Raw genomic sequence first — 60,948 nt, 5'->3', positions numbered from 1 at the left:
ATATTTTCTAAAAAAACAACATGCCAATGCAGCACCATTTTCTCAAAAACTACCTCTTAGGAAAAGACATTGGTTCCAAACACCGCTTAGAGATGAGAAAAGATGGATATAGAAATAAAAAAAAAGGTACAAAACTATTAATGGATGAAGGAGACCTTGACAAAACTTCAAATGATAACATCAACTCAAAACAACCAACCAACACTGAAGACTGTGATAAAAAAGGTAGGACCAAATTTTTCCTATGGCTCCTCAAATCCAACATCCTTCAACCTAAACTAAATGTAATCGAAGAAAATTGTACTAGAGGAAAAACAAACTATCACACCCATGTAAAGGGATGTCGAGTCTCTAAGCTTATGTAAGTCTCATCATAGAATTTCTTAAACATGGCAAAGCATGAAAGGGATCTTAATCCTTTGAACTTATTTAAGATCTGTTGAAGAATAAGAATGAGATATGGAAGTTAGTAAGATTTGGAATCGTTCATAAGAATGGCATTATGTTAGATGGTAGAGGAATTAGATATTAGTGAATTTGATCCTGAATTCAATGATAATTGAAGTAACAATAATGAAATGGAGGAGGAAAAGAACGGTTTGTAGCCTTATGTAAAAGTTCTTTACGTGTCAATTATTAGTGCTCGATTTTTGCTCGATCATTCTTTAACCTACCTCCTACATTCTGGATGTCTGATCAGACCATACCAATCTCTTTAAAGCGTGCCAAAACCTTAGGAAACCAAATTTCGGCCCAAATACTCTCAAATCCACTGTTAAATCTACATGATTCCCTTTTGATGATCATGATTATGACTCATCACCATACTTGATCCTTTATCATATTTCATCACATGAAACAAAATCTATAAACAACCAATTTTACCAAATTTCAACTCCAAATTCATTGGTTTAACCATTTATCTATCAGAGATTCCATTTTGATGTGTCTAATACTACAAAACTTCTCAAGCCTAAAACCTGCGATCCATATATTCCTGACACAATTAAACCCTCCCAACAGCCTCATAATCCCAATCCATGCCATTGTACCAAATTTCAACTCAAAAACCCTTCATTTGATCCATCATCAAGCTATGGTTCCGTTTTAACAAATATAGTTTATCAGGAGCTTACCTTCCATGAATCTCCTCCATTCAAGAGTTATTTGGCTATCAAACCCCACCATCCTGTTTAGAGACCCAAAAAACCCCAACATGTTAAATTGCATGACTTAATTCACTTGTTTGACTGTAAAACTAGGAAAATGTCATTTCAATGCAATAGATTGAATTACCACATTAATTGTTCCAACCTAGGACTGGACGACGATGGGACTGATGTCAGCTCCCTACCTAACCCATTAGAACACTTGGACCAATGGATTTGAGACTAATAGGCTTAAAAAGCTAAAAATACCAAAGAAACCCCACTTAAAACTAAGAAAAGACAAAACCACATTTGTACATGAATCAAATTTTTGCTTTTCTTGCCACTATTAGGCCCAAATATGGGATTGCAATGTCTAGCATGCCCCTAAGCTCTAAGTGGATGCACGAAGTTTATACTCATTGGACACACAAAGTTCATAGAAAACTACCTAAACTCGAGGAAAATTGTTGTACAAAGAATGAGAGGTCAACCAAAGGCTCTTTGCTCTCAAAAACTTTGTCTATTTTGGTGAAAGAACTCTGTTGAATCCCATGCACTGTAGTTGGACAAATTTCATACAATTTCCTTCCCTTTTCCTCTATAAATAAAGGTCTATTTCGAACTAGAGGAGGAGAAAAAACATTTCCCCCAGCTTCTGTAATGCTTCAAATTGACTTGAAATTTCAAAGTGTTTAAAGCTCAAGCCTCAAATCCACCTCCGCTGCTTTCAAATTGAAAATTTATGACCAGAAGCACTCTCCCCAATTTAATCGCTCATCCAAACTACATCTGAACTTTTTCCAGCTGCCAGAAAGCTTCCCGCAAGGTCATATATGAGAACTAAACCTCTCATTCTATTATTTGAACTAGAAGTTGCGATCTCTGTTTTTTATCTAGCTTTGAGTTGCTTTAAGTATTTAAATCATGGGAAACTTTCATTCCTAGTTTCCTCCAGATTTGGAAAAAGAGGTATAGAGGCAAGGGTCTTAGGGAAATGAGTACCTAAGACCTGATAACATCACCTTAAATCAATTATGGGTAGTGTTTTCAACCCGCCGTAGATTTGGTTGGTTGAACCATCACCCGACAAGATTTTGGGTCCGGCTCAGTTAGGACCCATCAGACGGTCAAGAACCATTCGACCTGGCCAGTTCAACCGTTGACCCGTTTGCCCCAGTCACCGAGTCATGGGTTGCACACTCAATGTATGCAAACTTTCGAAGGCCATAACTTTGTACTCTGATGTTTGATTGAGTTTTTTTTGGGTAACTTTTCAAGATTTATGCATCCCAAGGTGTCGTCAGTGCCTTGCCCCACTATTTTTGCAAAAAAAAAACTTTTTTTAGCCTCAAATTGCAATTTTTAATATTTTTTATAAATAAAAAAATTAAAAACTGAGTTAAAAAATATAAAAATACATATTACATATCTAAAACATATTTGTACATTATTTATTGATAAAATATATATTTATAACACACACACACACATATATCTATATATATATATATATATATATATATATATATGATGTGGAATTGTCTGAACTGTTTGACCCGACTAGTCGAATCGGTAACTCGTGACTTGGAGGCAAAAACGGTTTAGCCTTTGGGTTGGTTTTTAAAACATTGATTTTGGGTGAAGTTGGGAGTGTTTTGTCCATACTTCAGGAGTTTTGAGCAATCCTTTTCATTTGTGTTCTATTGGAATTTAAGCCTGAACTGTTCCCGTATGGGGCTACTATAGCAGCTTAGAGAGAGGGTTGCCTAACACCTTCCCTCTCCCAGCCTTTGGGATCCAAAATCTTTCATTTTAGTGCCTTCCTTGGTGGAGGAAGGGGCCATCAAAGCAATAAAGTCAAATTTCATATACTGAAAATGAGGACCCATTTCCTTTGAAAAATGAGTGATGATTCCATTTCTTTGAGCCAACCATGAGCTTTATGGAGCTCACACCAATCCTTTCTCCTTATATGAAAATCTAGACTAGGAATCACAATGGAGCGGGTTTGGGGGGAATTACATTCCTTGTCTCTAACCCCGATTTTGAAATAAATCCCCGTCCTTGACCTCGGTCCTCGATGAAGATGGGTTCCCCATGGGGACCTAAATCCCTACAATTTTTTAATTAACAATGTTTTTTGAAAAAAAAAATAAGTTTACTTAAAATAAAAGAAAATTTTAAAATATAAATAATATTTTAAATATATTTTGATATATATAATATAAATAATATATAATAATAATAATAATAGTTATAGTAATATATATTTAATATATATAATCGGAGTAAAGGCGAGGTGGGGACTTCACTTCCCATCCCCATCGCCACCCCGCCAAGGCAATCTCCATCTTGACCCCATCGGGTTAGCTCTGAAGGTTGAAGTTCAATTGAGTTGGAGCTCAGGGTGGAACTAAGTATTGCCCAAGGTACATCTTCATCAATAGGTCAAAGTGTTGGGGATGGTAGGGGTCGTGTCATCAACCAAACACGACCTATAGTCCAAGGGACCTTAAATGCAACAAAGTGCAATCAAGGGCAGCCCACTATTAGATGTTTCAGGTGTGTGGAGTTCAGACATCGTTCCAACAAATTTCCTAAGAGAAGGATTGAAGGGCAAACGCATTTGGCTGATGAAGTCATTGATGAACAAAGTTAGAAGATTTAGTGATGTGGGAAAATAAGAGGGTTTTGTCGAGAATGCTTGGTGTGTTACTGTTCACACCAAGAAACTTTTCATTTTACCTTTTGAGCAAAATTACAAAATGGCCATTGAATAGGCACCCAAATACAAGCATACATAAAAGGACATAAATGCCCTTACACTCTCAACACTCCCCCTCAAGCTGAGCATAGATATTTGTCATGCCCAACTTGTTCAAATTATTGTCGAGCTTTGATTTGGGGACACCTTTAGTAAGATAATTAGCCAACTGATCTTTAGACCTCACAAAAGGTAAACAAATCTCTCCACTGGCAACCCTTTCTCTAATCAAATGTCAATCAACCTCTATATGCTTTGTACGATCATGTTGAACAGGATTGTGGGCTATGTTTTTGGCAGCTTGATTGCCACAATATAACATCATTAGAGTATCAATTTGCATTTCCATTTCTATCAACAAGTTCTTCAACCACAACAATTTTGAGACTCCATGAGTCATAGCTTTGTACTTTGCCTCTGCACTAGATCGAGCCACAACCGATTATTTCTTACTTCTTCAAGATATAACATTACCACCCACCAAGGTACAATAGCCAGAAGTAGATTGCCTATCACCAATAACCAAACTAGGGTTGCCGGTTTTTGGAAATTGGTAATTGAAACTGAATTGAAGCCGATCAGTTAACTGGTTGATCGGTTTGGTTAACCATTGGTTCGGTTCGTCGGTTTGTCAGTTTTTTATTATTTATAATATTAATTATAAAAAATATATAAATATATAATAAAGCACTAGAAATATATATGAAATATTATACTTTAAATAATAAATAATATATTATATATTATAAATATATATTTATATATAATACATATTTATTAATTTATAATATATAGAAAATATAAAATATATATAAATATATGTATACCGATCGGTTCTGTTAAATGCCAATTTTCTATTTTTGGTTAACCAGAACGGAAACAAAAAAAAAAAAATTGGTTAACTGAACTAATCGATTTAGTTTCATTGGTTTATGGGTTGATTCGATTTTTCATCTTTTCTTGCTCACTCCTAAGTTGGGGAGGGGGATGGGTACCTCGCGGGAATGGGGAAATTTGGCATCTCTAATCTAAACACTATTTGGAGGTTTTATGTTCTACCATTCGTGTGTTCCAAATTAGTGCACAACCGTTAGATGAGAATTTAGACACTGATTGTACGTTTAAACAGTGTACTTGTGTGCATGAAAAATAGAATTAGGAAAAAAAACTTAAGTTAGATATGAAATATGATTTTTGTAAAACCGTTCAATAAGTGCCTAATCAGCATCTAATGGTAATTTTAAGTGGTGTTAGGGATCATTGTCGTTTTTTTGAGAAAATGGTACCACATCAGGTTTTGAAAAAATGATAAAAAAGAAATTGGCATATGCTATTTGGTCAACCATTTTCTCAAAAAAACAGTAAAAATCGTTTTGCCATTTTCTAAAAAACTGTTCATTTTTTAAAACACCGTTTTTGGTGTTTTTTCTTTCCAAGATGTTTTGTGGTATGATGGCTGATGTGGGTCTTATGTGGCGCCATTTTCTTATAAAATACAATGAAACCAAACACCCCCTTAGTAGAAACGGTCATAAAATGTTTGGCTGCTGCATGTTTGTTTATTCATGAAATGGAACCGGTGAAAGGGAAACGATGCCAAACAGAACTCTCACCAACAGCCTCACATGGATTGTCCATTCCCTAGCAAAGCAACGGCCACGTGTATGGACAGCTCTAAAACTCCAATAGAATTGATTAGATCAAGACTGACACGTGTCAGACAGCAATACCTTGGTTGGAGAGGAGAAGAAAACCAGCCCACGTGTTCTCCCAACCATTGCTTCTCTTGTGCGTGTGTGCGTGTGAGACCTGTTTGCTCACTTTTACGGTTTTACCCCACTTACGAGTTACGACTTACGACTCAAAAACCCTTCTCTTTCCATCCCATTTTATTATCACTACCGTTCTATGATCGGATCTTCTCAAATCTCAACTTGTTTTATTTCGTTCTTAAGCTTTAATTAACCCTTTTCACTTTCTCTCCCTAATACTCTCTCTCTCTCTCCTCTCATCATTTATAAATAGGCCTAGATCATATCCTTCAAAGAATTCTCTTCCCCTCTTCGGGTTTTCTTTTGACGAGAGAAGAGAGAAGCCGCACTCCTTTCAATCGCGTATGATTTCCGAACAAAACCCATTTGAGGTCTGAAGAGAAAAAAAGAAAAAACAATATATATAGAGAGAGAGGCAAGAACCAAACACAGAGAGAGAGAGAGAGAGAGGCACCCCACGACAGGGAGATTGAGAAATAAGAACAGCTCTTGAAATCGGTTTTGATTTTTGAGATCTTGTCCTCCTACAATGTCTTCTTTGTAGCGGACAAGGTAAATAAACGTAAAAATTAATAAAGTTTTTATCATCATAAGTCTTCTCTCTTCCCTTTCCCCTCCTTGCAAATCTCTAATTATTGTGATATTAACGCTCTCAATCGAGCTTCTGCAACTCGTCTTCTGTTTCGATGGAAGCTGAGAAGGAAGGGGAGAGAGAATAACAGTTTGTTTGTTGTATTTATTTTTTTTGTGGGTTTGACATAGTTGTTTTTTAATACTTTTTTGAAGAATTTAAGATTAGGGTTTTTCTTACTTGGGGTGCGATTGGCGTGTTTCTGCTGGTGGATTTTTCTGTGGTCGGATCGTCAGTCGGGACGGCTCTAATTTTGTGGGGTTCGACTGTTAGGGTTACGATCAGAATACAGGTGGGGGGAATAAGGAGGGGAGTATTGGATTATTGAGGTGGTGTCGTTCAGTGTTAAGTCAAGATCGAGAAGCGTTATATTATGGGTGCAAGTTTGGATTTTGTTACGAGTTGGCTTTGTGGAGTCAGCTCTTCTGGTTTTGTGTTTAACGACGTTTTTGAACGGTGAATCTGCAGTAGGCGATGGTGGAAGATTGTTTTTTTGGACATGGAAGAAGATTGCATTTTAGAATTTGTAAAGATGGTGATGCAGAATTGAATATTTCATTGATTGAAAGGTTTGGGTGCTTGTATCTTGTGTTCTCCGAGTAGTTGATCTTCTGCGCTGGGAGATGCCCTTGACATTGGTTTTCTCTGATAAAGTACAGGTGGTGGTTTTTTATTGTCCCATAAGGGGAAGCATAGGATCGGATTGCAGTGGATCTTATTCGTTCTTCAAGAAGCCGTTCGGATTGACTTAGCTTGATGTATTCTCTAGCTTAGATGCTATCTTATTATCCAGTTGTTTTTTCTCTGTCTGGCATGAGATAAGCTAGTTCACTGTCTGGATACAGTAGATTTGTTTTTTTTTTCCTGGTATTTTCCTTATTGGGCACCAGTCAAGCTAGTTCACTGATTCCTTGCAGTAGATGATCGGTTGAATTCATTTAGTTTTGCTTTGCGTGGAATTTAGACTTATCTTCTCCATCCCCGGTTCCATTTCTGGCAAGAGAAGAATTTGGGAAATTTTGGGGCTGAGTATCATGGGGCGTTATTGAACCTGGAAATGAGTGCGGGGACATGGTGCATGGACAGGAGCGCTGCTGCTGGTCCGTTCCCTTCTTGGAACAACAGTACTGGAAACTAAGTCGCGCTTTTTTGTTGGTAGAAGGAGCCCAAGTTGCTAATTCTGGGATTCCGTGCAATGTCTCGCTGCTTTCCATTTCCACCACCAGGATATGAAAAGAAGGCTAGGACTGATGATGCCGACGTACTGACAAAGGTTCATCTCTTATTTATTTTCTCAATTCTCTTGATTGAACATATTTGCTGGCTTCAGTTACAGTTATTTTGCATTGAATTGTTTATTGTAGCTTCCTATTTTCTTGTTTTACAATGATATTTATCAATGGGTTGGTGACATAAGATATCTCGTGAAGCTTTGGTATGACATTCTGTCTGGGTTAAACCATTGAATTTGTTATGTAACATATGTTGTATATGCTGATGGTTTCTATGTGTTGAATTGGCTACTTTCTCAAGAGTCTCTGAAACAGTTAGGTTATCAAGCAAAGTATTTTAATTCATGGGTTCATATTTTCTTCCCCATGTTCTCAGGGTCTTATTGCAGATAACACTTTTTGCATGTTCAATCCATTCCTGCAGGTGTTTTATGAATTGGACCATATGGTGTTTATCATCTATTCATAGATGAATAAAACCATTGAGAAAGGCTAGAAACAAAAAAGGACAACAAAAAATAAATGCAAGTTTTTATTTTCATATCCTCACATTTATTCTTTGCAATTCAATTCTGACACCTTAAAGTGCAGTTGAAAATAAAGGCAATCAGGTCGAGTTCACATTTGTGCTCCACATGCACATCTCAGCCTGCATTGGGAACATCTCCTGTACTTGTCAATGGTATCTTCTACTCATAGATGTTTTATGAGTAGAAGATCCCAATACATGGTTCGGATGTGCTGTGGGGCGCAAATGTGAACACGATCAGGTCATGGTATCTTCTTTCATATGCCTGGAGATATTGTATTTACAATTGATTTTTGGGTACTCAATAAATCTTTTTCAATCTAGTGCAGACAGTTGTCCTGCATTAATATGATTAATTGCCAATATCTGAATATCAGACTATTTGCATGTAATTGTGGTAGCAATGGGGAAGTTTTAGTTATAAAAGCAGCCCAATAAACAAGCTAGGTAATGCCATTTAATAGGTCTGTCCCATGTGCCCATAGAGAAAGCTAAATTGACTTTAATTATCCTTTATACATAATTAGTGCCACTTGAGCTATCTATGTTTTTTATATCAAGACCTTATGAGGGGCTTAGTTGTGCATATTTTTCAGAACTACCCTATCCCAGAGTTTCTGGTTCAGATGAATGAATTCACCACTTATGATGTTCAAGATGGTGCTTAGATGTGTAGATGACATTCACCATGAATGAAAGTTACCATTTCTTATTTTAATTTAATTAGTGAAAGTTACATTTTCCTATAAAAAAAGTTCACCATGAATGAGTAATGGCATCTTGCCTTCCAGGAAGTATTTGAGCATCAAAATTGGTACCACAGCAATTGAGGATGAACATTGTATCCATGTTGGCATGCTTACGGAATCTACAAATATTGGACCTGATTTTTTTCTGTCTTGGAGGGGAATATCATGCCACAGGCTTTATGCTTAGGGACTTGAGACTATTCTTGAGCACATAGGCTTCTTGAAGAACATATTACAATTTTTTTTGGATAGTAAATTGAAGAAATATTCCATTAAAAATAAAGAGGAGTATGGTGCCAAGGTGATGAGCTAGCACTTTATCTAAAAAAGAAATACATAAAACAGAAAACAGTTCTCTCCTTGCAATCCCCCAAATGGAGGAAGAGCCTGTGTCAGACATGCATTGGACTCCGACACTCCATGGATTCTTGAGGGACACTTCTACATGACATTTTTCTTCCTCTCCTTGTTTATTTAACATAAATGAACAATTAATGTACATATCAAATGCCGTTTTTCCTACAAAATGTTATCAAGGTATAAGGTAATCTTTTAAAAATCTATTTTATAGTTTACAAAATTGTGATTGATCAGTCACATTCGTAAAGTCAAATGTTATGGACACTCGTGCAAATGGAGTCTCTGTGGAGAAGGTTCCTGAAGATAGAAGCCAAGAGATTGCTGTTTGAGGAGATAAGAATCAAAGTTAAAATTTCCCTTAAGATTAGGGAGAAGGAAAAGGCGACGGTGTTGTTAGTAGGAGTTGAAGTAGTTCAAGGGTTGCAGAGTTTCGTTCTTATTTCCTTATTCTCAGGCCCAGTGGGAGTTGGAGATTCAACAAGAGCTGAATTACTAGCAGCTCTACAAGGTTTACAGGTTGCAAGCCAACTTGGAGTGGAAAATCTGGTAGTTGAAGGAGAATCTAAGGTCATAGTTGGTTGCAGAATCCAGACACTGTCACTTGGGGCTACAGAGATCTTCTGAGGAAAGTAAAATGGATTACAAGAAGCATGACTGTCAATTTCCAATTGGTCAGTGGATCAGCTAATGCTTTGTCAGACTCTTTGGCTAAGTAAGGGGTTTCTTGGGTATCTTTGTATTGGGCTCATTTAATTTCACAGTTTTTGGGTCTGCACTCATACCTATGGGGATGTAGCATCTTGTGCCTCCTCCAAGGCTGTTTGTACTTCCCTTTTTTCTCTCTTTAATAAAATTGCTTAATCATTCATTAAAAAAGGGTTGCATATGTTAGTTTATGAGGCTTTGATTTTAAGAAATGAAAGGGAATGGAAAAGTTCGGAGTGCGAAAGTCACAGAGAGTATCGGGCAGAGTGAAGGATTAACAAGAAAGGAAGATTTACTGCATTGTTTGAGGTGTTTGGGGGAGGAAAGAAGCAGTTAGTGTGTTTTCCTGAATCCTGAAAGAAGAAAAGTACAAGAGTGGAAGAAGGTGCCTACTATGCTTAAGGAATTTCTGGCTTGGAGATCTGAAGGGGATGATAAGGGCTCGGTTCAGGTTAAAAATGATATGATGGATGGCTCTGATGTTTACAAGTTGAAGGAACTGAGGAGGGAAGAGGACCTGGTTATAGGGAAAGGGTTTTGGATTGGAAATCTGTATGCATCGGGTGACAAGGAGTGGATGAAGAAAATTTTGGTTGAAACTCATTATCAACCAAAAGATTGGAAAAAGGTTGCAAAAGGTATTTTAGGGGGTTTGAGGGTGAAAGGAGTGATAGTCATTTCTCCTGTTGCTAATTGCAAGGCTTTGGTAGAAATGGTGGAAGACAAAGTCGGAATTGCAACAAATTTATCAAAAAAAAAGTTGAAATTGCAACAATTAACATTCAGGTGGAGGGTGGTCTAATCACAGTCATGAATTGGTGTCCAAATAAAAACTTAAAAGAGATTGGGATGGAGGATGAAGTATTTGTTAGAATACTTGGATTACCGTTTCATCTTTGGAAGGAAGATTTCTTTAAGTCTCTTGCTTGCATCTGCAATGCTTGGCTTGATAGGGTGTTTGCAATTGATCTCCAGTCAGCAGCGGTTATGCTTGAAAGAGTGAAACTAGGGGATATTCCTAGAAGGATTGAAGTGTTTGCAGATGGTAGATCCTACCCTGTTTGGATTGCTACCTCAATGGAAGCTTCTCTGTGGAGAGAAACTTGTAGGGATGAAGATGAAGGGATAGAGAAAGCTTGCTTACGTGGGGTTGTAGAAGATGGTGGGTTGAGAGGTAGTGTGACTTTTTTTGGAGATGGCAAGGTAGGGGTAGTAGGCTAGAAGTAGGGTGATGCAGATGGAACGTTTTCTCCACATGGGAAACAGTAAAGGGCATTGCTTGAGAAGGCCCTCTGTTTATGCGTTGACAAATGGTATTAATGATTCTGAGCATACACAATAAATGTCGAAGGAGAATTTTAAGAGTGGAGGAGTTGGAGATGGGTTGGGTCACTCGCTCTAGTCAAGCAGCTGAATTGGTTCATGCCAGTTCACGTGGTGGTTTTAATGCTCATGTTGGAGATTGCTCAATTGAGGTGGTTGAACCCAATGTGAGGAAGCTCCAAGATGTTGGGCCAGGTAAGGACCAAGGATTAATTATTAATAGCCCTTTGATTAGAAAGGAGGCTCATGTGATCAGTGATTTAAAAGGTGTGCCTCAAGCGCGCCTAGGCGCACAGACGAGGTGCATTTTAGGGTAGGCGCCTTACCCAGGTCCTAGGCGTAGCCCATTCAAAGGCGTGTGCCTGGTGCGCCTTGCACCTTTTGAAAACTTGCCGCTTTTTCCTTTATTTTTGAGTCTGGTCACTGGGCCGGGGGCCTCGAGGCCAGCCCAAACATGTCCATTTTAGGGTCGTAAATTCTTAGTTTTCACACAAAAAATAATAATTTTATAGTTTTAATCAGAGCTTCGAGAATCCCCTATTTGGTAATGTTGTCCATTTATTCATCCTAATAAAATATCTTCTTAAAAGCAATTAAAACTATAAAATTATTATTTTTTTGTGTGAAAACTAAGAATTTAAGACCCTAATATGGACTTGTTTGGGCTTGCCTCGAGGGGCGTGGCACAAAGGCGGCTCGTAGAATTAGGAATATAATATATCACATTAGCTACTTGATGCAATTGAGAAAAAAAAGAGATTGTGATTTTATATGCTTGAAAATGTTTTATATGTTTGATTTCATTTTTAAATTCTCATTTGAATATGCTTTACATATTATATTTATGTATTTTAGTTTTAGATAATAGGTTTTTTAAAACATTTATTTTAAAACTTAAGTTTATATTTTTATTAATATTATGTTTTATAATTTTTTTTTTATTTTTTTGCATTTTTTTTGAAAATTTAGCTTTTTTTTTTTAAATTGTGCGGCTTGCCTCAAAAAGGCGTGCACCTCGCCTTGCGCCTTGCACTTTTAAAACACTGCATGTGATCTTAAGTGATCACATGAGGGACATAGGCAAGGCGGTGATACTGGACACTTATTCTGGTCTATCATCATCCTCTTCTATTAGAGTTCGGCAAGATGAATTGGGAATTGTTGCTGATGGGCTTGAACATGGTGGTCTTCAAGAAGTTGAGGTAGAAAGGGTAGTGGGGCTACTTATGGAGGAGGTGAACAAGGAGTGGGCTTCTCTTGCAAGCAGCGAATTGCACCAGTTGGTGAAGAAAATGGAAAAAGGCTTGGTTTAATTGCCGCTGGCAGAAGGGTAGAAGTTTTGGAGAGCAAAAGGAAAGGAAAAGGGAAGTGTAAGCGATGTTGATGAGGATAGATGGAGAGAGAAGCTGGAAAAGGATGGATCTAGTGAAGGAGATGATAGAGGGGGGAAGCAGAAGTGAGTGGGGTTGAAGGATCAAAGGTCTATCAAAGAAAAAGGTCTATAGAATGAAACCTCTCAATGAAGACTTGGATGACAAAGATGAAGAGGAAGATGTGGTTATAACGAATGAAAAACATGAAGTCGAGGGGAAAGCAGAACAGGAAATGGTTATTAACAAAGAGGTGGAGGTCAGTAAAAGACTGGGTTTATTTTTCCTGGGTGGAGAGGAAATTTCTAGAAAAGCTTTTAAGGAAGTGAAAGAAATGGTCGTGGGATTATTGGAAGATAAGGCAAAAGTTCCAAATCCTGATGTTGGGTCATCAGTCAAAGAGCTTGAGAAGGGCATGACTTTCACAACGGAGCAACTATTTGAGAATAATGCAGTCGAAGGGCTAGAAAGGATTAATGATATTATGGGGAGAGGAAAAGGATTAAGGCCAATCCTTCTATAGATGAAAGATTCATACACGAGAATACCTGCATAGTTGTGATAATTTGGGAGGTTTTTGATAGATTCAGGGTAGGTCTATTTGGGGTCGGAATTAAGAAAAGGGTAGGTTGGGGAAGGTCTGAAATGAATGAGTTCTAGTCTTTGAAGGTTCAATACAGCATTTAGCAATGCTTCCATTGATTAAACTCTAATAAATAAGAAAATAATAAAAAGAAATTAGTATATAAACACTAAATGATTATTTTAGTTTAATAATGTCTATTTTATAATTATAATCTCAAAAAAGAATGAATAAAAAAGTATTTTATAGTAGGAAGTAGAAAACTGCTTGACGATTAGGCAAGGCGAGCCTCAAAGGGCGCCTTGTCGCCTAGGCATCGCCTTGACAACTATGCTAGCAGGCATGTGGTATATATGGATTAGTAATGATGAAGTACCATTACAAGTCTATCCCTACTTATGTTATAAAATAGGGAAAACAAGAGTGTCTTTTTTAAACAAGAGAAAAACGTGTATAAACTCGAACACTCAACTTTCAAAAACTCTTAACACTATTCCTCAAGCTTTTTTATTTTTACACTATTCCTCAAGCTGGAGCATATACATCATACAACTCTAGCTTATTACAAATATAACCCATTCTACTACTCAAACATGTAGTTGACAAATTAATAAGTTGGTCTTCAGACTTCATACATGGTGTAGAAATCTCTATATTAAGAACATTTTCATGCATTAAGTGGCAATCTAAATCAATATGTTTGCTTTTTTCATGTAACTCTAGGTTGGATGCAATCTATACAACTGCTTGATTGTTGCAGAGTAACTCTTTAGGCTTTTTGACAGATATCCCAATTTCACTAAGTGCGTTCTTCAGCCACATTAACTCAAATGTGGTATGAGTCATAGCTCTATATTCTGTTTTGGCACTGCTCTTGGCTATTACACTCTATAACGACTTAACCTTCCAAGTTACCAAGTTACCTCCTAAGTATGTATAATCACCTATTGTAGATCTTTTGTTGATGAAGTTCCATGCCGATCTGCATCTATTGGAGCATTCTTCAAATACTGCAACACCCATATGTAGACCAAGTTCATGCCTCTCCAGCTGAATCTGTCTCAAGTGTCTATCCCAAACTGCCATCCACAATAGGAAGGAGACCTTTGAGGGGATAGGTGGATTCTATATCATTTTGGCTGAGAGAGACTCACTTCCAGAGTTACATAGTCATCTTGCCAAGGATCTCAGCAAAAATGCACCTGAAGGGTCCTGAAGTCAAATCCAACTGTCTTGGTTTCCCACCCTGGGTCTGTAATTGAGGATAGTTCCAAATAACTCTGCCATCTCCTCAACTTCCCAGTCATTAGATTTTAATGGAAGTTTGGACACCAAACAACCTGGTCTCCCCTGAACTCATAACAGTCCACCACTTTTGCCTCTTTGTTTAGGGCATGGGAGAAGACATTGGGGAATAGATGGCTGAGGCACTGACTGGTGCACCACCTGTCCATCCAGAAGCATGTTCACCTCCAATCATGAACAATATTCCCTTATCAACCAAAACCATCACTTCTCAATGCCTCCTATAAACCACACAGCTGTAGGTTAGCTGGCTAGTTCTAGGGAACCAACAATCCTCTTCCACCCCATGCAATAGGCCATTAATATTATTTTGTATGTGCGCAGGCTGTGGAGAATGTACCTTAATGCGACTAATTTAATAGAGGTTTAGTTTTTTGTTGATAAAGGCTGAAGACCTGTAGTGATTATGGTGCAAAATTGGATGCAAACCTATTTTGGTTTTGGCAGTGTTTACACCATGTCCAGGTAAATAGTTGCAAAACTGGTTGGACATTTGCACTCCAAAATGATTTGTTTTGGTACTTGGAGTTGATATCCACTTGGTTAGGATCTTTAGGTGGAGTATCCACATTGGGTACTAGTCAAGTTCCAAGACCATTGGATTCTGGTGCTACATTTTAAATGCTCAATATTTTCTTTTTAGTTGTCCTCCTATGCCACGAATTCTCAGTTCTAGTTCACTATTCACTAGAAGAACTCAACAGGGATTTGGCTCAGACATGTCTCACACCGATACATGTCTTTTAATCTTAAATCCTGAAACATGAGGTTAGGAAGAAAGTGGCAAAGGTGGATATGTACATGTTTATCTTCTCCACCTAGTTGTTTTCCCAAACCATAAGGTAGAGTGCCAGGAAGGTTCAGAGCCATCTTATTTGTAATTCTGGCTCACTTTTGTTAACTGCCAAATTTCAAGGCCTTTTAAGCGAAGGAAGGGGGACCCTTTTTTGTTTGATTTCCTAATTGCAAAATATGATAAGGCATAGAATGAATCATAAGACTTTTTTTTGTGCAGTTCTCAGTTGTTTTGTTTAACTTAGTTGTACTGGATTTTGGAAAAAGGTATCAACTTCTCATTTATGGCCTTTTAAGTACTGAATTTGTCATCTGGATTGCCAAAATTTTCTTACTGTGATTTTATGGATCCAAAAATTGCACATCAGACTTTTTTTTTTTTTTTTTTCCCGGAACCAGGGTCCGAAAAAATTGCACATCTGGATTGCCATAACAAACTATCTTGCCAATAGTTTGTTATTTGAATTGGAATATCTTTCCCAGTGCTCACCCAAGATGCCTGGTTGATTTATTGTTATGGCTTTAAATAGAATGGATTGGAGAAACAGGATTAATGTAGCCAACCCCATATACTTGGGATAAGGCATGGGCGATGATGATGATGGTAATAGCTTGAGGATATGAAGTTGTGCTGCATACAGACTAGCAAGATTCAAAATTTTGACATGCACAATACCAAAAATTGTGTATTTTGCATATTAGTTGGTTGATTCTCTCTTTTTTTTTTTCAGTTATTTAAAACGGGCTTATTAGGATGGATATTAATGGTTGAAACTGTTAATATCCCCTAACTCAATATTTTGGCTTTCAGTGACCTTCAATACCAATATGATATGCATGATACAATACAATATGTATTGATACTTTAAACCTTGCAGGCCAGCAGTTGCTTTATAACATGAGCTGCAATACTTACCTATGAAGAAATAATAAAAAATTCTGCAGTCCTATTTCCTGAAATAAAATAATTGATTGCGTTTGGGGTTAGGGAGAGTTACGAAAACCCACAAGGAAACAGATTGCAATTCCAAAGGGCATCTCTTTCTTTGGTGTTTTTATGGCATTAATATAGATATGGTATCAATCAGAGGGTTACAATTTGTTTGTAGTTCCCAAGAAATTATTTAATATTTACTTGTTTTTTATGACACTTGATAGAGTGAAAAGACAGAACAGGATTTTTGTAGTTGGCACATATATTTTCAAGGCTTTGTTAAGTTGCCTGTCCTTGCATGTACTAGTGGTGAGCAAATGGGTAGATTCTACCTGGAACTGAATGGAACCAACCTCGAACCGGCTTTGAACCAACCTTATCCAATCTGTTACAGAGCAGGGTGGAACCTACCCTAACCAGCCTTGGTTGGCCTTGGTGGAACGAACTTACCTTGAAATAAACTTCATAATACTTTGGAGATGTCAATGTTTGAATCCAAGCACTCATGATTGCAAAGGCCATGGTCTCACTTGACCATTGAGTTACTTAAGTGATTTGATCATTTGTTTTCATTTTAATATTTGGATGTGTACAATAAGTAATGTAAAAGGTAATATTTACAAAATTTAAATTTAAATTAAAAGTTTTGAATAATGATAATCTACATATTAAGTTACTCAATTTAATCAATAAAGATAATATACGTTAAGTGTTATTGATAAAAAAAAAGATAATATAAGTTTTAAACTATATATTATATTTGTTGAAAATCATGTTTTTGAAAAACATGCTTCTTTTTTTTTTTATGGGAGAGAGTAAATTAAAAACAGGTTCCATGGGTGGACCCCGGAACCGACCCTGGAACCACCAAGGCCAGAACCAACCCCTACAGGGTAGGTTCCAGGTTCTGCAATGGAACCAAACTGGACTGACCCATGCTCACCCCTAGCATGTATTATGAAATGCATTTTTAGAGATTGTTTGATAACTGCTGAAATAGCTGAACTGAATGATTTATTGCTTGTCTTTTAGTAAGGTATTGGGGTTGTGGGCTCCTTAATGATTGAAACTCAAGTTGGGTTAATTACATTCTGTCAAATATTTTATTATTTAATTATTTTATCCATTAAAAGACAAAACATTTAGTCATTCAGTTCTCTAGTTCTGGGTATTTAACATGGCAAGCAACTCGGGTCAAACTGATTTTATATGGAGTTAATATTGTAGCTATGGCTCAGTTTGGGAAGAGTGCAAATACATATATGTGCAGTGCAAATACAAGGTTTAGAAATATCGATTACAAGGTTTTGCACTCTACGCATTTGTATTTGCACTCTTCCCAAACTGAGCCTATTTCAAAGAATATTTTAATTTTATTAGGTTGTGTACCAATATTTTAGAACTGCAGTGATTTGTTTAAGGACTGGGTCTTGGGTGAATAGTTCAACTACTGGGTTGTTTAGCTGTGACACCATAATTAAAGTTAATTAAAGAGAAAACTAGAGCAAAATAAAAATATAATAACTTTCAGAAAAATCAGAAATATTAGAGAAAAATCATGGGTTTATAAGTTGTTAAACTAAAGGATCCATACTTAAGAGTAATAATTTGGACAATTCAAAGAAACAATCTCTCTCCTTTAGTCATTAAATTTTACATATGGAAATCTTTTCTTTATTGATTTGATCAACTTTTAGTTAGAAAACTTAGCTTTCTTATTGGCTTAAAAATTTCTTTCAAGGTAGAAATTCAGTCACAGGGGAAATCCTAAAGAATATATTTTATTTTCATTATTTTTCTTTTTTGTCCAAAAAACATATTTGAACCACTCTGTCTGGTCTTGGTTTTAGACATTATTGTTGCTTCTCTATTGATATGACTGTGCAGACTTATGTGTATTCCCCATCTTTTCCCATGGTAAAGTTGACCATTCAGTAGTAGTACTCTGTACTCTGTACTCCATAGGCCTCAATGGAAAATGAGTCACACTAATTAGGGGTAGTTCTGAATAAGGGTGTCGATGGACCGGTTTTGGATTGGACCCCGTCCAGTCCAAAATCAATTTGGACAGATTGGACAGACCAACAAGACATTGGATTGGACCAATCTGGTCCAAAATATTTATTAGATTGGATTGGACCTGGTCCGTTCGTAACACATTTATATTGGATTGGGTTGGATTAAGCCAATATCTGGTCCATTGATATAAGATAAGAATATATGTGTTAATGGACCGGGTTTTGGTTGAAACCAATCTAAACCAAAATAAATTTGAGCAGATTGGATGGTCCAGACATTGAATTGGACCGGTCCAAATTGGTCCAAAACATTCATTGGATTGGATTGGACCTGGTTCATTTATAATGGACTCACATTGGACTAGATCGTATTGGACCAAATCCAGTCCAATTGACACCCCTCGTTCTGAATTCCAGTTAATATGCATGATATATTCTCAGTTTATAATGTATTTCAACTTTTTCATAGTTTGGAAATCCATTTTGCAGCTGCTTTCGTGCTCATTTGTACTTGATGTATAGACTTTGTTATTTACATTCCTTTGATCAACAATGTCATTTTTCCACTTGCGTTGTAAGCCTGTCTTCCTGAAAGAAAGCTGAAAACATCAAATTTTGATAAAAGGAAATTTTGTTGTAGCTTGGAGTTAATTATATGATTTGTGCATGGCACTCCGTGAACCTTCTTCTGTTTGGTTAGTCGAATTTACCTTGTTCCTAACTGGGTGGTGATTTTCAGGAAAAGCACAAGGAGAAGAAGCATAACAAGGAGAAAAAGGACAAAGAAAAGAAAGAAGGAAAGGAGAAGAAGGACAAGGAGAGAAGCAAAGATAAACATAGGGAGAAGAAAGACAGAAAGGAGAAGCACAGAGATAAGAAGAAGGACAAGGAAAGGGAGAAAGATAAACACAAGACCTTGGACGACAAGAGAAATGAAGGGCGACCTGAGGGGCATAATGCTGAGAAACTTAGTCAGAACATTCAGTGTGCTGAGGAAATCAAGGATTCTAAATTTGCTCAGGAGTTGGACAGGAGGATTAGAGATGAAGAAAAGGGGACAGGAAATCAAATGGTTGAGAATTTCACAGGTACAGGTCATAGGAAAGCTGAGATTATGTCCAGACTGGTTGAAAAGAGTATGGAATATAGGGTTCAAGGAAAAGAAAAGAATAAGGACAAGAAAGGTGATGATAGAAGAACAGATGGGCAAAGGAACAAAGATGAGGAAAAAGGCATGGGAAATGCTATGCTTCAGAGCTCCACCAGAATGGACCAAAGAAGAGTTGAAGAAGTGGCTCGACCAATGGAGAAGGATACTGAGAAGAGGGTGGAAGGGAAAGAAAAAAATAAAGACAAGGAAGGTAATGATAGACGGAAGGATAAGCACAAGGAGAAAGATCGAGAGAAGAAAAGTAAAGGAAAGAATAAAGAGAAGGAAAAAGAAAAGGAGAAAGGAAAGGACAAGAACGAGCACAGACTTAATGAGCAGGATAAGTCCAGGGAGAGTAGCAAGAAAGACCCTGTAGTTACTCCAAATATCAAAACCTTACACCTTCCCAAGGACAATGAAAAAAGTGCTGCTACAGATGGGAACCTCAAGAAAAGAAAAGACTTTGAGATGAATGGATTTTTACATGGTGAGTCAGTGATTTTCGTACTGCACTATTGTAGCACTGCAGCATCTCTGTTTCTCTTAAATTGTTGGAAGCACATCTTGAACTATGTGCTTTCAACTAGGGATGTAATAGATGCATTGCAGTACTTGATGGCCATAAATGGTTTGTTTTGGGGATGCTGACCAATGGTTTTGACTAAACTATTTCCAACTGATTAGGATCATTTTCTGTTGATTAATTCATTTTCTTCTGTGGGTTTATTCCTGTCTTAGCTTCTTATTAGCTGATTGGCAATTTTGTACTGTTTTCTTTCAATTTTCTTTCAGACAATGAAATTCAGCCTAATAAGTTGCCAAGACCCAGCTCTTCCTCTCACCCATTCCCGGAGAATGGAAGGAAATTAGAAACATGCCGAACTGCTATCCAGTTTTCTTCAGATAGGCAGGGTGCAGCCAATAACCATAAGGTGGATGATAAGGAACACAAGGTTAATGGTATAATACAAGATCGACCTATTCCCACTTTCTCAGCAAAGCCTTCTTTCACCACAGTAAAAGCTAATGGGAATGGTGAAGCACCTGCAAAACCACCACATCGTGATTTGAAGTATCTAAGCCAGATACTGACAGTACCTAAAATGGAGGAATGGTCTGATTTTGATGACCAAGAATGGCTATTCAGTAGTGATAACCTCCGACGGGAGAAGTGCAAGCAGCAATCCTCGGGGGTTGATGAGACAGCACAAGTGTGGGCTGAAGCTTTGCAGATAGAGTCGGCTGATGTTTGTGCACTGCCATATGTCATTCCATACTGATTGATATTCAGTGGACTTGACGTTCTTGCCATTTCCATCTCAACACTGCAGGGGCCAGGAAAGACCCTTTGTGAAGGTATGGCAGCTTCTGGGTCATGAGGTTGTCAGTTTCTCATACTGCATTATCCAGTTGTTAGACTCCCTGTTCTTTCAGGTATAAATGTTTCCGACGTCTGTTGCATTAATATATGCTTGTGCCTTCACCTTGTCCTGAAATTGTTTTATATGGAATCAAATGTGTCAGATTACCCTTCACTTGCTCCATGCGTTGGTGCATCTTTACAGGAGTTGGATTAGAGGGTTTTTGGTTTCCCCTTCTGTTGAGTACTAATCAATCAGAGCCTTCATAGGTGTATCAGAAGAGACATGCCATGTACTCCAAATCAATATGTCAGGCCAACAGAAAGAAAAGGGAAATGTGGTTTGGAAAGATGGCTTAACTTGTGCGATTATTTTCCATTTGTTTTTTGAAGCTTAAAAGCTCTTCTATTTGAGAGAAGCTTGGAGTGGTCTTTGCTACACCACCACAATTTTGATTTTGTAACATAAGTCTTATTTACATGAAATGTACAATAGAGGGAAAAGAGAAAGCAAGAGGTATTCCCATTCATTTATCCTTTAATTCTCGTGTAAGCATTTATTGATCTATTTTCTTCTCAATTTTGCCCCATGAATTATGATTATCCTCTTGATTGGTTTTGAGTCCCTAGTTTTGTCATCACCTAAGCTTGCATAATATGTACGGGTCTAATGAGGTAAATGTTGGGCTAATTAGCAGAGCCTTCCTTAAGCACAGGCACAGTGATATGCACAAACTGGATTACTACTTGATGTGCAAGAAATCTACTGGGTGAGCATGAAGAAATAATTATCTTATATTATAGAAGTTATTCTATTATTTGGTTGATAGCACAATATCCCTCCAAGTAGGGGTGTCAATTGTATTGGATTTGGTCCAATCTGATCCAGTCCAATGTGAGTCCCATTACAAATGGATGAGGTCCAATCCAATCCAATAATTATTTTGGACTGGTCCAATTCAATGTTTGGATCGTCCATTGATACTTATATTCTTATCTTATATCAATGGATCAGATATTGGCTTAATTCAGTCCAATCCCATATAAATTTAATACAGACGAACCAGGTTTTGTCCAATCTAATAAATATTTTGGACTGGATTGGTCCAATTCAGTGTCTTGTTCGTCCATCCAATCTGTCCAAATTGATTTTGGACTGGATGGATCCAATCCAAGACCGGTCCATTGAAGGAGCCTAGAGTTAGATGGCTAAATTTCATTTGGTGAATAATTCTTGGTCCTCAAAAGTCGAAATGCGGTGCAGCAAATTTTCTGTGGCAAATCCAGGCTATTTTGTTTGAAGTTTACCTTTTCATCATCCATGGTTTGACAACCAACTTGTACAAGGTGTATCTAGTGGGAATAGCCTTGATAGTTATAGAGTTGGAGGCGGAGGCGAGCGGTATCCGGAAATGCTTCTGACTTCCTGACTGCTCTGATATCTCTCTACACTTCCTGACCCGCACTGTTGCCCCTTTAAATGATTTAGGTTTTCCTTAGTGACGGGGGGTGGGATCGTATGTGGTTCGGTGATTCCATCATATCGAGTTCTGGTGCACAGATGCTACGAAAGGGTTCTGGTTCTCACGGCATGCCCATCGTCTCCAAGTTAGGGGTGATCATGGGCCGGGCCAGGCTGGGCTTTGACTTTGTAACAATGGGCTTAGGCTAGGCCCATGCCTGGTCTTACATGGGTCTGGGTTGGGCCAAGATTCTGAGCTTAATTATTGTATTTCAACTCCAAAATTAAATAATTGTATTTTTTTTTTCACTTATTGTTGTAGAGATTATAGTAACTTGTAGAAACTTTGAACTTAATATCAAGATAAAAGCTTCTAACATAAAAGAAAATAAATAATTATACCTTGTAATTTATAAGTTTCAATTGGTCATTAGTATGTTAAAAATTATAATTTTAACAAACCAAATCTTTTATCAACAAAAAATCAACCTAAAATCTGTAATATCTATAAAAAATAACCATCCATTGTCATGTAATATCTGCAAAACAACTTTAAACATTTTTATAAGGGGCTCCATTTTTCATTCAACTCTTACAAATAAAAAGTAAAATAAAAAAGATATTAGCAAGCTAAGAAAAAATAGTTCAAATTAATGTAAATAAATAAGTAATAAAAAATTGAATATGGTTTCAATTTTGCCCAAAACTTGCAAACACCATAAATTTCAGATTTATCTTCATCAATGGAGTTTTCATCACTAGAAGATTCGTCTTTTGTGAGAGAGAGAAATTGGGCACGGCGGTGGTTTTGTGAAATTGGTGAGAGAGAGAAAACCAAGAAGATTAAAGTTTAGTAATTTCTATATTTCATCAAATACTATATTAGAATTTGGTAAAATTTGAGACCATAGGATTAAAATCTTTAAGCTCCTACAAATCTCTATTTAATATATAAAAGTATAAAACATCAATTATCAAATATTTTTAAATAATATATATTATTTATAATTATTCAGGCCGGGCCGGGCCTAAAAAATTAGGCCCAAGCCTGGATTTTTCAGGCCGGGACAGGCTAAAATGATAAGCCCTACTCCAAATCCAGCCTGACCACCGGAAATCTAACCAGCACCTCTTAGTTTCATCTTGACTTTCTTCACTGCCTCTTTCTTCTCTTCTTCAATAGCTGGAAATCTAACCAACACCGCCTCAATCCCCAACTTCAACCACTCCGTTCCATCTCCATATTTCTCATGGACTCTTTTGTCTCCTATCGCTATTGAAATCGAAGACGCCAAGTTTCCATTTAAAGTCAGCACTGCTCATGGTGGGAAACCATGAAAAGATTAGATTTTGTTTAGTGATAGAATTACAAATTGAAGAATGGAACAGATGCAAAAGGCTGAGAGAATTTGATTTGTAAGTTTTGACCATTAAAAGGCCGTTATATATATATATATATATATAAGCTATTAAAGTAATTTGATCAACCCTTTCTCTTTTGAATTTAATCCGCTTGGGTCACACAACTCACAATTGATTTATTTTCAACTTTTTCCTAATTCATAGATAGTGCCTCCGTGTCATTAACCAGCATCCAGCAAGTGCAAGTGAAAAGATGATGTTTTGAATGCAAATTTGGGAAATCCAAGAGCTTTTGTATTATCCCGAGCCGATCCATTTATAAAAGATTATATATTATATACATTATTTATATTATTAGGTAGCCGAATTCAAATCATAATCTTGGAAATCTAACAATTTTCTTGAATTCAGATCAGTTGGATTTCTTGTCGAACTAGATCTATATCCTTTACCGAATCCGATTCGATCATTTGCAGCCTTACCTTCAACCAAAGTTAAAAAAATCGTTATGTATCGATTGATACGTTTCATTCTGGGACCTTTCTGATACTCCCCGGGTGTATCAGGGGTCTGACTGGTTCAAGGGGTGGAGAAGCCTTAAACTGGCCCTCTTGAACCAGTTAAAAAAATAAAAAGAAAAGGTACCGATTCATCCGATATGCCCCTATCGGCGTATCGATGTTTTGAACTTTGCTTTCAATCGCAAAAATTCTAATTCAAGCAAGATTCAAAATATCGATACGCCCGATACATCAGTATGGGCATATTGGGCGAATCGATATTATTTTTTTATTATTTTTTTCTGACTGATTCAGGGGGGCTGGTTTAGGTCTCCTCCATCCCCTGAACTGATCAGACCCCTGATACACCCACTATAGGGATGTATAGATGGGGTCTCAGAATGATACGTATCGACCAATACAGGCTGATACACATCAATACTTTGAACCTTGAATTCAAGTTTAATCATTTTCCCGGGATGCGAGAAATATGAATTGAAGAGGGCTCATCGTACTCACTAGATCTTGAAAATCCAACAGTTGGATCACGCAGGTGAGGAACATAACGACATTAGCAGAGACAATGTTGTATGTGTAAGAGATTATTGGGTATCACAAGTTTGCCTAGTTTTATATATATAAAACGCTTTCGGAGATCATGATTTGATTTGTTTTTCATCGAAAACGAAGGCGGCCGAGGATGGCCTACGGTAGTATGATTGCCGGGTCCTCTCCTCGTTCCGCCCGCTGGCCTATTGGGATAGCAGCCTTCGGGCTTTTCCTGCCCTTTCTAATAAAAAATTCCGGCTCGGCCCGGGAAAGCGCTGGCAACAACAGAAAGGAAGGGGTCCATGTAGCTGCTGCACCCGCCCACTGAGAAGCAGGTTCGGCATTAAATTAATATATTTTAATAGAATTTATGAGAAACTGTATCATATTCAAATGTAATTAAATATTATTTATTATTATTTTTAAAAATTATAAAAAAATAATATTTGAATGATAAATGTCAAATGATCTATGGATTTGATAGATTAGTTAAGAATATATTCAGTCCTTAGGGTTATATCATAACAAAATGTAATTAAATTTTACTTATTATTAATTCTGAAAATTACAAAAAAATTCAAAAAATCATATTTGAATGACAAATGTCTAATGATCTATGGATATGATAGATCAGCCATATATTAAGATATATTCAGTGTTCATGGACAAATCATAATAAGAATTAATTAATTAATATTTATTTTTAATTCTGAAAATTACAAAAAAATCATATTTGAATGATAAGTGTCAAATGATCAATGGATATGATAGATCATCCATATATTAAAGATATATTCAGTGTTTATGGAAAAATCATAATAAAAAATAATTAATTAATATTTATTTTTAATTCTGAAAAATAAAAAAAATAAAAAAAAATCATATTTGAATGATAAATGTTAAATGATCTATGGATATGATAGATCATGCTTATATTAAGAATATATTCAGTTTTTATCGACAAATCATAACAAAAATAATTAACTACTATTTATTTTTAATTCTGAAAATTACAAAAAATTCGAAAAAAAATCATATTTGAATGATAAATGTCAAATGATCTACCAATATGATAGATCATCCATATATTAAGAATATATTCAGTGTTTATGGACAAATCATAACAAAAAATAATTAATTAATATTTATTTTTAATTCTAAAAATTATAAAAAAATTAAAAAATCATATATTTAAAGTATAAATGCCAAAATGCCAAATGATCTATGAAGATGATAAATCAGCCATAGATCTACAATACATTCAATTGTTATGGACAAATCATAATAAAAATAAAACAAAAATAAATATTACATAAAAATTTTCAAATCTTACATGGATATGGTAGATCATCCATAGGTTTCTAACATATTAAGTTCTTACATTCAAATAAAAAAACAAACGTTTTTTTAAATTTTTTTTCTTTATTTTTGTTTTTCCATATTTCTTCATAAAAATCAATAGATCTACACATATAACAAAAAAAAATGTTATTTTTGACATGGGAAATGTAAATCAGCTAGTGTTTTAAAAGTGCAACGGCCACTTTGCGCCTGAGGCGCAAGGCACAAGGCGAGGCGCGAGCCTTTTTAAGAAAGGCGCAAAATTACAAAAAAAAGTAAAAAAAAATCCAAAAAAATTTAAAAAATATTAGACATATTGTTAATAAAAATATAAACTTAAAATTTAAAATAAATGATTTAACAAACCTATTATCTAAAATTAAAATACATAAACATAACATGTAAAGTGTATTCAAATGAAAATTTAAAAATAAAACCAAACATATAAAGCAGTTTCAAGCATGTAAAACCCACAATCTCTTTTTTTCCTTAATTGCATTGCTTCAAGTAGTTAATGTGATGTAAAACATATTGCATTCTTGATTCTATGAGTCGCCTTTGTAGCATGCCCTCGGCCCAGCCGTTAGATTAAAAAAAAAAAAAAGAAAAAAGCACAAAATTTTAAAAAGGCCTACACCTGGGTTGAGGCGCAAGGCGCATCAGACGAACTCCTAGGCACACTAGGCGCGTGCCTTTTGAAAGAGGTGCGCCTAGGACCTGGGCGAGGTGCATACCCCAAATGCGTCTTGACGCACCTTAAATCACTAAGATCAACTAAGTTTAAAGCACATCCAAGCATTCAAACAAGAAAGAAATAACAAATCAAAGAGATTAAATGAAAAACTCAGCCATTTTCGCAATATTTTCCAAAACTTTAAAAATCTTCCCAAATCTTCAAGTTTGATGCATTTTTGTTGTTTTTTTAGTAGATCTAGCAGTCTAAGCAAGTACGTGAGAGGTTTGGAGTGGTTTGGGAGGGAGAGAAGGCTTTTTTCGGGAGAAAGAAGCCTTCTTTCTCTAGTTCAAACTTTTTGCTTTCCACCCGTATCGTTTTGAAGGTGTAACCAATACGCCCCTATATCGGTGGCTTATCGAACGGTATGCCACCAAAATAGGTGATACAATACCATATCGTGCCGATAGGTACCGGTGCAGTCGAATAGATATGCAACACACGATTTTGTTGCATATCCCATATCTTATATTAAAAGATATGATACGATATGCCTCGTATCGAGCGTATCATATCAAAATTTTAAACATTGCTCACACCCACCTCACAAGCAAACCCCACCAACCACCATGTATCTGAAACATCTTCTGTACTTATGTGTTTTTATTCATAGGAGATGTTCCTAATACGTGGTGAGATGTGCCTCTCAGGTAGGTGTGAGGTATGCTCTATGAGAAGCAAATCCCAATTTTTTTTATTTAATGATATTTAAGTTTTTTGGTTCTGACAATCATTGAACTTTGTGAGAAAAGGTCTTTTAAAAAATAAAAAATTTCATCTTTGACCCCAAACTTTAGTGATAATAAGGCCATTTATAGGTAAAAACAATGGATGTTGACAGATATATTAAACATTGTTATGTGGCACTACTAAAGTTTGAAAAAGGCCACTCATGACCCTAAAGTATAATAAATAAATTAATTAATAAAGTTAATTAATTGATCCTAAAGTATTTAATTTACTTAACTAAGGGCCCATTTGGCACGCCTTTCTGTGCAGTCTTTAGGCTGTTTACAAGCCAGGAAGATCGATTTTCAAACTATTCCCATTGGCTCACGGAAGATCCAGCCACCAAAAGACAAAGTGCTGAAAAGACGCGAGAAGCCCATTTCGGGCTGTTTTTGGGAAGCTTTAAATGAAACTTTCCACGTCTTTCACATTTTATTCTCGCACGGAAACATAATTAAGTAAATTAAGCAATTAAATTAATTAAAGAAACAAAACTAATCAATCTAAATAAGAAAATTAGGCCAATTAAGCAAGGTTTTAAAAGTAGACCCAAAATGAAATCGCTTTAGCCACCAATATCTAGGTCAATATTTCCATTGTTTGGTTCTAACGGATCAACCCATGACATTTAAATAAATATAAATAAATGAAAATGACCCAAAAACCATTTACTAGATCAAACAATGTAGCTGCTCAACTATTTGGGGCATGGTTTATTGATCAAGTTAATGTTTTTTTTGAATAATTTTGGGGGCAAGTATAAAACAAAACCAGACAATTGACCGGTTCTCAGGTCAAATGGTTCGACCGCCCAAAATTTTTTAACTTGGTTAACAAGCCGTTGACTCAAATGGTTGAACCACTAAATTGCCCAATCTGGTAAATGGCTTTTGGTCATTTTTATTTTATTTGTATTTTATTTTTTATTTTTAAAACATCATGAGTTAATCTCTTCAGACCAAATGATCGAACTGTTGACCTAGAAATTGGTGATCAAAGTAGTTCCATTTTGGATCGGTTTTTTAAACCTTACTTAATTGGCTTAATTTACTTATTTAGATCGATTAGCTTTGTTTCTCAAATTTAATTAATTATCTTTGTTTTCTAAATTAATTAATTAATTTATTTATTTAATTATCTTAATTAGTATAATTTATTTAATTTACTTAATTATCCTTTAGGGTCATTTAATTAGACCCTCAAGTAATTTACTTAATTAACTTTATTAGAATAACCCATTTTCAACATTACCTAATGGATCTGTCAACATCGTTTTAAACACCATTTATTTTTGCCTACAAATGACTTTTTCATCAAATCTGAGTTAAAAAATGACATTTTTTATGGATAAGTAGACTACACTCCACCTCAGAATTTTGAATTCCATTGTAAACCTACAACAATTCAAAATTTCAAACAACTCCACCTATAACACCAATACTCGCCTGTGTATTGACATCAATTCCAAATTGACACCTACCCCAACTATACGGTGGAGCTAAGATTTGTTGGGGTAGACTAAATAGTAAAAACCCTTTCTTTTAATCTTTAGGGTCAAAATTGATATATTCCCAAAGTTCCAAGACTCGTCCAATCTAAAATGGGGAGAGAAAAGAGACAACAACATGGTCAGGAGTGGTGACTTAATCTATATATATATATATATATATATATTAAGCTGAAATGTGTACCCAAGAAAGCCTGAGGACGAAGAAAATGGAATCTAACAATATTTTTTGCCTTTTTTCTTAAAAATTACAAGAATGCAACTCTCTCTCTCCTACCAACTCTCTTTCTCTATTTTTCTTTCAAATTACAAGAATGCCATCTCTCTCTCTCCTTATAAATTACAAAAATGCCACTCTCTCCAACTAAGGGAGACCTCAGCTCGACATCTCGACTGCTAGGGGACCTGCAATCAAAGGTAGTAGAGCTCGAAGTTCTGAGCTCAAGCTCAAGTCTCTAATTCGAATCGAGCTCAAGCTAGACAACACCTCAACCACTAAGGGAGACATCGGCTCAACACCTCAGTCACTGAGGGAGATCTTGGCTCAACACCTCGACAACTGAGGGAGACCTCAGCTTGACATTTTGTCAACTAAGGGAGACCTTAACTCGACATCTCGCCTGCTACGGAAACCTCAGCTCGACACTTTAGTAGCTTAGGGAGACCTCGGTTTGGCACCTCAGCAATTGAGGGAGACCTCGGCTCAACACCTTGGTTGCTTAAGAGACCTACAATCAAAGGTAGCCATATCAAGCTTTCGAGCTTTTGATTCAAACCGAGCTCGAGCTCGAGCTCAAGTCTCTAATTCGAATCATGCTCAAGCTTGATAGTTTATGAGCAAGCCCCTACAACGTAGGGCCCCCTCTGCTAGTTTTTTATCGAGAGACATGTTTATATGCTTGCATAATGGGGATGGGGGGTCGTATAAGATACTAATGTCATTCCATCACTAGGAGGACACCGAGACAGACAAAGGAGAGGGATAGTAAAATGGCTAAATTTATCTGTCCATACAATTATCAAAATGCCTAGAAGGCTAGACTGCCTTTAGGTTCATGAGTCCATGTATCAATGGGTTAGGATGGGCTGTCCTCCGGTCTCGAATCATCTACCCATAGCTGTTCCCACATCTCTACCCACGAGACATTATAGTTGTATATTGAGAATATTTCCCTTGTCATTCTTGGGAACATGTTACCAATGCATGGTGGTGGTGCCTTGTGGGTAGGGATGTGGGAACAGTTTGTGGTAGCAGATATTATCCTCCCTGTCTGCCTGTCTCAATGTCCTCCCACCTAAAGAGTGACATTGTTAGACTTAGATTAAGTCTAGACCACCTGCCAACAAAATTCATTCCAACAACCTACCAACATGATCTCACACTGCACATCTCATACATGGCAGGTTCCAACAAGGTTCAAAATATCAATATGCTCGATACGCCGATAGGGGCGTATCGGGCAAATCAATACTCATTTTTATTGTTTTTTTTTGCAACCAGTTTAGGAGGCGGTTTAGGGCTCCTCCACCCCCTGAACCGGTCAAACCTCCGATACACCCATTGTAGGGGTGTATCGGAGGGGTCCCAGAACGATACGTATCGGCTGATACGGGCTGATACTTAGAACCTTGAGTCCCAGTATCATGGTGAGATCTGCATCAAGTTGGTAGGGGTTATAATATGTTCTGTTGGTAGAAGATCCCAATTCACACAATCGTCCCACCTAACTTGTGCACAAGAAACTGAGAATTAATCAATCTCATTCTAGTAAGTATAATATTAATAAGAAAAGTTGATAAATGGTTTAGAAAGTAAAAAAGTTAAAAGTACATTTGACATTTTAGTATTAAAACTTAGTGGAACCGGAAGAATCTTTCTCTTTCATGTGGTGACTTGTGTTCAAGTTTCATAGTTGCATTTATCTATAATAATTTTTAGAAATGTTAGTTAATAGGATAATTCAAATTTGAAATATATGTATACATAGGTTTGTAACAATCTATATCATTTTGTAATAGTTGAGTTGAGTACAGGTTTGTAACGATTATATCGGTTTATAATGGTTGAGTATAGGATTATAACAACTGAGAATGGACTTGTAAAGATTTATACTAGTTGAGTACCTTTTGTAAGGGTTGATTATGGATTTGTACCAATTCATTCTCAAATTGTTATGGTTGACTATGGGTTTGTAGCAGTTGGAATATGGTTTAGAATGGGTAAGTATGGATTCATAATGGTTTAACTATGAGTATGTAATGGTCTCTATTGGTTATAATGGCTGAGTATGGGATTTTATTAGGTACATATAGTTTGTAATGGTTTAGTATGAATCTGTAAACATAATGGTTTGTAACAGTTGAATATAGTTTGTAATGGCTCAACTGAATGTGGGCCTGTTACAGTTTACAACAGTTGAGTATGAATTGATATGCACTGGTACAGACCCTATATGTGCAGATAGCCAAAGATTTCTCTAAGAATAAGAAGCCTAAGAACAAGTTCTGCATCTAAATTCCTTGACATCAACAGCTAGTTCGACCAACTTTTTATGGAGGTTAGCTGAGCTGGCTTCCCTATTTGGGCTTTCTAATATAATGTACTAATATATTCCTTTTAATTAATAAAAGCAAGTACTATTGTTCTTCAAGAGAAGAAAAAAACAAGGGTTGAGTAAAAGCATGGTCAGTTTTATATGTTTGAAAAAAAAAAAACAAGGATTAGAGGTTTTACATGCTTGAAAATGTTTTATATGTTTGATTTTATTTTTAAATTCTCATTTGAATATGCTTTACATCTTATGTTTATGTATTTTAATTTTAGATAATAGGTTTTTTTTAAATATTATTTTAAAATTTAAGTTTATATTTTTTATTAATATTATGTTTAATATTTTTTGAATTTTTTGGCTTTTTTTTTTGAATTTTCTGACCTAACCTAAACTTAACAGGCAGTGGTCAATTTTCATTTTTATTATCCTTTTTTCAATATTGTTGAGTTATGCATGCTAAGTACATGTTATGGCTTATAGTTATATACCATGAACACAAAGAATACTATAAACTGCTAATGTTTGACAATTTGAATAACAGAAGCATAGAACATAAAGTGACAATTTTGAAGAACAGAAGCACTTGATAACCATCCTAATTTTCAAGCATGGAATGTGTTGGAAAATGAACAGGTTTAACTGATCCTCAAATTTCTAATGTAGGTGGCATAAAAGGATTTGACACATTTCAGTGTTCCAATAGAAAAACTGACAATAGTTCCAATGAACACTACCTATAGCTTTTAAAAAACCCAGAAGGCTATTTTCTTTTTGGTGATACCTCCACACTATCAATTAGAAGTTCTAATTTTCATTGGGATTGGACCTGATTCATGTCAGGATTGAAAAGAAATTGCTCAGCAACCAGGTGGAGATAATGAAGACCTCTGCAAGGAAGTACTATAAGAATTATACAGAGGCAGGAATGTGAAATCTAATGCCTTGTTATCTGAAGAAAATAAAGAGCTACTAGTGCGGGACAGTGGATATATATCGAAGACTAAAGAGATAAATCCCCACTAGCATGAACAATGAGATTCATGATAACAATAAAACTAACACTTTGTAGTGTATTAGAAGCAGAAAAATACACCCCACGAGACAAATGAGAGATTTACAGGATCATGTAATAGTAATTGAACATCACATTATTAGAACAATTCGACCTTGTGAATTAATCCCACGATGCAAAGTCAATTCAGCCTCGTGAGCCAAGCGTTGCGAGGCAAAAACAGTTTGACCTCGTGAGCCAACCCTCGTGAGGAAAAAAGGATTCGGCCTCACGAATCAAGCTTCGCGAGGCAAGATCAATTTGACCTCACAAAACTAAGCCTTGCGAGGCAAGACTAATTTGGTTTTGTGAACCAAACTTCATGAGGCAATACTAATTTCACCTAACGAGGCAGATCAAAACCCATTAATCCAGTTGAACCTCGTAACATCAGATCAGGGGTACAAAGTGCCCCAAGGAAGCCACGATTACTGACATGCATCACCTTTGGAGGAAGCCTAAGATTGTGCTCTAACAACCTTGTGGTCCTAAGGGACACATGTTCTAAAGGGAAGGATAGACAGGATTTGTTCTCAGACACTAACCAAATTGGAGAATATTCCAAAATTCTTGTTTCATGCAATGTTGCACTTTCCCTCACTTCTATAAATAGGGAGACCATCCTCTATGAAGGGGATCTGACTTCATTTTATTCTGAGTTAAATCCCATTTCCTTTCCCTTTGGTGGCATCTTCCTATATGCTTCCAAGACTCTAAGTCCATCCTTATCCCTATTGGCTTACAACTAGCTTTGGCAATGAATGGGAACAAAAATGCAATAAAAAGTTGGTATCACATGGGACTTAAGGCATGCCCATACTATTTTCTCCTATGATACACTAGAATAGAAACTCCAAGACATGTGAAAAATCATTGCTTATCATGTCAATCAATATACTTACGAGCCATTTTTCCATGGTCAACTATAGCTAAGCTATCAAGCTCTAGAAATAGCAAGTTAAATAGGAGCCAAAGCTAAAGCTGTATAGCAAACTCTCATGGCTAGGGGTGTCAATGGACAGGTTTTGGGTTGGACCCCGTCCAAATCAAAATCAAATTGAACCAGTCCTGACTTAATAGTCCAAAGTATTTATTGGATTGGATTGGACCTGGTTCATCCATAATGGATTTATATTGGATTGGGCTGGATTGAACCAATATCTGGTCCATTAATAGAAGATAACAATACAGATGACAATGGACCAGGTTTGGGCTGGAACCAATCTAAATTAAAACTAAATTGAACAGATTGGATGGTTCAGACATTGAATTGGACTGGTCCAAAATTGTCCAAAATATTCATTGGATTGGATTGGACCTGGTCCATCTGTAATGGACTTATAATGGATCAGATTGGATTGAACCAAATCCAGTCCAATTGACACCCCTACTCATGGCTAGCTCATATTTCCCCTAGTTTTTTTTATCAATATCTTTTCCCTAGTTCAATAAGCGAGATTAGAACATACCACCTGGTGAGTTTAAGAAAGACCAACATTCTAATGAAGCTTTGTTTTATCTATAAAACCAGGAATCACTTTTCAAAAATATACATGAGCTTACCTCAACATTCTAATGAAGCTCTGTTTTACTTCCCTTTACCATTGTTGCAGTCTTGCAGATTGCTTCACAAAGCATATCACGAGCTTACCTTAATAGTAAGATGCTTTTATTAGACAACCTACACATACAAGACATGATGAAACAACTTAAGAAATGCAAATTTTGAACAAAGAATGAGAACGAAAGATAGATAAAAGATTTGAAACTCCCATGAGACGATTGCATATTTGGGAAAAAATGAGCAGATCTATCATGTTTTATGCTGGATCCAAGGTGAACATCCACAAACCTAAGGTGTGATCTGTTGAGAACAATCACTGGGATCTCTCATGATCTGAGAAGTTACCATGATGGAACTCACCTGTTCAGAAGCCATGGCAACCAAATAGTTATCATTAAACCTTTCTGGTCAGCAAGCTTAGAAAAGAGATCTAAAGAAGAAAATCACCCAACGATTGTTGCTGATCAGCAAGCTTGGATACCAAATGACTGTTGCTGCCATTGGTTGCTGTTGTTGAAAGGGGAGGAGGCTTCGAGGATAGAAAATTTGTCTTTCTTGAAAAAAAAATTTCATGGCTTCTTGTAGAAGCAAGGTCACACCTTTTCAAGGTGACCCCACATCCTTGTTTTTGAGAAATTACATTACAGATTTCTGTTCTCATCCCCCTACTTTGTATCAAACCAAACGGCTGAAATTTTATTTCATTTTCTACTAAACCAAACACGCCATAAAGGAATTAGATTTGTCAACATCTAGCATTGGTTTTCCATGTTATTTTTTCAATAAGGGTTGCCAGTCAAAATCAGGGGGAATGCTATTCACAAATTGAATCCCCAACCATTATTAATGTTGCAACTTCAAATATATTACCAAGAATTGTCTTTTTCAAATCTGACTGCATGTTTAGTTGTTTACATACTTTCATCAATATTTTCTTCCATCTGAAAAGTTGCTTCCTGAAATCTTAGTACCAAAATAAACAAAGATCTCATTTAAGTGTCATTACTCATTAGAATTTAGTCTCCAAGGTCAGTTCCTTATAACTTATCTGACTTCTCAAGGTAGTAAGAGAATGATTTCATACATGTTACACTCTGATTTTGATCATGGGTGTTAGAATCCATCTCAATATCAAAAAAATGTTATACAGATAAGTCAAATAGTAGAAGGAAGAATCTTGTTTCTAAGTTGGAGTGGAATTGACAATTGTTAACACAGGAGGATATTGCACAAGCTTTTGTGAACCGCTTCAAGGCCATCTATGATAGTCAAAGGGTTGATAGAGATAGTTCAGAGGCTCTAGATTGGAGGGTAGGCATGAGGAAATTGATGGATACCTTGGAAAAGAGATTTGAGACTCAAGGAGTTAAAGATACAGTCTATTCTATGGAGGAGATTCAAAGCACTGGGTCCAGATAGATTTACAATGGATTTCCTTCAAGATTGTTGGGAGACTATTAAAGTCGACTTGATGGAGGTCTTTGAGGAATTTTATGAGAGAGGAAAATTCAACTTGGGTGCAAATGCCTCATTCTTAGCCTTGGTTCCTAAGAAGATTGATGCCTTACACCTAAAGGACTTTAAACCTATAAATTTAGTAGGAAGCATGTATAAAATTATTTCCAAGGTCTTGGCTATAAGAATAAAAAAAGTGCTTCCCTCTTTGATCTGTCTTTGTCCCAATTTCTCATTAGAACAAGTATGGAGAGAAGGGGCCTGCAACTCTTGGATATGTCTTGTGGCCTCTGTGGCCTAGTGCGTGAAACTACAGATCACCTGAGTATCCACTGTTTTGTCACTTCCAAGGTGTGAGAACACTTTCTTAATGCTGTTGGGATCAGCTGGGTAATGCCAAGCTCATTCAAAGACTTACTGTGTTGCTGAAAAGTCCAAGGGCTGAAGAAAAAATGAAAGCTATTATGTTCCTGCAACTGCTCTTTGGTCAATTTGGGTTGAATGAAACAATATAATCTTCCGTAATAAAGTAAAGAGTTCAGAGGACCTAATTCATTATGCTGTTAGTAAACTGATATCTTGGGTCTGTAAAACCCAAGTTCAAAAACCTGAATGTGCCTGAGTTGTTAAGATCCCATTCCCTTTGGATTCTGTAATCTGATCTGCTTTCCTAACCAATCTTAGTGTGTATACGGAGCTGTTGTAATATTTGCTTGCTGTTTCTAATAAAATTTATCTTACCTTTCAGGAAAAAAAAAAAAAAAAACAAGAAACCTGCAGGTTGGAAGAGAAATTGCATCTCCTTGGGTGGGAGGATTACTTTAATTAAGTTAACATTTACTAATTTGCCAGTGTACTTTCTCTCAACTTTCAAAATTCCTATTAAAGTGGCTAACCAATTAGAAAAGATTATGAGGGACTTTCTTTGGGAAGTGGGTGATACGAAGAGAGATCATTTGGTAAAGTGGGAGGCGATATCAAGGAGTAGGGACAATGAGGACAAGGTATTGGCAATATCAAACTTAGGGATTTAGTTTTGTTGGGAAATGGTTATGGAGGTTTTCTTTGGAGCATGATAGACTTTGGAATAGAGTAATTGTGAGTATTCATGGATTAGTAGATAATGGGTGGGATAGGTCTTGACCCTAGGGCCACTCAATATTTTCCTTGGAAAGCTATTTGCAACATTTTGCCTTCTCTCCTTCCACACTTCAGATATGATGTCTGCATAGGTAATAAAGTTCATTTTTGGGAAGATATTTGGGTTGGGGCATCCTCTCTCTAGTGATTTATCTTTACTCCCTTTTTGTTAATAAAGGAAAAGTGATTTATCTTTAATGTTGACAATTCCTGGGATCTAGAGTTGATAAGAGGTTTAAAGGAATTTGAAATGGGGATGGTAGATGAACTTATTTCTCTTCTAAGCTAGGTGTTTTTAGATCAATCTTGCTTAGATAGTAGAATCTAATCCCCTTCCCCTTTGGTTACTTCACTTGTTCCCCCTTTTACAATACTCGTCTTCAATCTACTAATTTGGCACGAAATAAGGTCATTGTAGCCTAGCACCTCCAAAACTGGTGCCTTTCACCTCTTGTATGTAGCCTTTGCTTGGGATGTGGTGAGACAACTACCCACTTATTTTACATTGCCATTTGGAATTGGTTATCCTCTTTGGTTGTAGGTGGGGTCCTCCCCAGGATCTGGTGGGCCTGATTTATCCAAGTTTCTTTAGGAAACCAAAGAAGAGGGGTAAAATAATGTGAAAAGACACAAGGACAACTATTTTCTAATCAGTTTGGAAAGAAAGAAATAACATCTTTAGAGATGCTGGAAAAATCTAAGGAAGAAGTCATTGATGGAATAACCATCAAAATTATACATTGGCTGAAAACATTAAAGCTCTTAAAGGGCTTCTCAGTTGATGACATCTCAAGAGGATGGAGTGTAGTGGCAATATCTGCTTCTTTGAGGGTTGGAACCCAGGATTTTTTGACTCCTACTTCCCAATGGGTAAATTTTGATGGGAGCTCTTTACTCTTTAGGCAACCCAGGCCCTTCTGGAATAAGTGAAGTTCTAGGGGATGAAGAGGTTAGACTTATTGCTATGTTCTCAGGGCCAATAGGAGTGGAGATTCACTAAGAGCAGAAGTGATAGCTCTACTTCAAGGCTAAAGGTCGGTTAAGCAGATGGGCCTTCATCAAGTTGAGGTAGAAGGGGATTCTAAGCTAGCAATTGGAAAGAAAGAAATAACATCTTTAGAGATGCTGGAAAAATCTAAGGAAGAAGTCATTGATGGAATAACCATCAAAATTATACATTGGCTGAAAACATTAAAGCTCTTAAAGGGCTTCTCAGTTGATGACATCTCAAGAGGATGGAGTGTAGTGGCAATATCTGCTTCTTTGAGGGTTGGAACCCAGGATTTTTTGACTCCTACTTCCCAATGGGTAAATTTTGATGGGAGCTCTTTACTCTTTAGGCAACCCAGGCCCTTCTGGAATAAGTGAAGTTCTAGAGGATGAAGAGGTTAGACTTATTGCTATGTTCTCAGGGCCAATAGGAGTGGAGATTCACTAAGAGCAGAAGTGATAGCTCTACTTCAAGGCTAAAGGTTGGTTAAGCAGATGGGCCTTCATCAAGTTGTGGTAGAAGGGGATTCTAAGCTAGCAATTGGAAAGAAAGAAATATCATCTTTAGAGATGCTGGAAAAATCTAAGGAAGAAGTCATTGATGGAATAACCATCAAAGTTATACATTGGCTGAAAACATTAAAGCTCTTAAAGGGCTTCTCAGTTGATGACATCTCAAGAGGATGGAGTGTAGTGGCAATATCTGCTTCTTTGAGGGTTGGAACCCGGGATTTTTTGACTCCTACTTCCCAATGGGTAAATTTTGATGGGAGCTCTTTACTCTTTAGGCAACCCAGGCCCTTTTGGAATAAGTGAAGTTCTAGGGGATGAAGAGGTTAGACTTATTGCTATGTTCTCAGGGCCAATAGGAGTGGAGATTCACTAAGAGCAGAAGTGATAGCTCTACTTCAAGGCTAAAGGTTGGTTAAGCAGATGGGCCTTCATCAAGTTGAGGTAGAAGGGGATTCTAAGCTAGCAATTGGGTGATGCAATCACAAAGTTTGGGGGTTTGGGTCTACAGACAAATCATGAAGGAAATAAATTGGCTATCAAGGGAGATGGGAGTCTCTTTCAAGTGGGTTAGAAGGTTGGCTAATGGGTTAGCTGAAATGTTGGCGAAGCAAGGGACTTTTAGAGAGAACTTGTTTTGGGCAATTTTGTAACTCAAGATTGTTTTATTGGGGTCAACACCCTTATATGTGGGTGGTTGACAGTTGTATCTGTGTTTTAATTTAAATTCAATTAAAGTCACCATTTCCTATCAAAAAATAAAAAGACGTCAAAAGTAAAACAAGTTTTCCCATAATTATCATCTGAGAGCTTATATGCTACAAGCAGAAGATGAGTGAAAATGAATTTTTGAGCAAATGGATCTTCAACTATCACATCCTTGTTGAAGATTATATGCTACATTCAGGACTCCAGCTACTGAATGCAAGTCCTGCACCACCAACAGAATATTTTGGCAAAGACCCAGATTACCATGAACTCATACATGAAAGAATCTGTATGAATTTTATTCCTGGCATGCCTACACATTGCAAACAGTATAAAGGGGAAGCTAACAATTTTGTGGGGGAGAAAGAAGATTTTGAAAATCTAAGAATAAGGAGGTAAAACTATAGATGTGTTGCTCCATTGGCAGTATTGTTTGAAATAATTTGTAGAAACATTGCTTTTGCACTAGGATCATTTGAAAATCGACCCAATACAGCTATTGTGGCCGTATTGCTACCCACTTTCTCAATCCCTCTGGATATCATACAGATGTGGTTGGCTTCTACTACCACCATCACATCTCCCAACAATGAAGAAACTGTTTCAGCAATCTGCCTGGTCAGCCTTTCTTGTACTTGGAGTTTGTAACCATAAAAATGTACTATTGACTGCAAAATGGATCTCCCAACAGGATCAGCTCCTCGGGGATGGAAGTATCCTATGTGTACAACACCATGAAATGGCAGGAGGTGATGCTCACACTGTGACCAGAACGGCAAGTTCAGCACAGAATGAATTTCTGTGTTGTCCCTATGTAGGTCGGGTTTAAGTGGACCAATTCTATCAGAACCGAAACCATTTAGCTTCATTTCAAAACTGGATCGCTTAAAGTTCATCAACCAATTCACAAAACGTTGTGGAGTACCCACAAGTTCTTTCCTTAATGGGTCTTCACCTAAAGACTGTAGAATTGCAGCTACTGCAGCAATCATGGAGGGCTGGGCAGGTACTGTCTTGGTGGAATCCCTATAACTGGAATTCTTTGTGCCTATGTGACCATCACAGGCAAGCCAATCCGAAGACCTAAATGGGCACCAACAAGATTGACTATTGTTGATTTCTATAGTTACATCTCTGAACTTCAGAAGAGAAAGAAAATCACCCCAAAAATCTTCATTTTCATTTTCAAATACTCCTGAACCCGAAGAAACAGATATTTTCTCCCACCCTTCCATGTCCACTTCGGTAAGGTCTCTATTTTGATATTGACTGCTATATTCTACCTCTGGAAACTGAATGTGCCAACACTGAAGGACTACTGCAACACCTTCTGGATTAATTGCATTGTGTAATGCTAGACAGACTTCTTTTGCCAGACGATGAGGGTCTTGAAGCCTCTTGGCAAAGATGTCAGCCACCCTGGAGAGCTTGCTTAGGCCAACCACCCGTTGCCCACATGGGACATAACCAACATGGCACTTTACCTGGAATGGGAGCAAGCAAGATTCACAGTAAGAGAATAGGTCAAGGTCTCGAACAACTACAAGTCCACCTGCTCCTCCTGCATGGCCAACTCCATTATCCAAACCAGCTTCAGGGAACAAAGCCCCATGAACAATATCCTTTACCTTCTGTCTGTAACCTGGAAAAATGAGAAATCTGCTTCAATCAGAATGCTGACAAATCTCATCATTAATTTGTTAATAAGTCATTTTTCAATATTACTACACAAAATTATTGTAGGCCCTTTTCCAGGTCTGCAGTTTTTTTTTTTTAATATTTTGAAGGGATACACAACGGGGGTAGCCCATCCCCCAACCCAGGTGCAGTCGGGATTCGATCCCAAGTCTCCACTACGACCAGCAGGAGACCTTACCAACCAGCTGGTTGGCACCTTGCCGTTTTCTAGATCTGCAGTTAAAATTTCATTTTGAGATTTGGACAGCCATGCTTACACCCTCCAACATAAACATATATCTTGCATGATGGCCTCAGGCATTTGGCTGAATAATTTCAATACAGCAAAGAAAGGTATTTTCTCATCAACAGTGCCACCAGAAACTAGAAACCCCATTAACCATTTAAAGATGGCCATTAGAATCCACATAAAAATTGCTGTTCTTTGTCCTTTACCACATGGTGTTAAATCCACAAAGGTAACGTTGAAAAGCCCTTCCAAAATGTGCAGGTACCATCCAAACAAAATTCCTAGTGGCCAGACAATTGACCCTTCATTACATAGGTGAAACAATGCAGCAGGAGTCATCTAAAGATTCTGAACATTTAGTTTGATTGTTACTCAACCCCTTTAAGCCCCAGGATGCCACAAGTCAATCACTACATAGAGTGGAAGGAGGCAATACCCAATTCTAGGATGTGTACTAATTTATAATTTACAAGGCTCACTAACCATGAAAAAAACCTCACAAGGCAATTTTGGTTCTAATACTAGAAATGAACAAATATAATGATTATAAATTTTATCCTGATCTCTAACTTCAGCAAAACAGCAGAAATAAAAACAAACTTTGATAAATTTCTGCAACAGGATTATAATTTTCTGTTCTATTCTGTAACTTGGGCAACATAAAAAGTTACAGAAGTTAAAACCAAACATTAATGAATTTCTGCAACATATGCAGAGTTCAGTACAATATAGGCTCATATGGCCTCCTACAAAACTGAAATAATTTACTTGCCTATGATTCAGTTGAAATTTTGAAATCTGTTGAGGGTGTCATACAAGACAGATCCAAGGGATCCAAGATACTGATGCATATTTATTCTCGAGTAATCTTATATCATCTATAATATATTCTAAATTATCAAAACAATTCTGTTATGGGCCTGGGCGTAGGATCTCGTCACGGGTTGGTCCATGGGGAGAACCTCTAGCTTCCGCTTGCCCCTCCCTTTGCGTGCAGACCCTATCGTGGCGACCTAAGGGGTGATTTGTCCAAGAGATCACCCTAACTCTCCTCAACTCTTCTCTTGACTGAAATTCTTGGATGCCTTACTCTCTAGACACAGCTCCTTAAATAGGAGATTACAAGAGGTGAGGGTCCTCCTTGTAGGAAGACTCCTTGTTGAATTCGACTGTTTACAGATAAGACTCCTAACTTGGGAAGGATAAGGCTTCCCTAAGATAAAAACAAACTCTTACTACTCTTCTAATAAATAAAGTAAGAACAGATAAGAACAGATAAGAGAAACTGCTAAAGATAAGCTGCTGCTGGCTAAGGATAAGATAAGCTGATAAGATAAGCTGCTGCCCACATGGGCCCCGCATCACTGCTGCTGCCAGTGGCGGTAAGCCTTCCCCATGAACGCATCCACAACATTACACCCCTCCTGGGCAACGAGCTTGTCCTCAAGCTCGAGAGCTGGATATGCGTCTTGAAGATCAGTCCAAGGGATCCAGGTGGCCTCGGCTGATGGTAGGTCGTCCCATTCCACCAGGACTTCGAGAATACCTCGATTGACTCGGGATCGAACAAGAGCTCGAGGCTGAAGAATGAGTTTTCCGTCCTTCAGGGGTGGTAGGGGAGGTACTTTATCAAGAGGAGTACTTGTAAATGGCTTGAGCAAGGATACGTGGAAAGTATCATGGAACTTGTTGTGTTCTAGCAGTTCGAGCTAATATGCAACTTTCCCGATCTGCCGTAAAACCTTGAAGGGCCCGTAAAATTTGGGAGCCAATTTAGGGGGAGCCCTACGTCTGAGGGAGCATTGCCGATAGGGCTGGAGCTTCAACCACACGAACTGTCCTGGTTCGAGAGTTAATTCCCGATGGTGTTGGTCATAGGCATTCTTCATGCATGTCTGCGCTTGCTGTAAGCGGAGAGAGACTTCAGCCAGGAGGGCATCGCAGTCTTGTAGGCTACGATCAATTTCATCCAACCGCGTCGAACCGGGTTCGTAGGACAATAGGCAGGGCAGGTCCCGACCATAGACGACACAGAATGGTGTCATGCCAAGAGAAGAATGATAGGTCGTGTTGTAGCAGTATTCGGCCCAAGGAAGCCAATCAACCCACCATCGTGATTGGTCACCCACAAAACAATGGAGATACATCTCTATCGTATGGTTTACCACCTCTGTTTGCCCGTCTGTCTGAGTGTGGTAGGCGGAGGAAAAAGCTAGGGTTGTACCTTGCAACCGAAACAACTCCTTCCAAAAGGTGCTAGTAAAAACTGGGTCCCTGTCACTGACGATGGATTCTGGTAGCCTATGCAAACGGAAAATGTGTAAAGAAGACGTGGGCAATTGAAACCGCGCTATACGGGTGGGACAGGGGAATGAAGTAAGCATACTTGGAAAAGCAATCCACCACCACGAATAAGACCGATTTTCCGCCGACCTTGAGTAGGCCCTCAATGAAGTCCATAGAGATATCAGCCTAGATTTGTGTTGGGAGTGAAAGAGGCTGGAGAAGGCCTGCCGGGTGTAGGTTTTCCCATTTTTGTTGTTGGCACGTGGAGCAATTCTGGATGAAGTCCCGAACCGAAGTCCTCATGCCAGGCCAATGGAAATCGGCTTGGACGCAGTGCAATGTCTTTTGAATGCCCTCATGTGTGGAGTTATGTATGCTGGAGATGACAGAGGGAATTAAGGAACAGTCGGCTGGGAGGTATATTTGTCCTTTGTATAGCACCAGCTCGTCGTGAATGGACCAATTCGTGTTAGTCATTCCGGACTGTATTTTCTGAACAAGGTCCTTCCATTCTAGTGATTGGGGCAGCGTGCTTCTAATGCCCTCTAGCAGGGTGACGCGGGGCCGTGAAATCGCACAAAGGAGCATAGCATCTTCGTCACATCTGGACAGGGCATCTGCAGCCTGATTTAAGGACCCCGCTTTGTAGTCCACCCAGAAATCAAACCCGAGCAGTTTGCTCGCCCAATGTTGTTGAGGCGGAGTGGTCAGCCGCTACTCCAGTAGATACTTGAGGCTGTAGTGATCAGTCTTGACGACGAAGGATCTTCCCCACAAGTATGGCCTCCAGTGTTGCATGGCCTTAGCTAGTCCAATCAACTCGCGCTCGTAGGCTGGTAGCTTTAGATGCCGGTCAGCCAGTTTGCAGCTAAAGAAGGCTATTGGTTGTCCTTGCTGTTGTAGTACTGCTCCAATACCTACACCGGATGCATTGCATTCAACCGTAAATTCCAGGTCAAAATTTGGTAACTGTAGTACGGGTGTGGAGGAGAGGGCATCCCTTAAGTTCGCAAAGGCGGCGTCAGCTGCTTCATCCCACTAGAATGTGTTCTTCTTTAGCATACTGGTTAATGGGGCAGCCAATAATCCATAATTTTGCACAAACTTGCGGTAGTACCCAGTCAGTCCTAGGAACCCGCGGAGAGCCTTGGTGGATTGAGGTTTGGGCCAATCCTGAATTGCTTGGATTTTGGAGCCATCCACTGTGACACCTTGCCCACTGATTATGTGTCCTAGATAAAAAACCTGGCACTCCCCGAAAGAACATTTGGACCACTTTAGAAAGAGCTTGTGTTGGCCCAGTAGTTCCAAAACAGTTCGTAGGCGATGTACGTGTTCAACCCATGATTTACTGTAGACTAGGATGTCGTCAAAGAACACTAAGACTAATCTGCGAAGGTGGGGCCAAAATACCTCGTTCATCAATGACTGAAATGTGGATGGAGCGTTGGTGAGACCGAACGGCATAACTAGAAATTCAAAGTGACCATGATGCGTTCGGAAAGCTGTTTTCTCCACATCCTCGGGGGCCATCGGGACCTGAAAATATCCCGATCTGAGATCTAGCTTCGAGAAGTACTGAGATCTGTGGAGCTCATCCAGCAGCTCGTCTACCACGGGAATCGGGAATTTGTCTTTGACGGTTCTTTTGTTGAGTTGTCTCACAAAACCTCCAAGTACTATCTTGCTTCGGTACCAATAAGACCAACAAAGAGAAGGGGGAGCAGCTAGGGCGAATGATCCCTTGTTTCATCATGTCCGCACACTGCTTCTCTATCTCGTCCTTCTACAGATGTGGGTAGCGATATGGCCGGGCGACAACCGGTTCTAAACCTGTTATCAGAGGAATCCAATGGTCACACGATCGGGCAGGTGGAAGTCCCTTGGGTTCATGAAATATATCTGAGAAGTCGATGAGGAGTCTTTCCATATCTGTTGTGTGCATAGTTCCGCCTTGGAGTGTATGCACATGCGGTTTCTTTGCCTTAAATCTGGTTCCCTCCCAAGTAACATGTTTTCCATTCAGGTGGAATGACATTGTTAGGGCGCTGAAATCCCATAGGATAAGGCCTAGAGTAATCAACCACTTAACTCCAAGTACTATATCAAACTCGTCCAAGGGTAGCACAAATAAATCAGCAGAGAAGGGTTCGGATTCGACCTATATTTGGATGTCCTTACAGATTCCAGGGCTGTGAACCCTCTCTCCATTTGCGACGGCTACCAATAGTTGCGGTCTGCTTTCCACTGGTAGTTTCAGTTGAAGGGCAGCTTGCTCACTTACAAAGTTGTGCGTGCTTCCCGAGTCTACAAGGATACGTACTGGTTTCCTTGCCACCTGTGCCCGTAGCTGCATAGTTTGGGAGGTCTTTATCCCGATGATGGCGTGGAGGGAGATCTTAGGTTCTAGTGCTGTGGGTTCTTCCTTGTCTTCCTCCAGTTCGTCTACCAGGAGGCAGAATAGCCTCTTGCATCTATGGCCCGCTGAATACAGCTCATCGCAGTTGAAGCATTGCCCTCTTGCCCGGCGTTCTGCCATCTCAGCTCTGGATAAGCGTTTGATGGGAGGTGTCATCATGCTGCTTCCTGTGCTAGGTGGTGGTCTGGGAATAATACCTGTGTGAAGCTTTTGTTCCCTGCTAGCTGCCGCAGAAGGGGCCACCCCGGTTGACTTCGGGGGTGTCCATGATGTCGCTGACCGACCCATGCTGAAGGATCCTCGGCTGATCTGTAGCTTACGTTCAAAAGCATGAGATAGGTTCATGGCGGTGACCAGATTGGGAGGATGTTGCATCTCCACATCTACCCTCAGGGGCTCAACTAATCCAGCGGTGAACATATCCACCTACTGATCTGGGCATACCGAGGCGGCTCTGGCGAGAAGGATCTGAAATTGAAGCTAGTATTCAGCCACAGTGTTAGACAGTCTTGTATGCCCTTAGCTTCAGTCGGATTTGATGTACTTTGTTATTTAGTGGAAATAAATTAAAGTGCATATTTGATTCATGTTGTTTGGTGTAATTCTGTGTAAGACCCTAAAACTGGACACTTATAGAAACTTGTGCTATTTTAATTGTTCACAGCCATTGGATAAGTCTGGGGAGATTTATCCTGCCAAGGCTGATACTGATGTGCCACCAAGTGTTGGGATGGCTTGTTTCGGCCACCAAGGTAAGACCCAAGGCACATGCAGTATGGGATTGCTTGAACCCTTGAACCGGACCAGATTTCCAGTGTTGCCCTAGACCTTGGAGACAGATGGGCAAAACTGAAAAGTTACACTTGACCCCTAGACTCAATTATGACACATCACTAGGTGTCGGATCAGGCTGTCTTTGATGTGTCAATCAGTGAGATCCTTAGTGGGGGTCAAAACCTGGACATGTTGGGGCAGTCTGAGAATTCATCTGAGTGAGTGGTCATAGTGACAGGATCAGCCCCTTTGTCAGACAATGTTAATGATCGGGAATGCACTCTCTCTGATGGAAACCAAACTGCCGGCAGTTGATTTCAATCGTTGGAATTTTTTTTGCAAAAATAAGATATATATATATATATGTATATGTACGGTTTCAAAAGATTTGCAAAAGGTTTTAATTCCCGGGATCCATGTGAGTAGAGAGTGTAACACTGTTCCTTGCAGCCGAGAGAGAGGTCTTCTTTGGTCGGGCAGTGCTTGATCATTAAGGGCTGAGAGGTTGAGTGTAAGACCATTTAGGATATTACCTGATGGGCTAATCTTGCACCTGCCCACAGTCCTTGGGTTTTTATAAGATGGCTTGGCCCAGGGACCACTTAATGTAAGTGTTGGGCCCATAGGGTCCATGTGATGGGATCAAGGGGGTCACTGAGTCTTTTAGTGAATTCGGCTGGGCCTTATAATAAAGGCTGGGCCGAACCCATGTGGCTGGTGTGTAGATCAATGCTTGGGTCCCACGCCATACAAAGAAGCCCAACTGGGCAGCAGGTTGGAAACTAGTTAAACACTGAACACTTAATGGGCCAAAAGCCCATTTCGAACTGGGTTGATATGATCACCAGTTCATGGGGCGAATCTGAGATTAGTGTTAGTAAAAGGATTGGGTCATTGACCTTATCCACTCTAAGAGACCAAATTCAAATTAGATTTGAATCTGGTAACCTCCTGATAAGATCAAGAGTTAACTAACTTAATCTGCAGATAGGATTAAGATTAACCTCTATCCAAATACTGATTTGGATTGGGATAACTCCCAAAAATATTGGGAGGTTTCTTAATCAAGAAAAAAGAGGAGAAAATCCAGTAGAAATATCAGATTTCGAACTAAGGGTTTTGAGAGAGCAAGAAACACATCTTGCAATCTGAGATTTGATCTCTCACAGACTCCAGAGAGAAGAGACAATTCTGCCCTCTTCATCCCTGGACTTCTCCTCCTTCAGCCGCTGCCACTATCTGTTGGAAGATTGGATCTTTGCAGCAACAGGAAGTCAACAAAGCAGTTCTTGACAATAGTCTTGCAAAAAAGACAAAAGGATTCGGTGTTCAAGGTTTCCAGAGGGTTCTTATGAAGAATCCAGTGTGTAGGACGCACCCTGCTGGTTCCGTTCCATCCACAGTTGTGTCATCTTCAGCAGGAGCGGATCTTGGTTACTTCTTTGGGCGTGAACACCAACTTTGGGAGATATTATTTCTCTGGATCAGGTATAATCCTTCCTGTTTCTTTTTGGTTCAGATCTGGTTTGTTTATGGTTCAAGTAGGATCCTTGAATAATGTATTCTAAATTTAGGGAATGCGATTCCTAGCTGGAAGAAGGTAGGAAAGTTTTTGAAATTCGCCCCCCCATTCCGCACCCTTCTTGGCGTCCATTAGATGGATCCTACAATTCTTTCAGTGGTATCAGAGCCAGGTTCGAATCTTGAACCAAAAGAAAATCAGATTTAACCCTGCGCAGATGAACAAAAAATGTTCTGCCAAGATCTGCGCAGATTGATTTCTTTTTTTTTTCCAAGAAATGGTTTCTTGTTAAGGGCGTTTGATCTGAAATTAATTTTGTTAAATCCAAAAATTTATTTAGATTTTTTCTTTATTTATTTTTGATTTAATGGACTGTTCGAACCTAGAGATCGCAGTGCAGATTTGGTGCAGATAATCTGCACACCCTTTTTTCTTCCTTTTATTATTATTCGGTCTGTAAATAATTTTTTTTTATTTTTCTAGACCGAATGTATAGGATTTGATCAAGAATGTAATTAATTAATAGAAATAGCATTTCTGTTTTATTTATTTTCTTGATTAAAGAAGGAAGAAGATGGCGGCGCTGGAGATTCGCAGATGGAGAAATCGCCTACTGCGATTTACAGTTTATGAAACTGTAACTTTTGTGTTTAACCTCTGTTTTGCAGGTGGTACGAACAGTCCATATTTTTTATTTGTGATTGTCTAAAATCAAAAATCATTAATTTCAAATCTCTCATGAATTAATTCTTGAATTGAAAATCAATTTTGGACCATTTCGGACTAGATTGGACCAAAACTGTTTGGACCGAATCTGAGATTCGAAAGGGGCTGTTTTTCAGTCCATTTTTCTCACTGGTTATTCCAAATCTGATGTTCAATTACAGGGATTAATTCGGCGCACCTGTAAAGCCTAGTTTTAAAGGGTTAAAACTACAAAAGCCCATTATTCTGAGAAAAGTTGTATGGGTCGAACTGCTAACTGCTATTCAGCCCATACACCTAGTAAACATTAATTGTTAATGCTTTAGGTTTTTAAATGGGCTATTCAATGGGCTTCACAGTAGTTAATTGATTGGATCAATTCTTCCTTTACATGTGATGTTTGGATGTATGATGTGCTGCGACCATGGGCCATAAGCACTTGGCCCATGATAATTCGTTAGTGGCTCTTGTGCACACCATGGCTGAATGCACATCATTTCCATGGTGTCCCTTAAGGTCATTGGATGACCCCTCTCTACTTGGTGGGCCCCACAACCCTGAAAATGGATGCATACGAAACCCCTATCCGATTGAGGCCCACCAGAAATCTGGCTTTATGAAAGCCAATGGGAGCCACTTTGGTTTAACCTAAATTAAAACTAGGGCGTAAATTTTGTTCCCTCCAAGCAAATATGAGTGCGTGTGATAGGGAGATCCATTTGATGGACTCTCTAAAGGCCTTCCGTCATTAGCACAATGATGGGTCCATCAATAATGAGGAAACGCACCATAAAATTGGGCTATCCATTTGCTGTTGGATCTGTTAGAGTGTTTCATTAGATGATAGGGGCGTCATAGACCGATGTGGGAGAGGCTTCACCAGAAAATGGGAACTCTCTCACGGTACCTTGGCGTAACCTGAATATGATGGGTGTGCACTCACTGGACAGAAAGGTTTACCTGAAAACGGCTCTGAACCTTGTCTGACAGAGGCCAAAGGGAAACTCATCTGATGAGTGAATATAATCCGTCACAGAAAGGTGGTGGGGTTATGCAGCTGAAATAGTTGGCTTGACGCACCCAATGTGATTTCCCACATTTCCAGAGACATTCCGTCATCTCCGTCACTGAGAAGGGAGGGAAAATCTCAGAGACGAACAAATGGGAATGGAACATAGATTAAAAACCATATCTATGTAGGTAACATGAATCAAACTAAGGTTGTGGACTAACGTTTTTGCTGTTTTATCAGAAAATGGCAAACGGTCAATTTGCAAAGCTTCTAGATGATAACAAGCTTAAGGGCCCAAACTATGCCGACTGGTACATAAATCTTATGTTGGTCCTAACTTCTGAAAAGTTAGATAAGGTGGTGAAAAATCCTGCCCCGGAACGTCCGAGTGATAGGGCTTCTGAGGCCCGTAGGAGGGACTACCAAGATTGGGAGGATAAGAACTCCCTAGCCCGCTGCTTTGTCATTGCCTCATTAGACAACTCAATACAGAGGTAGTTCGATCAGATCAAACTAGCTAACGACATATTGGACAGTCTAAGAACAATGTATGAAGATCAGAACCTTTCTACTCGACAGAAGGTCCTGAAATTGTTCATGACCGCACAGATGTCCAAGAGGCAGAAAGTTCATGACCATTGTCTTCGGATGATGGGATACATTAACGAACTTGAAGCCCTTGGATCCGGGCTAGATCTTGGCATGCAAGTGGATGCCATTCTGAATTCTTTGCCCTCTTCTTTCAATGCGTTCACTATGAACTACAATATGAATAAGCTAAATGTCAGTGTCCAGGAACTCAGCAATATGTTGCAGAGGGCCGATGATCTTTTAAAGAAGGATGAGCCTGTGGTTATGCTTGCTGAAGCTAACAGATCGGGCAAGAAAAAGAGAAAGGCAAAGAAGCCCCAGAAGAAAGCTGCCAAACCCAAGAAGCAGAAGAAGAACAAGGCATCGGATGTCTGTCACTTCTGCAAACAGACCGGCCACTGAAAGAGGAACTATCCTACCTACCTGGAATCTAAGAAAGGTAACATCAAAACTTGTGTCATAGAAACTAATATGTTAGTTACTTCTGTGTCCTGGTGTGTTGACTCCGGGGCTTCAACTCATGCGTGTAACTCACTGCAGGTGTTCAAAGTTAGCAGAAGATTGAGTGATGGCGAAGTGACACTTTTCTTGGGAACGACTGCAAGTGTTGCAGCTGCGGCGATAGGAACCGTAGAATTTGTTAAACGGAATAACAAATTCATCGCATGCGGGGAACTAGAGAATGGTCTCTATGTTCTACATCCCTCTCTAGAAACTAACCTAACCGAAACTACGTCGGTCGAAAATCACAAGAAAAGGAATCGTGATACAGTTAATCCCACGTGCCTCTGGCATTACCGACTTGGCCATATCGGTATTGACCGAATCACAAGACTGGTAAAGGATGGTCCTTTGGATTTTCTAACCGTAGAAAATCTTCCCACTTGTGAGCCTTGCCTACAAGGTAAGATGACTAAGCGGCCATTTGACGGTAAGCCTGAAAGATCTGGAGGCACACTTGACCTAATACATACTGATGTATGTGGTCCCCTGAGTGTTAGGACACGGAATCAACACGTGTACTTCATCACCTTTACAGATGATTTTTCACGATATGGTTACGTGTACCTAATGAGACACAAGTCTGAATCCTTTGAAAAGTTCAAAGAGTTCAGACAGGAAGTCGAGAAACAGTTAGGGAGAGAAATTAAGGCCCTTCGATCGGATCGAGGTGGCGAGTATCTCTCTGACGAATTCAGGGACTACTTAAAGGACAATGGGATAGTGTCACAACTAACTCCTCCTGCTACATCACAACTCAACGGTGTTTCAAAGAGGAGGAATAGGACCTTGTTGGACATGGTCCGGTCAATTCTCGTACGCTCAGAATTACACACATCCTTTTGGGGATATGCATTAGAGACTGCTATCTACTCGTTGAATCGGGTTCCAACCAAATCAGTTCTGAAAACTCCATATGAACTATGGACCGAAAGGAAGACAAGTGTAAGACACTTGAAGATTTGGGGTTGTCCTGCACACGTTAAAAGAACAAGTGCAAACAAGTTGGAATCCAAAACCAGTCGTTGCCTATTTATAGGCTACCCAAAGGATTCAGTGGATTAGCTATTCTATGACCCAAGTGAGCAGAAAGTGTTCTGCAGTCGAAACGCCCAATTCTTAGAATATGAATACATCATGGACACTAACCGTCAGGAAATAGTTCTTGATGAGGAGAGCTCACGAGTAGTGGGAGATGTCCCACAAGTTCCAAGTAATGACCAACCTAGAAGGTCCACCCGGGTATCCAGACCACCAGTCCGATATGGTTATGACCAAGATACCTACGTGGTGGAAGCCTTGACTAGTGAAGAGGATCCCGTGACTTACGCGGAAGCTATGTTAGACATAGATTCCCAGAAGTGGGTGGAGGCCATGAGAGTTGAGATGGACTCGATGGAGACCAATGGAGTATGGACTCTAGTAGATCCGCCCTCTGGGGTAAAAGCAATTGGCTGCAAATGGATTTACAAGAGGAAGAATGGCCCCGATGGCAGGATTGAGACCTACAAAGCTCGCTTGGTGGCGAAAGGGTATACTCAGAAAGAATGCATCGATTATGAGGAAACATTTTCGCCCGTGGCCATGCTTAAATCCATTAGGATCCTTCTAGTTGTAGCAGCATACCATAACTACGAGATTTGGCAAATGGATGTCAAAACCGCATTCCTGAATGGAGATCTTAGTGAAGATATCTACATGCAGCAACCACAAGGCTTTATTGCTGCTGGTCAAAAACACATGGTATGTAAACTCAACAGATCCATATATGGACTTAAGCAGGCTTCTAGGAGTTGGAACATCCGTTTTGATTCTGCCGTCAAAACGTTTGACTTTGAGCAGAATCCGGATGAGCCCTGTGTTTACAGGAAATCCAGTGGGGATAAGATTACTTTTTTAGTACTGTATGTGGACGATATCCTACTCATTGGGAATGATGTAGGAATGTTGACTTTGGTCAAGGTATGGCTGTCACAGCAGTTCTCCATGAAAGATCTTGGAGAAGCTTCATATATACTGGGTCTTCGACTCTATAGAGATAGATCGAAGCGGATAATTGGATTATCCCAGGCTGCTTACATTGACAAAATTGTCAAAAGGTACAGCATGGAAAACTCCAAGAAAGGAAATGTTCCTTTCAGACATGGAGTAACTCTCTCCAAGAAGATGTCTCCCAAGACTTCTGAGGAGATTGAGGGCATGAGAGACGTTCCCAATGCCTCAGCCGTAGGGAGCATCATGTATGCCATGTTGTGCACTCGCCCGGACATAGCTCAGGCGGTGAGTGTGGTAAGCAGATTCCGGGCTAACCCAAGGCAGGAGCATTGGACTACTGTGAAGAACATACTTAAATACCTTCGAAGGACAAAAGAGTTTTGTCTGCTATTCGATGGTAGTTCACTACAAGTTCTGGGGTATACCGATGTCGATTTCCAGTCGGATCCAGATGATAGAAAGTCTACGTCTAGGTATGTTTTCACGATAGGATGTGTGTTGTTTGCTGGAAAAACAGCAAACAGGGGTCCACTACAGACTCCACAACCGAGGCCGAGTACATTGCCACAAGTGAAGCTACCAAGGAAGTCGTGTGGATGAAGAAATTCATACACGAATTGGGAGTGATTCCATCCAGCACATCACCCATCCCGTTGTTGTGTGACAACAATGGAGCGATCGCCCAGGCTAAAGAGCCTCGGGCCCACTCGAAGTCAAAGCACATCGAGAGGAAGTACCATGTACTGCGGGAGATCGTTGGTAGAGGGGACGTCCTAATTTAGAAGGTAGCATCAGCGGATAATGTGGCAGACCCATTGACTAAGCCACTAACACAGAAGGTGTTTGAGAAACACGTGGAAAGTATGGGACTCCGGCTTGTACCGGATTGGACCTAAGTGCAAGTGGGAGCTGTTAGACAGTCTTGTATGCCCTTAGCTTCAATCGGATTTGATGTGCTTTTGTTATTTAGTGGAAATAAATTAAAGTGCATGTTTGATTCATGTTGTTTGATGTAATTCTGTGTAAGACCCTAAAACTGAACACTTATAGAAACTTGTGTTAGTTTTAAATGTTCACAGCCATTGGATAAGTCTGGGGAGATTTATCCTGCCAAGGCTGATACTGATGTGCCACCAAGTGTTGGGATGGCTTGTTTTGGCCATTAGGGTAAAACCCAAGGCACATGCAGTATGGGATTGCTTGAACCCTTGAACCGGACCAGATTTCCAGTGTTGCCCTAGACCTTGGAGGCAGATGGGCAAAACTGGAAAGTTACACCTGACCCCTAGACTCGATTATGACACATCACTAGGTGTCGGATCGGGTTGTCTTTGATGTGTCAATCAGTGAGATCCTTAGTGGGGGTCAAAACCTAGACATGTTGGGGCAGTCTGAGAATTCATCTGAGTGAGTGGTCATAGTGGCAGGATCAGCCCCTTTGTCGGACAATGGTAATGATCGGGAATGCACTCTCTGATGGAAACCAAACTACCGGTAGTTGATTTCAATCGTTGGAATTTTGTTTTGCAAAAATAAGATATATATATATATATATATATATATATATATATATATATATGTATATGTACGATTTCAAAAGACTTGCAAAAGGTTTTAAGTCCCGGGATCCATGTGAGTAGAGAGTGTGGCACTGTTCCTTGCAGCCGAGGGAGAGGTCTTCTCTTGTCGGGCAGTGCTTGATCATTAAGGGCTGAGAGGTTGAGTGTAAGACCATTTAGGATATTACCTGATGGGCTAATCTTGCACCTGCCCACAGTCCTTGGGTTTTTATAAGATGGCTTGGCCCAGGGACCACTTAATGTAAGTGTTGGGCCCATAGGGTCCATGTGATGGGCTCAAGGGGGTCACTGAGTCTTTCAGTGAATTCGGCTGGGCCTTATAATAAAGGCTGGGCCGAACCCATGTAGCTGGTGTGTAGATCAATGCTTGGGTCCCACGCCATACAAAGAAGCCCAATTGGGCAACAGGTTGCAAACTGGTTAAACACTGAACACTTAATGGGCCAAAAGCCCATTTCGAACTGGGCTGATATTTTCATCAGTTCATGGGGCGAATCTGAGATTAGTGTTAGTAAAAGGATTGGGTCATTGACCTTATCCACTCTAAGAGACCAAATTCAAATTAGATTTGAATTTGGTAACCTCCTGGTAAGATCATGAGTTAACTAACTTAATCTGTAGATAGGATTAAGATTAACCTCTATCCAAATACTGATTTGGATTGGGATAACTGCCAAAAATATTGGGAGGTTTCTTAATCAAGAAAAAGAGAAAACCCAGTAGAAATATCAAATTTCGAACTAAGGGTTTTGAGAGAGCAAGAAACACATCCTGCAATCTGAGATTTGATCTCTCATAGACTCCAGAGAGAAGAGACAATTCTGCCCTCTTCATCCCTGGACTTCTCCTCCTTCAGCTGCCGCCACTACCTGTTGGAAGATTGGATCTTTGCAGCAACAGGAAGTCAACAAAGCAGTTCTTGACAATAGTCTTGCAAAAAAGACAAAAGGATTCGGTGTTCAAGGTTTCCAAAGGGTTCTTATGAAGAATCCAGTGTGTAGGACGCACCCTGCTGGTTCCATTCCATCCACAGTTGTGTCATCTTCAGCAGGAGCGGGTCTTGGTTACTTCTTTGGGCGTGAACACCAACTTTGGGAGATATTATTTCTCCGGATCAGGTATAATCCTTCCTGCTTCTTTTTGGTTCAGATCTGGTTTGTTTATGGTTCAAGTAGGATCCTTGAATAATGTATTCTAAATTTAGGGAATGCGATTCCCAGCTGGAAGAAGGTAAGAAAATTTTTGAAATTCGCCCCCCCATTCTGCACCCTTCTTGGCGTTCATTAGATGGATCCTACCATTCTTTCACATAGTGCCTGTTTGCTTGAGGTTGATTAACTCACCTAGTGGGTTGCTCGTCAATGGAGGCCCGAACCTGAGGAGTAGGACTTGAATTGGTCCCAGCTGAGCTCTGGTTCCTCCTGCTCCACTCGGTAGAACCAGAGTTGTGCTTCCTCCGTTAGATGGAATGTGGCCAGACTGACCTTGTCTCTTTCCTCCGTACGCTGATTGCAAAAGAATTGTTCACAACGGTATAGCCATCCCAATGGGTCTCCGCTGCCGCTGTACAAAGGGAACTCCAGCCTACTATACTTGGGAATGACTGCTGCTGCTGGGGCGACGATCTAACGTCCACCGACTGATTCCGCCAAATCTGGTCGGCGGCTGTTGGTGGTTGTTGTCCCTTCGGGGCTCCTCTCCCTGTTGGAGAAATATGACTCTAGCAAGCAACGAAGCTCCCGGACATCATCCTTGACTTCTCGTACTTCTGCGTGGTTCTCCAGTCGGTGCTCCAATTCGTGGACCCTGGATGACAACTGCTCCAAATCGCCCATGACGTTTGGCTCTGATACCAAAATGTTATGGGCCTGGGCGTAGGATCTCGTCACGGGTCGGTCCACGGGGAGAACCTCTAGCTTCCCCTTGCCCCTCCCTTTGCGTGCAGACCCTATCGTGGCGACCTAAGGGGTGATTTGTCCAAGAGATCACCCTAACTCTCCTCAACTCTTCTCTTGACTGAAATTCTTGGACGCCTTACTCTCTAGTCACAGCTCCTTAAATAGGAGATTACAAGAGGTGAGGGTCCTCCTTGTAAGAAGACTCCTTGTTGAATTCGACTACTTACAGATAAGACTCCTAATTTGGGAAGGATAAGGCTTCCCTAAGATAAAACAAACTCCTACTGCTCTTCTAATAAATAAAGTAAGAACAGATAAGAACAGATAAGAGAAACTGCTAAAGATAAGTTGTTGCTGGCTAAGGATAAGATAAGCTGCTGCCCACGTGGGCCTCGCATCATTGCTGCTGCCGACAGCGGTAAGCCTTCCCCACGAACGCATCCACAACAAATTCATCTTCCTTATCTCTGGTATACTAATGTAATTATTGAAGCGGATATTTTTCTAGATTTTGAAATCTTTTCACATGTCATCCCCATATAGTTGGGATAAGGCATGGATGATGATGGTGATGATGATATTAATCACATGACTTTTCTAAACAAAAAGCAATCACTTGCAACTTGAAATCCCCAAATTTATCATGCATGTGTTCCTCATAGTATATGGTAAACCTACACAATAATCCTTGAAAAGAAAGGTGAGTGTATTTCCAAAAGAGAATATACAATATGGTGTTTCTTGCTAAATTAAGTTTTAACCATTAGAAAATTTAGGATTATTTCTAAGTTTATGTTATACCTCTTTTCCCTTTTAATAAATTCAACTTTTAAGATTGTTCTTTTTTGGGAAAATAACAATAAAAAATTGTTTAGTCTTATATTTGGACTTTCTTGTTAGACAATGTATGCCCTCAGCTGATCAGCTCCAACCAAACTGATGTAATTTGATATTTATTATTGAATGTAATCAAAGCATTGTTATTTCATGTGTGTTTTGGTGTGTTTCTGTGATTTACTCCTTTAAGTTGGACATTTATGAGACTCAGCTTAACTTAGAATGTTCTCAACAATTTAATAAACTTGATGAGTTTATCATGTCAAGTCTAACACGATTGTACTACTGGACTGGTGGAGCAGTTTGTATCAACTATTAGGATTAAACCTAAGGTACAATGAGTGGGTGTTTAGGAAAATACCATACATGGACCATGTCCCGTTATGCCTTAGACCTTAGAGATTATGGGCAAAATTGTAAGGTTGCACTCAACCCCAAACTTGATAATGATACTTCACTAACTCTTGGGCTAAGGTGCTTTTGATATGCCAACTAGTGAGATCCACTTAGGGTTAAATACCTGAGTATGTTGGAGCTGTTTGGAATAACACTTGAGTGGATGAACATCATGATACCAAGGATTAAAGCATCGTTATCGAGTATCGTATCTAACCACTCAGATACAGATGTGGACACAAATACGCTTTGGAAACGCATGGATATGGATGAAAAATATGGATATGCCAAAAAATGCATATAAATTCCATAAATATATTTATAACATTATTTTTAAGATCAAAACAACCATAATTAATGTATAAATACATAAGAAATGTATATTCTAAAGGTATATGTGAAGAAATATACTACAATTAATATAGTGGGATGCATACAAATCATAAAATTTTATTGATAATGTATCAATCAAGAATCCTGGAACATATTATATATATATATACAAATTAATAGATGCACAAAGCTATTATTGTGTTATTTTCTATTGAATTTCAAGGCACAAAACATATGCAACTATTATATGTGAATTATTATATCGATTATTTTATAGCGAGATGCATAGAAATCATAAACATTCATTGATAATGTATCAATCAAGAATCCTGGAACATATTATATACTTTTTTACAAATTAATACATGCACAAAGCTATTATTGTGTTATTTTCTACTGAATTTCAAGGCACAAAGCATATGCAACTATTATATGTGAATTATTATATCGATTATTTTCTATTTTACTATTTTTAAATTTTAATTTTTAATATTAACCAAAAGTCAACTAAAAATTAATTCTCGAATGTTTAGTTAACAATATTTTTATTTTTGTAAACAATAAACATATTATTATAAAATGTAATTAAAATATCAATTAATCATTTATAAAAATATATAATATTAACTTCAAATATATCAAATATATTAAATTTTCTAAGATACATATCATATGCAAATTCATAATTTTTAACTACTAAAATAATTATTCCATTATTAATATTTTTATTTCCATAAATTTTGAAATAAAAAATCATTTTTTGATATAAATGTAGATTAATAGATTTGACAAATTCAATTTATATTATATTCTCGATGTTTTTGTAAATAATATTTTATAAAATTTTAAGATGCATATCATGTTCAAATTTATAAGTGTTAAGTATTAAAATAATTATTCTATTATTAATATCTTTATTCATATAAATTTCTTGAGATTAAACAATTTTTTTGATATAAACGTGGATTTAAGAAATTATTTATTCTATTAGTTTATAAAATATTAATTTTGAATATTATTTTTTTATTTTGCTGAAATTGTTAAATACAAACACATGTTATTTGTTCGCATTACATGTGGAGACTAGAATTCAGAAAATATTATTTTATTTCGTTCATTTTCATAAGGTGAAAGGTGGCCTAGTGGACCAAGGACGCAGATAAGGCTTTAACGTTGGGTGATTTACGTTCGAAACACTCCAATCGCATTTTTAACAAATAAACGCGCGAGAAACACATCAATTCGTATCGTCCCGTATCAGTGTGTATCGGTCGATACAACACAATACAGGCCAATACAAATGTGTATCGCTCTGATACACGTGATTCAGGGGATACGGGTTTAGTCGTAGTGTACCCCTATCCCTTCTGGTTGATACCGATACGATACGCCTCATATCGGACGTATCATATCAATATTTAAATCCTTGTGTGATACCGAACATTGCTTTACACTCTCTCTGATGAAAACCTAAAAATAAAATTGTCGATGGTGGATTTCAACTTCTTTTGAGATCAATTTGCAAAAGGTATTTATATCTATAAATATTTTATTTTATAAAAGGATTTGCAAAAGGTTTTAATCCTAGGATCCATCTGAGCAAAGGGTGTGACACTGCATCTTCTAGTCAAAGAAAAGGTCCTCTATGGGTAGTGCTGTAGTAATGTAATGATATTATTGGTTGAAGGGTTGAGAGAAAGCATCCAGTTGGGCTAAACCTGATGAGCACTTTTCTCATGTTAAACCATTGGGTTTGGGTTCATAGGATGGCTGAAACCTAAACTCCACTTGTATTTAAGTGTTGGGCCGATTCTAAGCCCAATAAGATTGGGTGAACGGCTCACTAGGTCTTTCTACTGAATTCAGCCCATGTATTTTAATGCATGAGCCAAACCCATATGATTGATTTGAGAGCTTAATGGGTCCCATGCCATATAAGGTTCAGGTCAAATTGACCAGTCAAAGAGTGATAAAATCAGATTACTTAAGAGGTTGAATTAGACTCCAACAAGACTAGTTTGACTAGGAAGTTAGTTAGAGTGTATAGGTCAAATTAGGAAAGTACCTTTTTGTCTCACACTCCTAAGTAGTTAGGATAATTCCCTAATCAGCAGGTTTCTATTTCAGTTAGAAATCAGTTGGGAAACTCTTTTTAGGCCTCTAGAAGTTCAACTCCGTTTAAGACAGAATGTAGGAGATTAGAGAGAGACATTATCACAAAATTGTCTACCCAAAAACCCTAATTCAACCAAGGCTGAAAGGAAACTCTTTTTCTCTTTCTCCTGTGTTTTCTAGCAAAAACATCAACCTTTTGAGTGATCAAAAGCTGCACAATTTTGGAGATTTGATCCGTCCATAAAGTGCACAAGATCAACATCAAGTTCTCACTACTTTGATCAGATCGAACTCCAATCTTGGACCGCGCCATCCTCAGCTTTGGAGGGCAATTTTGGTTGAAGGCATCTTACACCACTTTGGGAGATGTGCTTGTGGCATTCGAATCAGGTAACATTCTACCCAATCTCTGAAACAAAAATTGATGATTATTCTAGACAGACCCTAGGAGAGAAAATTTTTCTCTCATAGAAATTCGATTTCCTCTATGTTGGGTTGATTCAAGATTAAAAAATTACACCTTTCCACCCAGTAAGGTCCACCTTTTTGAGCTAAGATCAGTCCATTCTTCATTCCTATCATTTTTCTTAGTATCATAACTACAATATATTTAGCAACTGATTAGTTTTGACCACCATATTTAATGGTCTCACAAATTACATATGTTGCACTTCCAGAGTAGTTTTCCATTTAATGGTAGGAAATGCTATTATTACTTTATTTTTGGATAAGTAATGCTACTATTCTTATGGGTGCCCTATTTGATTAGGGAAGACCAGTGGACGAGTCTCACACCAACGTGTGGTCTGGGGAGGGACAATGTACATAGACTTCCCCCTATTTGATTGATTAATTTAAATACCAGTTTATATGGTGAAGCATGCAGGCATGTCAGTGGGTCGGGTAAGTGGTAAACCCACATTGACCTGTCCCTAATGAATTAGGATTAGATCAGGTTCTTAGTCAGGTTCAGGTTGTACTTGCCCCATGCCAAACCCAGCCCGTTGGTGCTATTAGACAGTGTATGCCCTCAGCTCCGATCAGACTAATGTATTCTAACTTTTGTTATTGAATGAAATCAGATCATTATTATTCATTATTATTCATGTGCTATTAGACAGTGTATGCCCTTAAAGGCTTAAACTAAACATTTATGAGACTTATGTTAGTTTA

The 60,948-nt window shown here is 38.5% G+C and overlaps 2 protein-coding genes across 9 annotated transcripts in view; one reads left to right on the top strand and one right to left on the bottom strand.

Moving 5' to 3' along the window:
• Positions 1 to 5,898: 5,898 nt before the first annotated feature.
• On the top strand, positions 5,899 to 21,311 carry LOC148865342 (uncharacterized). Of its 8 annotated transcripts, none has more exons than XR_016110056.1 (7): positions 5,962 to 6,239; positions 6,474 to 6,887; positions 6,978 to 7,076; positions 7,236 to 7,591; positions 18,961 to 19,858; positions 20,164 to 20,805; positions 20,896 to 21,311. XR_016110056.1 is itself a non-coding variant. In XM_088978786.1 (4 exons), exons 2-4 carry the CDS (start codon positions 7,514 to 7,516, stop codon positions 20,649 to 20,651), a joined length of 1,464 nt encoding a protein of 487 aa, XP_088834912.1. In that variant the 5' UTR covers positions 5,899 to 6,239; positions 6,474 to 7,513; the 3' UTR covers positions 20,652 to 21,311. The 8 variants fall into 8 exon arrangements, 1 of the variants encoding a protein (XP_088834912.1); XR_016110057.1 differs by having other exon boundaries at positions 5,985 to 6,239; positions 6,555 to 6,887; XR_016110055.1 differs by having other exon boundaries at positions 6,978 to 7,591.
• A 17,851-nt stretch (positions 21,312 to 39,162) lies between these two features.
• Positions 39,163 to 60,948, bottom strand: part of LOC148865341 (GTP cyclohydrolase 1-like) — a 25,533-nt gene continuing 3,747 nt past the window's right edge. The window contains exon 3 of the mRNA XM_088974846.1: positions 39,163 to 40,526. Within this exon, the coding sequence (XP_088830972.1) occupies positions 39,286 to 40,526 (1,241 nt within the window). The 3' untranslated portion in view covers positions 39,163 to 39,285. The remainder of the gene's footprint in view (positions 40,527 to 60,948) is intronic.

This window comes from Nelumbo lutea, chromosome 3 (assembly GCF_056320005.1).
Source record: "Nelumbo lutea isolate HS-2025 chromosome 3, American lotus-T2T, whole genome shotgun sequence".
NCBI classification, from domain to species: Eukaryota; Viridiplantae; Streptophyta; class Magnoliopsida; order Proteales; family Nelumbonaceae; genus Nelumbo; species Nelumbo lutea.
The sequence above is the reverse complement of the archived record's forward strand: the minus strand, read 5'-3'. Positions and strand labels throughout refer to the sequence as shown.

Excerpts from the sequence above, each read along its gene's own strand:
- LOC148865342 (XM_088978786.1), top strand. The coding sequence starts at position 7,514 with ATGTCTCGCTGCTTTCCATTTCCACCACCAGGATATGAAAAGAAGGCT. Across the intron at positions 7,592-18,960 it reads ATGCCGACGTACTGACAAAG|GAAAAGCACAAGGAGAAGAA; the intron begins GTTCATCTCTTA and ends GGTGATTTTCAG. Across the intron at positions 19,859-20,163 it reads GATGAATGGATTTTTACATG|ACAATGAAATTCAGCCTAAT; the intron begins GTGAGTCAGTGA and ends ATTTTCTTTCAG.